The sequence below is a fragment of the Rhineura floridana genome, chromosome 4, assembly GCF_030035675.1.
Source record: "Rhineura floridana isolate rRhiFlo1 chromosome 4, rRhiFlo1.hap2, whole genome shotgun sequence".
Classification (NCBI taxonomy): Eukaryota; Metazoa; Chordata; class Lepidosauria; order Squamata; family Rhineuridae; genus Rhineura; species Rhineura floridana.
Window position 1 is genome coordinate 24,280,936 of NC_084483.1, and position 72,089 is coordinate 24,353,024.

Genomic DNA, 72,089 nt, shown 5'->3' on the forward strand with positions numbered 1-72,089 from the left:
TGAATTTTGCCTCCTTGGATTTCAAGCTCATTGCGACCTTCCTTTGTTGTCTTATTCTAGTGAACCAACTAATGCATGTTGCCTCTCCATGTTGGACATCCTTCCTTTGCCAATCTCCTTAGAGTCTACTCTCCAGTGCTCACATCATTCAGTTGCCATTTCCCCCACTTGCTTTTAATACAGTAGATCCCCCATGCTATGCCAGAGCCCTTGTTTCTGTGGCGATTGCTTCCTTTCATGTCACAGAATGACTTTTCCCAGACTATGAGTTATGTTCCGGGTTTCAGGTCCAAATAAAGGCAAAATCCCACAGCGAGGCACACTGGAAAAACGGCCAAGTTTTATCTGGTTTCTTGTCAAAATCATGTGAAAATGTGGCACGTAAATCTGCCAGGTTTTACACAATGCTGGGCTTAGGTTCACTCAGAAAGGAGGACATTCTAGTGAACCTTTAGATAAACCTCATCTTGACTTGTCAGGCACAGAGATGATCAGGCCTTGCACAATGTCGATTTTTGTTAAGTACAGACCATGCTATTCCACTCATATTAACTCTTTCCTGAGCCATCAACTTTACTATGTTTTGTGCCATTTCCAAGCTCCTATTGTTTATTCACTTGGCTACACTATGGGCAACCCCTTCAGGATTTATTCTGCAGAGCCAAAACCTGCTGGAATCTGTTCATCTAACAACCCTAAATCTTGCTAAAGTCAGTCTTCTTACATTTTCACTTTCTCACAGTCCCCCCTCCCTTTGCACAGAAAAATCTGACATTTCTTGAATCAAAAATTCTCGGAACTTGTCCTAAAAATGATTCACAGAAAAATGCTTCTCCTGAACTGTTCAGATTGAATGCTCTCCTGGGCATCTTTTATTTGTCTGAAAAACACTTAGCACACCAGTCTAGTCATGTGTTAGTAGCCCTGTGTCAGAGTAATCCATCATCTCAATTGTAAACTCCTGGAGGCAGGGGCCTCTTTCATGTCATGGATGTTTCAGAGAATTCACCCTCAGTCCATCCCCAGCAACTGGGCTGGCACTGTTTCAGTGGAACACAGACTTTTTAAAAAATCATTGTTTTTGAACAATAGCAATATCAGACAATAAAGAGAACAATGAAAAAACCCAAAACAGTATCAGGTCTCGTGTAACATTATTAAGTGAGGGAACACTTTGGAGGGAAAGGTGGGGAGAGTCATGTAGAACTTGAGAAGTGAATAAGCAAAGCTGGCTTAGTGTATACAGTTTCTCTCTAGAAGCAGGACTGAGTGCCCAGAGGCTGAATGCCCCCCTCTGATTCATTGGTAAATGAGATGAAGGAGAACCAAACTGCTTCAAGTGTGTCAGGCTTGACCAGTCCTTTAGCAAGCCTGATACTGTGTGTCAGTTTCTCCAGTAGAGTCAAGGCCCAGATGCGACTATATCAGCTGTCCAGTGAAAAGTCCGAGGATGTTTTCCAGCCTCCTGCAACAGTCAGCTATGCTGCTGCTAACAAAAAAAGTTACAAGTTTCTCATGCATTAGTTTAGGATCTGTAAACAAAACAGAGTAAAGCTAATGCCAGGGGACTTTGGAACCAACTGCTCTGTGATTTTAAATAGATGGTCAAACATAGAGTCCCAAAGACATGACACACAGGGACAGTGCCACCACATATGCAAATACGTACCATGCTCATTACACCTCCAGCTGTTAGGGCAAATTCTACACTTTGACTTCTCCATCAGCTTAAGTATCTGTCTCCAGCTGGGTGGACTGGAGGCAAATGTCTTGGGTGAAAACAACACTGTGATCCTGAGTTCTAGTAAACTCTGCCCAAGGAGACCCAAACCTGGTGCTAGGTGTTGGGGGATCTCCCTGCACAAACATTACTCACTATTATACAGATCAGATTTGCTATGACATGCACAATAGGGCGGGCCCCAATCTAGCTTGCCCCTGTATTCAAACCATTTTGTTGCCTGTAGCTGAGCAGCAAATGGTGCTCCCTGCTTCTTTCCCCTTCACTGCCACTGGCTGAAGAGAAAGACAGCGGCAACTGCTGCCTAGCCAAACACTCCATGGCTGACAATATCCAACTGGATTGACCAAAAGATGAAGCAGCCAATCTAGGAGTAGCTACTCTGTGTCTGACTTCAATAAGCCACAGTCAAAACCTGGGAACACTTGATTAATGCACATCATATGCAGCTATAGGGGTAGATTTTATCATCATTGTTTTCAGATTTTAATGTCTATTATAGTTGTATGCCTATTTTGTACGTCGCCCAGAGTGGCTGGATAGCCACCCAGATGAGCAACTAAGAAATTCAATAAATAAATAAATAAATAAATAAATTTAAAAAACAGCAAAGGGAAGGAATTCTGCTTCTTGCTTTCACTTTAATAACTGATCCAAAAGTGCACCCATACATCTGTTACTTAGAGAATCAAATGCATTGTTCCAGCCTTTGCAATCCAGAGAAGCATGCAAGTACAGGTTGCTCCAGCCCCAGCTGGCTTAGGTGACAGGTGAGATCAGGAGGGATAATTTCTTGATGTAGTTACAGAGGAGACAGGGAAAATGTTATCAGTCTTCTCCTGCCTCTCCCTAATTAGATGGACACTACAGTACTCAAAACAGGAGGGTGGAGAGCAGTCATTGGGAAGCATCGTCTAATCTCATGCATTAATTTATTTTCATTTATATCTCACCTTTCCTTGAAGGACCTCAAAGCAGTGTATATGGTTCACCTCCTGTTTGTTCTATCTAACCCTGTGAGATGGTGAATGGCCATCAAGGGAGATTTGAACCTTACCTTTTCCATAGGTAGCCAATGTGGTGTCCTTCAGATGTTGTGGACCAGAACTCCCATCATACATGACCATCAGCTATGGTGGTTGGAGCTGATGGGAGTTGCACTCCAACAATATCTAGGGAGCAGCACGTTGTCTATGCCTGCATTAACCATTATACCACACTGGCTCTCTATAAACATTTCAAGCTCACATGGGGTGGTTACAAAAGACTTTAAAAACAACAACACAGAGATCTGTATGTAGCATGTCGCAAAATTGTGATTACTACTTGACAAGATGATCCGAAGATCTACTTATCCCTGGTCATCTTTATGGGCTCCTTCTCCTAACTGCAAAATCCTGAAGCAATGAGGAAAGTTTTCTGCACAGTAAGTAAACCTTCAGAGGAAGGAGGCTTGACAACATCTAATTATGTCCAAGTAGAATCAGGACCCCAAAGAATAATTTTACATTTCTTATATAAGTTTAGCCACTCACAATCAGAAAGGCTGGAAACTCTGAGAAAGTTCTGTTTGATGACGGATTATTTAAACTATGCTGTGAAACACTTTCAGCTTTAAAATGTTCTATGCCCTAAAGGATATCATGAAGAATGGCTGCATTCCACAGCAAGAACAGTGTTTGGAATGCTTTCCTTGACTCAGCCTGCAGACAATGATGATAAATTGGATGCATTATACTCTGTGTGTGCACACGCATGTACATGCAGTTTTTTTTGTGCAGGTGTTTTTGTTTGGTTTCTTTTGTACCAAAAAGAAAAGAAAAGAAATGCCTCACTTATTTTCTACTAGGAACATGAAGATTGATTCCTTCCATATTATTGCCTCTAGGAAACTAAGCAGAGGATTCAAAAACAGCACAAATCAACACACTGCATGCCAGCAAAAAAGCTCTCAAGTGTTCTGTATTTGTTGCGCCTGGATGTAATGCTAAACGATAGTTCAGTATTATGAGGACAAGCCTGTATAAGCCTGCAACTTGCACATGAGCCCTCCCCTCTCTGGCACAACCATGAGACCAGAACCTTCTGCTTCCATTTTTGATTAACCACAGAATCCTAAAAGTGTGGTTAATCATGTACAGCTTATTAAAGCCAGTTTTATAAACCATGGGTTGAAGTTGGCATGTTTTAGTAAACCAAAGTTAAGGCTAACCACTATTCATTGGGTTTGGGTCTCTTTAACAGGGAATGTTCAGCACCTCAGTAAACTATTACTTCCAAGATTCTTTATGGGAAGATGTGGCAATTAAACTGATTTAAATTTGATAGGGCCTTGATACTACTTGGAGATCTGAAGGGGATGGAGAGAGAGAGAGAGAGAGAGAGAGAGAGAGGCCACATATATACTTCTCTTTAACCTGCAACTTTCCCTTGGTAGAAAGACAGAGTAGGAAGGATCAAAACTGACAACCCATGCATATAAACTACAGGCAAATCCGTACCAGGGGGAATATACTGGAGAACCATGCAACAAAAATGTTTTCATTCACACTGCCATCACCCCGTTGTTGTTGTTATGTGCCTCCAAGTCAACTACGACTTATGGCGGCCCTATGAATCAGTGACCTCCAAGAGCATCTGTCATGAACCACCCTGTTCAGATCTTGTAAGTTCAGGTCTGTGGCTTCCTTTATGGAATCAATCCATCACTTGTTTGGCCTTCCTCTTTTTCTACTCCCTTTTGCTTTTCCCAGCATTCTTATCTTTTCTAATGAATCATGTCTTCTCATGATGTGTCCAAAGTATGATAACCTCAGTTTCATCATTTTAGCTTCTAATGACAGTTCTAGTTTAATTTGTTCTAACACCCAATTATTTGTCTTTTTTGCAGTCCATGGTATACGCAAAGCTCTTCTCCAACACCACATTTCAAACGAGTTGATTTTTCTCTTATCAGCTTTTTTCACTGTCCAACTTTCACATCCATACATAGAGATCGGAAATACCATGGTCTGAATGATCTTGACTTTAGTGTTCAGTTCTTTACATTTGAGGACCTTTTCTAGTTCTCTCACAGCTGCCCTCCCCAGTCCTAGCCTTCTTCTGATTTCTTGACTATTGTCTCCATTTTGGTTAATGACTGTGCCAAGGTATTGATAATCCTTAACAAGTTCAATGTCCTCATTGTCAACTGTAAAGTTGCATAAATCTTCTGTTGTCATTACTTTAGTCTTTTGGACGTTCAGCTGTAGTCCTGCTTTTGTGCTTTCTTCTTTAACTTTCATCAGTATTCGTTTCAAATCATTACTGGTTTCTGCTAGTAGTACGGTAAAAAGGTAAAGGTGTCCCCTCACTTTTAGTGCGAGTCGTTTCCGACTCTTAGGGTGACATCTTGTGATGTTTACTAGGCAGACCGTATATATGGGGTGGGATTGCCAGTTTCTTCCCCTGCCTTTCTTTACTCCCCAGCATATGCCGGGTACTCATTTTACCGACCACGGATGGATGGAAGGCTGAGTGGACCTCGACGCCTTTTACTGGAGATTCGACTTCCTCCTTCCATTGGAATCGAACTCCGGCCGTGAGCAGAGCTTCGGCTGCATTACCGACGCTTACCACTCTGTGCCACGGAGGATCCTAAAATCATTCTGAGTCGGCAGGATTCGAACCTGCATGGGGAGACCCCAATGGATTTCTAGATTGTCTGCATATCTTAAATTATTGATGTTTCTCCCTCCCATTTTCACACCTCCTTCATCTTGGTCCAATCCCGCTTTCCGTATGATATGCTCTGCGTATAGATTAAATAGACAGGGTGATAAAATACACTCCTGTCTCACACCCTTTCCGATTGGGAACCAATCGGTTTCTTCATATTCTGTCCTTACAGTAGCCTCTTGTCCAGAGTATAGGTTGCACATCAGGACAATCAGATGCTGTGGCGCCCCCATTTCTTTTAAAGCATTCCATAGTTTTTCATGATCTACATAGTTAAAGGCTATGCTGTAATCTATAAAGCACAGGGTGATTTTCTTCTGAAATTCCTTGGTCCGTTCCATTATCCAACGTATGTTTGTGATATGATCTCTGGTACCTTTTCCCTTTCTAAATCCAGTTTGGACGTCTGGCATTTCTCGCTCCATATATGGCAAGAGCCTTTGTTGTAGAATTTTGAGCATTACTTTACTTGCATGGGATATTAAGGCAATAGTTCAATAATTACTGCATTCCCTGGGATCCCCTTTCTTTGGAATTGGGATGTATATGGAACGCTTCCAGTCTGTGGGCCATTGTTTAGTTTTCCAAAATTCTTGACAGATTTTACTCAAACTTTGGACTGATTCAGTCTCAGTAGCTTGTAGCAATTCTATTGGTATGCCATCTATTCCTGGTGATTTGTTTCTTCGAAGTATTTTAAGAGCAGCTTTCACCTCGCATTCTAAAATGTCTGGTTCTTCATCATATGGTTCCTCCGTGAATGAATCTGCCATCCTTGGCTTCACAGAATTCAATAAGTCTTTCTCCTGCTTCGTTTCTGTCTCCTAGGCCCCATTTCCCCACAATTCCTAATTCTTCTCTGTTCCCTCCTTTTGCATTCCAGTCCCCCATGATTATCAGCACATCTTGTTTTGGTGTGTGATCAATTTCTTCCTGTACTTCTGCATAAAATCTCTCCACTTCCTCTTCTTCTGCATTTGCCATCGGAGCATAGACTTGGATGATGGTTATGTTGATAGGTTTCCCATTTAATCTCATTGATATAACTCGCTCAGACCTTGCGTTGTAGCTCCTAATTGCTTTTGCTACATCACTTCTCACTATTAAAGCAACCCCATTTCTTCTTAATTTCTCATTTCCTGCATAAAATATTTTGTAGTTGCCTGATGGAAAATGTCCCATTCCCGTCCATTTTAGTTCGCTCACGCCAAGTATTGTAATGTTGATGCATTCCATTTCTTGCTTGACAATTTCTAACTTTCCCTGGTTCATGCTTCTCACATTCCATGTTCCTATTGTGTGCATCGTACAACTCCGGACTCTCCTTTCGCATCTGTGCGCATCAGCCTCTGGACCTCCTTTCAGCTTTGACCCAGCTGCATCATTAGTCACAGCGCTACACGTACTTGTCCTTTGTTCTTCCCCAGTAGCTCGGTGAGTGCCTTCTGACCTGGGGGTCTCATCTTCCAGCACAGTCAGGCTCACACTTTTATAATGCCCCAACACTGAACTGATCAGAAGCAGAATAGTGATATGAATGAAACTATAAAGATGGATGTATATTAGAACAGACACACTGCACACACACCTTTGCAGATCCTTGACCATGTAAACTGGGTCACTCAGTGGCAGAAGTGGAGGGCAAGTTTTGCCATCACTGCAACTGTGTCCTAAAGTGCAACTTATGACTATTTCCCACTGGAATTAGTAGCATCCATCCACGTATATGGACAAATATAAGGAGATACACTTGATGACCCTCTTGAATGGGTTCTAAACATGTTCCCTGTCCCTGCTGTCCACAAGCCTTGAGAATCAAGCCTGCTCCTATCTGCAAGCATCCTGGATTCTGTCTCTTGTTCGTGCAAGAATGACATGGAACGTAGTTAAATGGTGCTTTATAGAGAGAAACAAGTTGTGTTGGGGGGAAAAGAGTCTATGGAATGTATTGTTTGGCTTCTGTTTCAAAACTGAGAGGTATTTTTTTCTAATATAGTCCGCAGAGCACACAAGTTGGGAAAAACACATTGATCAGACTTCCCAAGGAAACTTCTCTGCATGTTGGCAGCTATTATTAGACGAAAGTAATTGAAATCTTACTAACCTATTCGATGTGCATTCATTTACTTCAAATCACATCAAGAATATTTGGTTCAACTTTGGGTCACTTAGGTCTCCCCTTTGGCTGGAAATTCTAGATGTTGTAACAATCTGAAACATAATTTGGGAACGATGGCACCAGAACATAACCAAATGAGAGATTGTACATACTACACAACCCCCTGGACATTGGCCAAGCCAATAAAATGTGGCATTGTGCATGTTGTATTGACATTCCTTATTTCAATTGGAATCTCCAAGCTGATTGGTTGGTGGTCACAAAAATAATCATAAATAACACAGTCCAGCACAGCATGAGTAGCCAAGGAATCATTGAAATGTTAATCTTTCTCCTACCCCTCCCTATTTTCTCTGAGGTCAGCTTCATTTAAATGCCAAATGCTATAAAAAGGATATACTACTGGAACCCAGAACAGCTAGAAGGTTATCACCAGAGATTTGTAGTCCGGTGATCACATTGTAGTAAACTCCCTCAAAAAAATTAATGAGCTGCAGTTGAGAAAAGCCTAGATAGGTCCTCCTCACAAAATGATAATTTTAGGTGATTTTTTAACAAGAGGTTTCTGTCAGCCTGGCTGGTCTGCTGTGCTTCGTCTTCTTGCTCCCTCAGGTATGAGACAAAGCGGAACCACTTGTTCAGTCCTCATTCCTCGGATTGCACCACTTCACAGTGCAGAGTTGGGGAACCACATCTTTGAATAACATTAAAAATAAATAAATGTACCTAGAAAACTAGCACAAGAAGTAAAAGTTAGGTTTGTCCCCTCTATTATTATTAAATAATAGTAATAAAGAAATAAATAGCAATGGATCACTCTTTCATGCACCTCCACCCATCTGGACTCCAGCTGGTGTGGGCTTTGCGTTTTTTGTGCATTTGACCCCAGGTATTAGAGTCAGTGAAAGTAGAGACATTCCACAATACAAATCACTCATTGGTCATTGAAGCAAGTGATACGTGTCCCACTGCACACTAATATTCCTTGCAACCCCACAGGAGTTAAACACACATTGAAGTCTCACAGGTGAGGCTGCATTGATGACTTCTCGGAGAAGGCTAGTTTTGCTGAACCATTTCTCAGTATAAAGATCACGTTACATCACTGCGTAATGGGATTAACAGGGCATAGCCCGGTTAGCAAGGCATAGTGTGATATCAAGAGCAAGAGGCAGAGGTTTCACCAGTAGGACAACATATCATCATCACCAACTTACCTGAGATTTCTAATGATCTAATGATGCTTTCCAGAGCATACCATATTGTTAGACATTGCAGTTATTTGGAGGGACAATAATTCAGTGGTGGAGTAAGTGCTTTGCCTTGAAAAAAAAGACCCAGATTTTGTCCTTAGGTAGCAGGGCTAGGAATGACTCAGATGCTGGAGAACTGCTACAAGTTGGTTTGGGCTTTGAAGGCAAAGATGGACTACTGGTCTGAGCCAGTGTATGTGTCCTGTTTTGAAGCAGCAGAGCCCATAAACTGCCAGGGAGGCAGGCAGTCCAGTTGGCAATCTGAGGTGATATCTAGAACTAGGATCAATTAAGAGAACTCTCTGTTTTGATATATGCAGGCAGAGATGAAGCTGATATGGAGCTGGTGTTTGGGATAAGCAAGAGGGTCAGACAAATGCTTGCAGGACCATGGATAGATCACTGGGTGCAAGGAAAATGCTCTGACAGCATTGCCACTCTGGCTGATGCCTCAGAGTTTGCCCACATGGTGCCCTCCAGATCTTGTGGAGTAGAGCTCCCATCATCTCTGTCCAGGATGTGTGGCATCTGTGAAAAAAAAGGTGAATTCCATGCTGGGGATGATTAAGAACAGGATTGGAAAAAAACTACTAATATCATAATGTCATTATACAAATCTGTGGTGTGACCGCACTTTGAATGTGTACAGTTCTGCTTGCTTCACTTCTAAACCAATATTGTAAAGCTGGAAAAGATTTAGAAAAAGATTTTGACCAAAATGATCAAGGGGATGGACCAACCCTTCAATGGCAAAAGGTGACAACTTCTGGGCCTTTTTAGTTTAGAAAAAAAAATGGGTAAGGGGTTACATGATAAGAGGTGTATAAGATTATCCATGCTGTGGAAAAAGTGGATAGGGAGAAAAACCATCTGGAGCAGCTCCTCTAATAATGTGAGTCCAGAACAAAAACAAGAGCTGAGTTCCAAAGATTTTAAAGGAGTTCCCTTAAATGCCTTCAAGGGTATAGTTATTGGAATAGGTAATGGGGTTGTTGTTGTTATATGCCTTCAAGTCGATTATGACTTATGACCCTCCAATAGAATCTGCTATAAATCACCAATAACCAGCGACCTCCAATAGCATCTGTCATGAACCCAGGGGAGTCACTACCGGGGTGCGGAGGGTGCGGCCCGCACCCGGGTGTCACCATGAGGGGGGTGACACCCAGAGCTGCCCCACGCCGTTGCCCGGCAAGGCTGCTCCAACTCCTCCTCAGAGGCGGGCGGGCGGGCGAGACAGGGAGCAGTGTTGGCGGGGCGGGGGAGGCACACCGGCGTTATCAGGCCTTCTCCGGCTGGGTGCCCCTCCGGCGGGCGCCCTTCCAGGGGTTGGCCACCAGCACATATATGCAAAAAAGGGTTAACCACCTCTGCTATATGCACTTCCTGGTGAGTTTAGGGTATTATTCAATGCTAGTTGGACTCAGAGTAGATCCACTAAATTTAGTAGACATGGCTAACTTAACTTAAATAGGTCTACTCCGAGTAGGACTTAGTGAAAGACAGCTCTTGGTCTTTTTGAACTCAATGACACTTACTTCTGAATAGATAAGCACAGGACTGCGCTGTTGATGGATTTAGGCTGCAATTCAATGCATGTCTACTCAGAAGTAAACTCCCAGGTAAATGTGTACTGGATTGAAGCCTTAATCTGCCACCCTGAGGAGCTGGGTGACTTAATGGACCAACATTAGGCTCCAACCTCAACTCTTTACGTTCGAGATAAAACAGCAAGCTCTCTCTTCGTTCATCTGATTTTATTGTGGCTCTACACTTTCTTTCGATGTGGGGTGATGATTTCCCCCTCCCTCTTGGATTTTAGATATTCTGTACCATGTCTTGGGCTAAAATGAGTTTTCACAGCTGGGTTACAAATGAAATCAATTGAAATGTTGACACAGCATTAGGTATATCAGTCCAAACAGGTGTCCTTTTAACTGCCCTCATAAAAGAAATACCTCTTGACAGAGCTCAAATAGCTTTCAAGTGACTGTGCCATAAGGAGGAAGCAGATTGAAGCGCTTCATTAGAATTTTGCTGTGATCCAATCAAACTGAAGACAAGTTCTTCCAGTTCCTGTCAATCACAACTATATCAATCATTTAGGTGGTCGTTTCCCAATTTAATAAAAATATTGCTAAAACTAACAGCAGCTCAACTGAATATTGTGTAAGGTATTTGGGAGATAGATGCCACTAGCAATCCCAAAGGGATGACAGGATCGCCATTGAATTTCTTTTTGCTAGGATAGCTTTTGGTAGAGACAAGGTGCTGGATCATGAAGTCATGTATATCCATGATAGATGACTTGCCTCCAATTTCCTGAGCACCAGAAAATGTTGTGTTTAAGATGATGCAGGATTATACATGAAGGTCTTATCTGCAATCATGTATTCATCCCTGCAGGTCATAATTAGATCCTGCTATTATCAAGTGATGAACATACATTTGTGAATCACTCCTTAGAAATATATCCCAGCTGATAAAGCTATACTAGAGAGCTAACTATGACCAATTAGAGATGTACTAGTGACTATAAGACTGTTCCAATGTTCTAAAGTGGTCTGTCCCTTAACAGGAACATTGGAACAGTCTTATAGGCTATTTCCTGATTCCAAGAGTACTTGTGATTAGATGGCGTATAGTAAGTGCATGACAGCATGTCAGAGTAGTTTAAAGTCTGATCTGCCTCTGTTAGACTCATGTTCTGGGAAATCTAATTAAGAGTATTTGGAACATCAATAGCAGGGGTAGCCAGCATGGTGCCCTCCAGATGTGGACATCAATACGCTTCAATCACAGCAAGTATAGCCTATGGTCTGAGATGATGGGAGTTATAGTCCATAAGACCACATTGGCCTACCCTTGTCTTACAGTAATTCTGGGGCACAGATCTGGCACCGCAATGAGATTGTAACACATATGCCAACCCAATTTGTCCACACATATTTTCATATTACAGAAAAGAAAGCTAAGCTAAGATTTAAAGGAAATATGCATTTAAGGTTGCATTTGTTCTTTTCTGTCTATGGTGCTACTTAGTTTTCCCTCTGGGGATTTTAGCAGATTGGCATATATTTGTATGCAGGGTCTCCTCCAACCTCCTGCCCCAGTAAGATCCCACACGAATTCCAGAAAAGATGTTGGCATCCTTTCATAGCTAAAAATATTATTTATATTATCTTATTCCAAATATAAATATATTAAACATCACTTGACATTCACATTTGTTATTGTCTTGACATCACAAAACCCAAAGGGAAGCCAGTTATATTTCCCTTGTAGTGTTGCCAAGCATTGATCTGTCTTTGATTTCCTGTCTGCATTCAATATGTCCAAACATTTAAGCCTTTTAGGGGCTGACTAGATAGCAGAGCATACATCACCTGTCCTAACTGTTTGGTATGGCAGAAACCATAAGAGTAAAAATGCTAGATAGATAGATAGATAGATAGATAGATAGATAGATAGATAGATAGATAGATAGATAGATAGATAGATAGATAGATAGATAGATAGATAGATAGATAGATAGATAGTAACTGGGCTTAGCATGACAGCAGAGACTTTAACCTAAGTTTGATCCTTTTTAACATACCATTTGAAAAACAGCCAAGTATCACACATGTGCTGTACTCCCAAGAAGCAGAGAGGGTGTGAAGTCAGCAAAATGCACACAATTGCCTGATTTTTGGTTCTTAAAAAAAGCAGCTTCAGCCTTTTGGCCATATAAACACTAGATCTAGCAACAATATAGCAGTACTGCCTGTATACTTCACCACGCCTTACGTTTGCTTCTTACACACTTTCACAAGAAAGCCAGTGGCAAGCAACCTGGAATTCACAATGTGTTAGTTAGACTAATGTCTGGATTTACGCCATTGTAGGGTTAATGTGCAGAAGCAAAATGTCATGGCAGGAGTGTTGATTGAGTGGATCCAGGCAGAGTATGGCAATGGGTTGAAGTCTGGATCAGATTATATCTGTTCTCAGTCTAGTCCACGGGTGGCTAGCCCACAGCCCATATCTGGCTCCCAAGCAAGTTTATTGTGGCTGCCAGTAGTGGTGCCATATTGCTAGTTAGCTGGGTTTTACCCAGATTCCAGCCAGGCTTCCCAGTGCTCACTTAGCCCATTAGATGGGCTGGACTCCCAGCTTTCATTTTTAAAAAGCAAGTCACTAGCTGTTGTAGATGCAGAGATACAAGGCAAAATGTGAGACAGTTTTTTGCCCAATCATTTTGTGAGAAATCAGGCTATTGCTACCTTCCATTGTTCTTAGCCAGTGAGAGACACTATAGCTGTTCTGGGAAAATCAAAAATTTTAGCCTGCCTGTCCGTTGCATATGCAGAATCCAGGCATTTTAGAAAACTGCACATGCTCACCTGATCAACCCATGCAGCTCCACTCCTTATCCAGAAACTCTAGCTCACTTTCTGGTTGAGTCAGCAAGGAGAATCAGCCTTCACCTCAGTTGCCTCTGTATCTGAGGGTATGTGTCTTAAGTGGTAAATGCAGTGGAAGTATCTGCCTGCCATCATGGAGGATGGAATAAAGGGGCTTGGATCCACCAAATGCTCCCTCCCCTGAACAATTACAAGATATAAAAGCAAACCTCTCTGTAGAAAAGGCTGCAGTATTAGCATTTGCATTTTTCGGCCCTGTCCCCACTCTATTAATTGGTGCTTACTCCTAAGTAACGTTGTGTTGGAATGCAGCCTCACTCATCCTGTTGCCCAGCAGAGCCTCTGTTCAGCAGTTCAGAAAAGACTAAAAAGTATTTTTAATACATATCGTTCTTCAAAATGATTGTCAGGCATCTCCCCACCAAAGATCATCCTGCTTCATTTCCTCCCCAGGAATGGATGTGTGTGTGTGTGTGTGTGCATGAGTGCATGCATGCACATGAGCACTCCCACCCACCCACACTATATATATTCAATGCACTATATATAGTCAATGGGAGGTGCAACCTTTTCCTCCTTAAGCCTAAACAGAATGAAACAATTCATCCTACACTCACCACCCTAGGGAACGTTATTTGCTTACTATGTGGTATTTTTTCCTATTGGTGCTACATGTCTGCCCCTTGTCAGTGGCTGAGATCTTTGTCATTCCCACTGTAATGCCAGGTTTTTTGGGGGGGAAATGTGGGCTGGAGCTTTAGCTCCTTCAGGGAACACCAGCAGCAGCATTATTCATGGAAGGCAGAAAATAGCTGGGTGGGTAAGGTGCATCCCCCTTTTTCACTGTCTAATGCAAGACTAAAGTAATGACAACAGAAGATTTATGCAGCTTTACAGTTGACAATGAGGACATTGAACTTGTCAAGGATTATCAATATCTTGGCACAGTCATTAACCAAAATGGAGACAATAGTCAAGAAATCAGAAGAAGGCTAGGACTGGGGAGGGCAGCTGTGAGAGAACTAGAAAAGGTCCTCAAATGCAAAGATGTATCACTGAACACCAAAGTCAGGATCATTCAGACCATGGTATTCCCAATCTCTATGTATGGATGTGAAAGTCGGACAGTGAAAAAGGTGGATAGGAGAAAATTCAACTCATTTGAAATGTGGTGTTGGAGGAGAGCTTTGCGCATACCATGGACTGCGAAAGACAAATAATTGGGTGTTAGAACAAATTAAACCAGAACTGTCATTAGAAGCTAAAATGATGAAACTGAGGTTATCATACTTTGGACACATCATGAGAAGACATGATTCATTAGAAAAGATAAGAATGCTGGGAAAAGCAAAAGGGAGTAGAAAAAGAGGAAGGCCAAACAAGTGATGGATTGATTCCATAAAGGAAGCCACAGACCTGAACTTACAAGATCTGAACAGGGTGGTTCATGACAGATGCTCTTGGAGGTCACTGATTCATAGGGCCGCCATAAGTCGCAGTTGACTTGGAGGCACATAACAACAACAACAATGCTAGCACAGCTTGCCAGGTCTCTAGAATTCAGTGCATTTAAAAAAAAAAGATATTCCAGCACTCAAGTCTCCATCAAGTTCCATCCTTTATCACAGAAGGCTGCATTTTCCCTCTCCCTGATCTGGTATGTGAAAATGGGAGAACTGTTGTGCCAGTTCCAGTGCATCTTCACTTCTGTTTTCTGAAAACAGGGGCACATGACTCCTCCCCTTTTTATTCTAAAATCTGGTCGGATCAGCTCCGAGTGTATTTTTTTTAAAAAAAATTCAACTTCAGACAGATTTCACTACTGATCGGGAGCTCAGCTTTTCGCCCCTCCAGGTGTGGCCAATGGAAATGCTTTGCTGTAGGCTCAGGCAGAGGCAATGATTGGCCCAACACTTTGCTTTGGGTGGTCCTGAAAGGTCTGAGCAGTGGGAACGGAGGTGTGCCCAGCCGAGGGCAGAGTTGCTTCAAAACACAGCCAAAAAAACCATTCTCGCTGCTTTTGAAGTGACTAGTGTGCCCATAGCCTCAGTGTTCTAAAGACACTTCTCATATGCTCAGGCACTACTCTCTTTATTATTTCACGTATTTATTTATTATTTGATCTAAATCCCGCCGTTCCTCCCAGCAGGAGCCCAAGGAGGCAAACAAAAGCACCAAAAACACTTAAAAACCTCATAAAAACAGACTTCAAAATACATTAAAACAAAAGAACTTTAAAAACATTTTTTTAAAAAGCTTTGAAGACTTTTTTTAAAAAAAGGTTTAAAAACATATTAAAAAGCAATTCCAACACAAAAGCAGACTGGGATAAGGTCTCAACTTAAAAGGCTTGTTGAAAGTGGAAGGACTTCCATAGGCATCGAAAAGATAACAGAGATGGCACCTGTCTAATATTTAAGGGTAGGGAGTTCGACAGGATAAATACAGGGTTGTGTCCTAGCAGCAGTGAGAGAGGTTCTGGGGTAAACCTGGGGAAAAATAAGTTCTTCAGTGCTCTCTGTCATTTAAGCAGTGATGTGGATTTTCTGGAAAATTGTCTGATGCCTTATACAGAGTGTGATTTGATTTAGCATGTTTATTAGATTCATATTTAGTAAATGCTTAAAAAGTACCCCTTGTTAATTTTATCTCAATAGCCATAAGTATTTGAACCAAAATATTTTATTAGCAGAAACTGAGTTCACTTAATGTGGTTTCAACATTATATTCAAACAAATTTAAAGCTTTATGTGGAAATTATTTTTATTGGAATAACACTTGTAAAAATGTAAAGATAATAGAAAAAAACAAAGGCATTGAAAACTGTTGACATGCTAATTTTAGCCCATCCAAAGAACTGTGCATGATATGCCATAAGTACTCTCATCTACTCTAATAGAGTTTAACTCTTTCCCACTGAGGATATAAATCCTGTTAATAAATAATTAAATAAATATTCCATAGTGTTGGAAACTAGAGTCTGGGCATTTAAGGCTGAAGATGTAAGGTGGGTTTTTTTTTAAGATTCTCAACTCCTCCCCCAGGTTTTGGTGGTAATTACTAGGGACAAAAGCAAAACAACAACTGGACAATGCAACCATTAATGTGCTTAATTTGCATAATTAGCATATAATTTGTACAATATGCAAATTAGCCAACCCAGATTTGTGGAACTGAAATATAGCAACCCTATTCCCAAGGCCCTAAAAATTTCTCTCTTTTTAAAAAAAAGTTATGTTGATTTTTTAAAAAAATATATTGCCCCCTCCCACACCCATGCAAAATTGTTCCATTAAATAAAAATATTGTTTTAAAAATAAAATGTAAAATTGAATGTATATTTTTATTGACTGCTCCTAGGTTACTCACTGTGACACTACGACACCAAAAATGTTTTTGTAGCCCCAAACCTCCCAAAATGTGTCTTTAAAAATTATAATTGTTGTTGTTGCTGTTAAATTTACTGACCACTCCAGTGGATCACCTGCTGTCATTCTGTGATGTCAAACATTTTTCTGATCCCCAAGACCCTCCAAAATGTGTCCTTTAACAAAAAGTTGGCCATGCCCACTTTTACACTTTGGTCATGTGGCCCCCAGAAAGTTGACTAGGGGTCAATGTGACCATCAGCCTCAAAAAGATTAGCCACCCCTGATCTAGCCCATTGCATGAAGGGGAGTTGGGATATGCCAGTCTTCCCTGATGACCTGTTGTGCTGGCTCCACCCAGGCCTGGTGCATGTAAAGGGCTTTGGAACCAGCCACAGATACACCTAGGCCCAACTGCAAAACAAGTTGTTGTTCTGCCTGCGTCATGGAGACATGAATGGCACATTCCAAACAGGCCAAGGCACTTGAACAGGAGCGGTGAGGGGCATTGTTTGGGGAGAGTCCTGATGTCCAGACAAAGAGGCCCAGGGAGATGCATTCAGCCCCTGGGTCTGAGGTTCCCCATCTGTGTGTGACGGTAATGAGTCTTAGGACTGGGATGAGCAAACCTGCTTAAATGTGATATCTTTGACCAGCCTGTTCTGTGGAGGTGGCTATTAATCCTCTTAATCTCAAAGGATGGGAGCAGGGGGTGGGGGGAGAAGGTCTAATGTTAACAAGAAGAATAATTATCCAAAGCCTGCTGCTCTCCCCCTAACCCTATTGGCAGGATCAGTAAATGTTGATTCATTACAAGGGATGGGATCTGCAAGCCATTTGCTAACACTTTACAAGCTGCTACTACAACAAGCAGCTGCAGTTGCAGTTTGCATGTCGCTGGGGTTTTTGATGTCAACCCATCCACGCTACTTCAGGGGAATAATCCAGGACAAGCTGCAGGTGCTATGGATATTTTCATTTAATATCCTTTCTTGCAATTCAGCACATTTGGTGATCCACGTGGTAAACCATTGCTAACATTTCTCCCCGTGGATTGCGACCAGATGCCGAAAGAAAGTCGACCACTGCAAGATAGTGCCTCTTCTCCGCTCTGGAGCTTGGGGCCTTCAGATGGTTGCAAAACAAATCTGTTTTCTCAGAGTGAAAATATGTGGAGCTCAAAAAAAGAAACAGAAAAAGAAAGAAAAGGCATTTTGTTGACACTAAGTAATGATAAATATTTCCAGAAACTGCATGTTCCATATATATTCTAGACAGCTTTTCGTAGATGGGTATCCTCTGGGATACCCAGGGAAAACTCACAGTTATGCCAAGAAATTAGCATCACAGCTTTGTTTAATGGAGGGGTCAAGAAAGTCTATGATAACAGCTTGAATTTTGCAAGATTCTGGCTCGCATATGCTCAGTAGTCCGAGATATTTTGAAACTCTGGTGACAGGTGGATGAATGGCTGCTTAAATCAGGAATGGCCAAATATATAAACCTGAAGTGGTGATGGGGGAATAGTATGTCTCAGGTGACCAACTTTTGGAGGGCACCAGACTAGTCTAGGGACACCAGTGGACCAGGCTCTTGATGAGTGCATATAGGATGTGTTGTCCTATCTTCTCTCATTACCATTATTTTATCCCAAATCAACCTAGTTTCAATCTCCAGGCTCTGGCCCTCAATCCCAAGGGAGGTTTGACTGCTCCCCCCCCCTTCCATAATATGGTCAAAACCTTTCTCTTTATAAAGGCTTTGGGGCAATAAAGAGTTCCTCCCTTTTTGAAGTTGTTTTTATTGCTATAATTAACTTATTTGTGGCAATCGTTTGTATTTTTTATCTCTCTCCTGCTGTTTTAGTGTTTGTGGCTGCTTTATTGTGGCAGCCAAACTGTTTTCAAAAGTGTGGAGTTATTGCTTTAACTTACACTGATATAAAGCAAGCAAACAAATTAAGAAAACAACCCTTTGGTTTGATCTGTGTGTTATTTCATCTCTGCAGCAAGAGACTTAAGTGTGGTGACTCTTGTTGTCACTGAACCTGTAAAGCTAAGAGATTACTTGACTTGAACTTGCACGCATTGAGAAGGAGGGAGGGGAGTACAAGCTTGAGAGCCTTGACCACTGGATTTCCCAAGGGTACCACTATTCCTGGAACATCTGAGCTAAGTAACTTTGTGTTAAGTCAATATGGTTTGCTCTGTCCCAACATTTCTCATTTCCTACTTGTGGTGAGCTGTTGCTGCAAAAAATGGAAAATGTGATGACAATGGTTCAAGGCCATTTAAGGGTTGGTTTTATTGATATTCTTTACCTTTTTTAAAAAAAAATCTTTGTTAGAAAACTAGGCTCAGTTAATATGTGTAGTAGAAATGATAAATAAGTAGGGTTGCCAGGTCCATGGCCTGAGACTGATCCTGTATCTTTAGGAGAAGAGAAGGTCAGCCAAGTGCAGGTGTTCTTGCAACTCTGTAATGGGAAAAACCACAAGGTGGAATTCTCCCTCCCTCCTCCACAACTTTTAAAGATACAGAAGTCCTCTTGGAGGCCGGGCCTGGCAACCAAGAGGTCTTCTGTATCTCTAAAAGTTGGGCAGGGGGAAGGGAGAATTCCATCTCGTGGTTTTTCCCATTACAGAGTTGCAAGAACACCTGCACTTGGCTGACTTTCTCTTCTAAAGATACAGGATCAGACTCAGGCCAAGAACCTGGCAACCCTATAAGGCATGGAATATAGACAGTCAATCAGGACTAATGCTAGGTTAACTCTGCTAAATGTCATGGGCAAGGAAGGGGGAAGGGATTGGAAACCTTGAACCTTTCCCACAGGCTTACTCACTACCACCAATCCCAAGAGGAGAGACTTACTCAATCCCACCCTTTGCTCTGTCTGCTACAATGCCAACAACAGCTGCCATGATGAAGGCAATGGCAAGGATGTAGGATTGATGGCTCTTTCACCTCCTGTCCCTACTTTAGCACATTGCTATGGGCTGAGCATGGGCCTGCTTTTCCAAAAGCGACCTAGCATCTTGTGTATATTTATTTATTTCATTTATATCCCATCTTTCCTCCCTAAGGAGTTCAAGGTGGTGTATATGGTTCTACTCCCTCTCAGAACAACCCTGTGATGTAGGCTAGGTTGAGAGACTGTGATTGGGCCAAGGTCACCCAGGAAAGCTTCCTGGCTGAGTGGGGATTTGAATTCTTGTTTCTATAATTGCTACATCACTATAATTGCTACATCACACTGCCTCTGTTACGCCAAACTTACTGCTGCCTATGGTGGAAACTTTTGTCAGTTTCCGTTCTTTCAGTTTCTCATTTTTTCAATCAAATTCAGTTCTCCACATTTCTGCAGCAATTTGTGAATTTTGGTTTTTAAAAACCCTCATGAAAATTATCCAGCATTTTAATGTGAGTTTCTCCTAATAAACACATTGTTGTAGATACTTTTGATTAATGTACACATTTCCAAGCAATTTTGTCATATAATGCATTTTTTGTGTTATGTTCACACATATATTCATTTTTATGTGCACTTTCCCATAACATATGCATTTTTGTAAACGTTGGTTGGTGAACTATATTGCAAAATTAAAATGTGTGAATTTTGAAGGATGGCTGTGTTTCGGTTCTGATATTGTTTGGGAAAGTGCGAATTTGATAGATTTGGCTTCAAGTGCAAATTGGCTCAAATTTCTTGCCCATCCTTACTGCCGCCCTCAAAGTCCACAAAGGCAGCAAATAATGCTTCTTCCCCTAGCCAGGAGCTGCATTCAGGCTCCAAATTATTTCTACAGTTCTGTTTTATGGCATTTTTCAGAAGCAGTAGTGATTTGTGGGGAAATGCTTCATGCTAGCACTGTTGAATTCAAGCAGTTTTTACTGCAGTGGCACAGCACTTAGAGCTGGTCATTAAGCATGTGGCTTTCAGACAGTAGTTGTTGCTTCTTCATCATCTAAAGTAGGGATGGGGAACTTGTGTCTGCCTCTCCTCCAATGTTGTTGTTGTTTATATCCCATCTGTCCTCCAAGGAGCTCAAGGTGGCATACCATTTATCCTTACAACAACCCGATGAGGTAGGTTAAGCTGAGAGACTGTGACTGGCCCAAGGTCACCCAGCAAGCTTCATGGCTGAGTGGGGATTTGAACCCTAGCCTCCCAGGTTCTACTGCAACACTCTAACCACTACACCACACTGGCAGTTGTTACTGGACTCCAACTACAATCACCTTGACTGTTGGCCAGGCCAACTGGAGCCAATGGGAACTGAAGTCTGGCAACATCTGGGACACATGTTCTTCATCCTTGATCTGAAGGAAAGACAAGCAACGGTAAGAAGATACATATTTTGTTGTTATATTGGGCCAGTTATATAATCTTTGCCATGGATTTTCCAGGCTGTTTATAACAATAAGTAGTTCCTATTTAGTGTTAAGCACTGGTGTGCCTCAGATGGTTTGGATGTTCCCACACCGCCATCCACTAGGAAGTTTTCAAAGTCTTCACCCCCCTGGCTACAGTAAGGCCCCACTTATATGGCGGGTTAGGGACCAGGCCCCCGCCGTAAAGTGGAAATTGCCGTAAAGCGGGACCCATAGACTATAGTGGGGCCGTCGTGCAAAAATGACGCGAAAATGTCATAAAATCGCTAAATCGGCTTTAAAAAGGGGAATTTCCCGCAACCGCATTAGCGGAACGCCGGAATGTGAAGCACCGGTAAGCGGGGTCCTACTGTATTTCCGCTGCCCTTTCATACCCTGCACAGGCTCTTCTCATTCAGGGGCCCTTACCTCCCCCCCCTCCCCCTCCCCCTCCCCCTCTCTGTTCTGCTTAGTCTAGCCACTGTTCTGTCCTGGATAGAGCTCATACTCTCCAACTTCTTCTGGCTTGAGCTACAGCTTTGGAGAACAGCCCAACTCGCTGGCTGTTCCATAACAGCCACAAAAGCTCATAGGTAAGTTTCCCCCTTGGATCCTTACAAGACAGAAGGCAACACTAGCGAGGGTGGATTTGTAAGCAATGTTCACATACTCTTTATATTGCATTTTTAATGTTTTTTATTCTATGCTTGTTACTGTTTTTCACTTGTAAACCGCTGTGATGCTTTTAACGAAAAAGCGGTATACAAATATTCTTATAAATAAACGAACAAATGGTTGTTGTCTGTAAACACCCCTTGTTGCCTCTTTTCCTCTGTTCCATGTAATATTCTCTGGGCTCGATGTAGGCCACCTGGGGCATTGGGCTTGAGGAGCAACAGGCTGTGCTGGGGCAGGGCTCTTGCCACAAGCTGTCCATTTCAGATCTGGAATAAACAGTGCAAAACTGTTCATCATCCCTTGTAACGCTGGCAACACTGTTCTGCATAGCCTAGGAGTGGGGAGTCTCAGGCCTGGGAGGCTGAATGCAGCCCTCCATCCTTCTCTATCTAGCTGGAATGTGCCCCTGAACTCTAATTCCTCCTATATGTCTGGATGAAAGCTAGAGAGAGGTGCGTGAATGTGTGCAGAACCTCACCTCAGGCACAAAGGTAACATTTACCTGAGTTGCATTGCTCAGTTTTGCCTCTGGCCCCACCCACCACTGGTATGTGGCCCTCAGAAGGGAAGGTGGCGCTTGGGCTGAACAAGATTCCCTACCCCAGGCCAGTGTTGCAATAATATTCTTCTCCCCCATGGGGAAATTCATTCAACAGCATGAGCATCAACAGCACAAATGATGGTGATCTGATCCACTCATACATTCTCACGGATGACAGGGATAAATCATGGATGCAAATCATGCACTGTAGTCCTGAAATGAGCAACAAATGCAATGACAAGTTGAATCAAAGGAAAGGGAGCGCCAAAGATTCTGTTTGCCTTGAGCACCGTTTGGTTTAGGGCTTGCCCTGAGTATTCATGGTTTATTTTTCTGTTCATTGCATCTCAGTTTCTTGTGCACATGCACCCTCCTTTCCATCACTGCGCTCGACTGACTTCCTAACATTGACATCTAAGAATATACAGCAGCCTCTGAGGATGTACTTGTCAGTCTTCTAAAACTCTACCCTTTCCCCTCAAAGGACTTCTAAAAACACACCTGCTTCATCAATGGCTCTAACCACAAAAACCACATGAAACCCTTTGCTTACTGTACTGCCTTAATTGTTGCCACTGGACTGTAAATTCTCCAGGATATGCATTATATAGTTAACGTATTTGCTATCTTTTGTCATAGGCCATGTTACAAGTCTCATACTGTCTGTTTAGTGATTTGCACTACACACATAACTTTGATATCCGAATCCCTCACATCACGAAGTAAATCCGACAGGCAGTCTAAACACAGTCTTCAGTTCTTTCAGGGATTGTTCTGTCTTCCTTTGTTCTTCTTAGGGAAAGCTGGGCAGGAAAAAGAGTAAATATTCTTCCCTGATTCTAGACCTATTGAAGTAGTCAGTTATATAATATATTGAATCTGATGTCCAATTCATGTGCTCCCTTAGTGACCTGGTTACTGCCACAAAGTAACATTTAAATACCACCCTTATGTCTAGAAGCTCAGAGAGGTGCACATGTTATCTTCACAATAACCCTGTGAGGTAGGATATGCTGAGAGATAGTAACTGGCCCAAAGTCACCAAGTAAGTTTCACGGCTGAATGGGGATTCACAGAACTTAGTCCAGCAGTCTATTTTTAATTTTTTTATTTATAAATATATTTGTATACTGCTACTTCATTAAAAACATCAAAGTGGTTTACTACTAGTTAAAACCAACAACCATACAATAAAAACATTTAAAAATATAATAAAAACAAAGGTCAACTATTGTAAAAAGACATCTTCTTAATTGATTGCATAAGTCTGGTAGAACAGAAAGGTTTTCAGCAGGTGCTTAAAAGTTAAAACAGAAGGTGCCTGCTGAAACTCGTTGGCAGAGCATTCCAAACACTGAAGGCTCAATTTCATGTCAATGTTAAATGAGCCTTGCCAACTCACTAACCACTACCCCACACTGACTCTCACAAAAGCACATCGGTGTGGATGGGTTCCTTCCATACTTCAGAAGCAAAATATAGCTTAAGGCTATTCAGATGGTTGCTTGATTTAAAACATCCATTCAGTGAAGACCAATGCATGTTGAACTGAGACAGGCAAGGATTGAAAAATCTCCTTTTTTATGCCTTCAAAAGAGCAAAATCCTTTTCATGCAAGCAGTGTTGTATCCCCTTTGAAGTAAGCAAGATGAGAGTTTTTTTAAAAAAACAACAGCACCACAAATTAATATTTCCCTGATGAAGAGCTATTTCATCTCTCTATATTGGTGCTATCCTCCATTTTAAACAGCACCACATGCAACCTGCAACCATCTGATTCACCTAGACTGCAGTGGATCCCACATGGTGATGCAGCACCCAGCATGGGAAGCAGCCACACAATCCAGGTGATCCATGCACTGGATATTGACATATGTTACTGCCACAATGTGGAGCCCTGAATGCCTAGGAAAGTTTTTCATATGCTATCATTCCACCAAGATAATGCCTTGCCTTAAGCCCTAGAGCAGGGGAAGGGTGGCTTCAAGCTTCCAGGATCAACTTTGATGATGATGAAGGAATTTACTACCCATCCTTCACCAGCAGGTCCCAGTGTGGGTTACAATATAAAATTCAGCATTAAAAACAGTGAAAACAAATTACAGTCATAGGAAGAGGGTGGGAATTAGAATTCTGAGGTCCACTGAATGGAACCAGGTGCAAAATAGTGGCTCAATGGTGTAGGCCAGCTTTTCCCAACCGTTGGGTCCCCAGATGTTGCTAGACTTCCATTCCCATAATTCCTGATCATTGGCCATGCTGACTGGAGCTGATGAGAGTTTCAGTCCAGCAGTATCTGGGGGCCCAAAGGTTGGGAATAGTTGTAGACCATTGATCTTCAACTGATGGTTCAGGAAGATCCACTACCGGGTTGCAGCCTACCTAAGGTGGGTCACAACAGCAGCACTACTGCCATAAAATACATGGTAAAAAATTAAGAAATGGGTCTCCAAGTACATGTTTAGGTTAAAGATGGGTCCCAGGTCTGAAAAGGCTCAAGACTGCTGGTGTAGCCTATGGTTAGAATAATGAACAAGTTCTCTCTGTGCACATGCTTAGCTGGAGAATTTCTTTTCAGTTCCAAACTAAGCTCACAGTCCTTTGCACACAAAAATCTGCCCCATGTTTTCCTCCCAAGCTTTCTTAATTTCAGCAGCCTAATTTAGGGTGGGGGAAAGCCCCTTTGTTATTGCTAGTCAAACTCTTGCTGATCCACTGCAAATCACCCAGAGATATGCCAGTAGACACCTACCTACTTATCTGCCCACTTCTTCCCTAGAGAACCAGTAAATGGTGTCAAAGCAGGCATAAGCATGAAACTCTTCTCTTTGCCTTTATTTATTTTTATTTATTTATTTATTTAATTACATTTCTAGACCGCCCTATAGCAGAAAGCTCTCAGGGCGGTGTACAACAAATAAAATCACAATTAAAATATGAGCAAGTGTGGAAAAAAATATATATATAGTACAATTATAAAACATTAATAAAATTGCCATTGAGATTTAAATTAAGATCATATTAAGTTTAGAATGTTAAATTAAAATATTTAAAAATTTACAAAATTTAAAAAGCCTTTCTTGTACTTGACACCACTTTTGAAAGGCCATCTGCCAAAATCTGTAATTATAGTACTCTTTTTTCTAGGCAAGCCTAACTATGCAGGAGAAGGTTCTATCTAGGGTTGCCAAGTTCAGGGCCTGAGACTGATCCTGTATCTTTGGGAGAAAAGAAAGTCAGCCAAGTGCAGGTGTTCTTGCAACTCTGTAATGGGAAAAACCACAAGGTGGAATTCTCCTTTCCCCCTGCACAACTTTGAAAGATACAGAAGACCTCTTGGAGGCTGGGCCTGGCAACCAAGAGGTCTTCTGTATCTTTAAAAGCTGTGCAGGGGGAAGGGAGAATTCCGCCTTGTGGTTTTGCCCATTACAGGGTTGCAAGCACACCTGCGCTTGGCTGACTTTCTCTTCTCCTAAAGATACAGGATCAGTCTCAGACCCTGAACCTGGCAACCGTAGTTCCATCTGGCATTCCTAGATGCATTGTGCTTTTACATAAATAGCTTAGAGAAAGTACAGCTAAGCAAAGGAGCAGGTATGCAGTCTGGGGGTGCTTCTTGACCCAGCTCTGTCACTGAAGGCCCAGGTAATCTTGGTGGCTAGAAGTGCCTTTTATCAGCTGCATCTAATGAGACAACTATGACCATACCTGAACCAGAAGAGCTTGGCCACAGTAGTTCAGGCACTGGTGACTTCAAGACTGGATTACTAAAGTGCATTCTGTGTGGGACTTCCCTTGCAATTGACCTGGAAACAGCAGTTACTGCAGAATGCTGCAGCCAGATTGCTGACAGGAGTGAGACCCTGTCAGCATATAATACCTCTGCTCAGGGATCTGAGGCACTGGTTGCCGATTTGTTACTAGGCCAAGTTCAAGGTGTTACTATTGGAACAGCACAGCTTGGAACCAGTTTACTTATGGGACTGCCTGATCCCTATATGTGCCCACTTAAGTACTTCAATCTGCAGAACAAGCACAGCTATAGGTGCCATATAATACTCATTCTGCACTTGTAAGAAATCCTTAGTTTAATGTAGCAGCACTTATTCTTTGGAGCTCCCAACCTATTGACATTTGGCAGGTGCCTTCACTGTATTCTTTTCTGCACCTTCTTAAAGCTTTTCTGTTTAGGTAAGCCTATGCAGACACATATGTGTTGATATGTTTCAATCTTTTTAGTCTGCTGCTCTTTTAATTGTTTTTAGAATGTTTTAATTACTTTTTAACTGTGTTATTGATAATTCTGATTTTTTTTGTAAACCACTAAGAGTTTGGTTTTCTTTTACAGTCAAGTGGCATATACATTTTTTTAAATAAATAAATAAAATAAAGGATGAAAACCCCTTCCTAGCCTAATCTCTATGACCCAGGAGGGCAGTAATTAAAATACTGGAATCTACAGTGTCACAGGGTTCTTCATGGCAGATAGCATTAATAGATAGACCAGGTTTCTGCAGCTTGGCACCCTCCAGATTTTCTTGGGCCCCAACTCCCATGAGCCCCAGCTAGAATGGACAATGACCAGGGATACTGGGAGTGGTAGTCCCAGCAACCAGGCTGTGGAAGATTGATATAGGCACAATAGTAGCGAAGAGCAAATTGCTAGGGATTAAGGATAATTTATTCCTAGCCAGCTGTGTTTACAGTTTCTTGTCTTGTCGGGTGGCACAGCCACTGATTATACATGAGCAGATTATACATGAGGCCCTCAGCCTAGAACCACCAAAACTTTGTTGACTCATTATATGAGGTATGCTAGCCCATCAAGCAAGCATGAAAATATACATCAGAGAAACTGACCTCAGTGTTTCCATGGTGGTCCAATCTGGGGGCACTTCTGTAATGAATAACAAAAACAAATATGGTGTTGAATCAAAACCTGATAACAACTAGCCCCTCTCCAAGGGTGAAGACAGACATAATATAAAACAAACAAACCTACCACCATGTGTTCTCAGCACAATCTAGGCCCATCTGCAGAGGAAAACTGTCAGACTAGCCATAGCAGCCGATCAGTTTTGACCACTTATTCACTTTATTATTACCTACCACATCCACCTTCCGGCTAGAGAAAGCTGCCCACAGATGGGTGTCTGCAACAGAAGGAGGTTATGTGCTGCTTCCATTTTAACCACCTGACTATGGGGCACTTTGGTAACTTTCCCCAGATGGTGGAGAAGTAATTAAAGACAGTGGAACCAAATGAGAGAGCAGGAAAGGTCAGGGAAGGTAAGATTGCTTAAGCCATGGTTTGATTGGCTGGTAAGCTTGTCTATCAACACACCTGCAGAATGAGTCTCTTTGCTTGCTTGCTTGTTTGCATATATTCTGTCTTTCCTCCAAGTAGTTCAAGGTAGCATATATGGTTCTTCCCCTTCTCATCTTATCTTCACAATAGCCCTGTGAGGTAGGTTAGGCTGAGAGACAGTGACTGGCCCAATATTATCCAGTGAGGTCCATGGCTGATTGGGGATTTCAACCTGGTTCTCTCACCACTACACCAAGTTGGCTCTTTTTAAATGTTATATCTTTTTTATTATGTCTGTCTTCACCCTTAGGAGAGTTTAGAGAAGAGATTAGCATTAGGATGTGTCCATAATAATGGTAGGTGAATTACTTTCTTTGGCTTTTTCAATTTGTGATGCATCAGGGACTCCCATCATGCTTGACTTATAGATCAAGCAGATGACTTTATGGTCTGTCTTCAGATTTCTGTTGCAGCATTTTGACTGATTTGTTTCTGTGGAAAATAGAAAAGGGTATGCAAAATGTCATGTTATGCTGTTAAAAAAATCCAACATGCAGTAGAGCTTACATTTTGGGGAGGAAAGATGCAAACTAAAATATGTAAAACAGTCTCCTCCTCTTCCTAAACTGACTAAGGGCCAAACTACATATTATATTGCTGCCACAGACTGAAGGTATGTTCTGTCTTGCAAAATATCCTCAGGATGCAAAGAAGCTTGGTGAGGATTCTTAATCCTTCCCCTACCAGCACTTTGAAAACTCCCTCATCAGCTGCTTTCCTCTTCTTGAAGAATTCTACATCCATGTTTGTGAGATTTGTGAGGCCTGAAATCCCAGGAAATAATTCCGTTTTCAGGACAGACAGAAGATAAACAGCAGAAAATGTACAATTAAGAAATATCAACTTGATACTTGAAACAACATGTATCATAGCTAGGGTTGCCAGGTCTCTGGTTTTTGCCTGGAGACTCTGGATTTTTTGGGGTCTTCTCTGGGTCTCCTTGTGAGTCATCTCAATCTCCACATTCTCAGCTTTCAGGTTTTTAAAAATTAGGTTTCTAGGTGGTCTGGTTCAAGAGATATACACCAAAATGTCAGCCACCCCACCCCCCCAACTTCTGGCAAATGAGCTTGTAGCTGGCTGCTCTAACTCCACCCTTTCATGTTTTTAGCAAATAAGTCAAGTCAGGGTTGTGATTGACAAGGGATATGTTGACCTCCAGGCAATAGCTAGAACCCATTGCAAGGCCATAAGACTTGTTTTTTCCTACTTGTCTGAAGATCTCATAAACTGAGTAAGCTAAAGTTTTTTCTCTCTTGTGTGCAGGAGATCTAAATGTCATTACAATGTATTATGCTTTTCTAATTATGAGGAGTCAAACAAGTTTAAATTTTCCTTGGCTGTTGAAGAGGACAGTTTATTTGTCTAATTCATAGCCTCTGAAAACCTTTCTAATATGAAGCTTTAACCCTATACTCACTTTTCTGACAGTAAAGCTGCAATGCTAATCCCACATACCAGGAGTAAACCCCATTGAATTCAGTAGGACTTACTTTTGAGTAGTCATGGTTAGGATTGTGTTGTAAATCAATGGCACCTTTGAGTGAACATAGCAAAAGTTTGTGTTTGTGTTGTAAATCTTTCTCTTCCCCTCCAATCCTATTTTTTAAAAAAAAACAAATAGGGAGGGCTTACTTAGGTGTCACTACCTTTTATTTAGTAGGAAACTAATACTGATTTTTTTTAAAAAAAGTTCTGCAATGACCAACTGGTTTTGACAATAAACTATTATATGGGGTGTATATATTTTAGATCTCCAGTGTGTTTATATGGAGTCTTTCCAACATCCCAGTGTGGTAGGGTTGCCGATTGGAAACCAAGGCAGCTCATAACAAGAAATAAACCACTTTAAAATCCAATAACCATAAAAAGAAATATAAAACAGTTGCAAAACAGCTTAAAGTGGCATGATTCTGAATTTTGGGTTGCGTGAGAGAAATTCCTTATTACTTGAGGCTGCAATTCTGTGCACACTTCCCTGTTTGAGTAAGCTCCATTGAACACATTAGGACATGCTTCTGAGTAAACATGCATAGGATTGCACTATACATATATTTACAGGTTGTATGAATAATGAACATATTTGATAGTCATGCTTATATAAATATTTCTTTATACTATGTCCCATTAAGTATCTGATTTCACAGTATGGTTGTACATTATTACTTCCTCTTCATTTTAAGTGTGGCCTTCTTCCTTGGGCTGGTCATGGTCCCCCTATGTTGTTTTCACCCTGAGGGGCAGATTATGCTGAGAGATGGTGAGTAGCCCATGGTCACCCAGTAACTTTGTAGCTGATTTCAATTAAAAAAAATAATTAAAATGATTTACATGTAGGCAAAGCTTATGAAGTAGATCTACACAATACATTTGAAGCACATCAAACTTGCATTTAAAGTGCATGACTTCCCCCAAAGAATCCTGGGAAGTGTAGTTTCCCCTTCATAGTTATAGTTCCCATCACCCTAAACAAACTGCAGTCCCCATGATTTTGTGGTGGGATTCATGTGCTTCAAATATGTGTTGACTGTGCTTTAAATGAATGGTGTGGATCAGCCCTAGGTATGCTGTGCATTCATTAGTGAACTAAAAAGAACAATGTTAAAATATACTTTTTTAAATAGGGGAAGGGCTGTAGCTCAGTGGTAGGGCATATGCTTTGCATGCAAAGTCCAAAATTCAATCTCTGGAAAAGACTATTGCCTGGAATCCTGGAGAGCCAATGCTAGTCCATCTCATCAGTACTTTGCTACATGGTACCAAATGGCCTGTGTCGGAATAAGATTCCTTTGTTCTTAAAAGTGGAAATTTACTCAAATTTATTTATGTATTTTATTTACAACATTTATATACTGCTTTATGGTAAAAATCTCAAAGCAGTTTACAGCAGGAATTAAAACAATAAAATTGTTGGCAAAAACAGTTAGACAGGTATTTTAAAAAATTCAAAATAATAAAACCAGCAATGAGTTAAAAACAGATAAAAAGCACAATAGCTTCTACATGCCTGAGTGGGCTTGCCTAATCAAAAATATTTTTAGCAGGTGTCCAAACAAGTACAATGAAGGTGTCTGCCTAATGTCATTAGGCAAGGAATTCCAAAGTGTAGGTACTGCCACACTAAAGGATTGATTTCTTACAAGAGCAGTACTATGTAGCACCTGTAACATGGAAAGCACACCTTGAACTAGGCCTGGTAGCAAATCAGCAACCAGTACAGATTTCAGAACAGAGGTAGGGTCTCACTCATGTCAGCAATTGTGCCGTAGCATTCTGCACTAACTGCAGCCCCAGGGTCAGGTTGTGCTGCATGGGGATTTCCATGTAACCTTGGCTGACTGGCTGCCAGGATTTTTTTAGTTTTGGTTTTTGGTTATGAATCCTGACTGGTTGTGGGATGCTGAGGTTTCTGCCTTACTCACAGGAATCTTGTTATGGTTGGTATGGCATTGCATTTAGGAAATCATCACTGTTTTTTGTTTTTCTTTTTTCTATTTGCAGTTCATTTACCTCTGACCTCACTCCCTTACATCCATAGAAGCAACAACAGTGGTTCCATGGCCTTCTAGTGACTGGCCTGGCCTGAGGGCACTTAAATCCTTCTTGCCAGAAGCAAGTAGGCTAGATTAAATGTTCTCTATGCAGGCTCCCGAAGCAAGTGAGAAGGAATGATCCCACCACTTAAGGTAGACCTGGGAACACCTTCATTTCGCTAAGATTTCTATCTTAATTTCTAGTCAGAGAATTTTCTTTTGTTTGAGTAGTATGCTCCAAGCAACTGTAGTTAATGCTTAATGTATCATGCTTAATGACATCACTAGGACCCACCCCTATGACATCATTAGGCCCTGCGCCAAAATCTCAGGGTTTGGGATGCTTCTGACCTGGCAACCCATCACAATGTAGATGAGGTGCTGGTAATGTGATTTTGTGAAATTTAATAACACAGATGAAATTAAACTGACATATTTAAAAGCTTGCTGGTGGTGGGAGTGTAATTACTGAGGATTAGAAAGTGGCAAATACAACTCCATTAGTTTTAAAAGGGTCAAGAGATTAAAGAGAAGGAAACTGGAGATCATTGCATTTCACATCTGCTAGAAGGAAAGCTTTGGAAATTGTAACGCATATGAAGGCAGGAACACCTGGAAAAGCATTTTAGTTAAGTGTAAGCAGCACAGAATCAAGCGCTTTATGTTTAAGAAACTATAAATGCCTGACCTGTTGCATTTCCTTTAAGAATTCAGAATCACCCTAGGAAAAAAATGAATCCTTGGAAAAGAGAATGAAGACTTTGTAAAGCAAAAGAGGGCATTTCCACTGAACGAAGATTCCACCTGAAAGAGCTCACATATACCAATTGCCATACCTTAATTTAAAGAAAACATAGTTGATTCTCTTCAAAGAAGGACTGATAAGACCATTGCATAGACATTACCCAGCAAAGAACATAGGGTGCCACCACGTTTACACTCAAAAGGGAGTTATAGCCAGACATTTCAGAGATCCAGAGAGGCCTAGGCCACTGCTAGCTTTTGAGGCCCCTAGACATAATAAAAATGGGGGAGAAATGATGACTTCAGGAGCACCCTGGACTTCAGGAGCACCCTGGACTTCAGTAAAGCTGATTTTAATAAACTCAGAACAATTGTAAATACAGTTCCATGGCAAGCCACTCTAATGAGAAAAGGAGTCCAAGATGGGTGGGAGTTTCTAAAAAAGGAAATACTAAAAGTGCAATGGCAAGCAATTCCAACAAGGAAAAAAGAGGGGGAAACAACAGAAGAAGCCAATGTGGCTTCACAAAAAGCTTAGAGAGGACCTGAAAACAAACAAGGACACATACAGGAAGTGGAAAGAAGGCCAGGCCATGAAGGAAGATAACAGGCAGGTATCACAGAATTGCAGGGATGGTGTCAGGAAGGCTAAAGCTGAGAATGAGCTGAGGTTAGCGAGGGATGCTAAAAGCAACAAAAAAGCTTTCTTCAGTAGGGTTGCCAGGCCAGAAGCATCCCAAAACCTGAGATTTTAGGGGCAGGCCCGAGTGATGTCACGGGGCGGGTCCGAGTGATATCATTAAGCACGATACATTAAGCATCAATCACAGTTGCTTGGAGTGTACAATTAAAAAAAATCTAACTGGAAATTAAGCTAGACATCTTAGCTAAAAGATGAAGCCTGGGTAGGGAACATTTAATCTAGTCTGCTTGCTTTCAGCAAGAAGGGTTTAAGTGCTTTCAGGCCAGGCCAGTCACTAGAAGGTCACTGTAGGAAGAAAGGAGCCTAGTGTTGTGGAGATGTTAGATGGGAGCATTCGGGAGTAAAGAGGGATGCCCCTGAAGGCTGCAATTCTAAACACACTTACTAAGGGATTAAGCCCCCACAGAACTCAACAGGACTTACTTCTGAGTAGATATAGTTTGGATTGTGCTGTTGGTAAAGCTTGACTAGGGATCTTCTGCAAAGACATCCATATCCAAGCAGGGTTGGCAACCTCCTGCCTGGAATGCCCTGTCCTTATCTTTTAATGTGGCTGCTCCAAACTTCTTTACAGATTTGACCCTTCACTTCAGAAAGAGGTCTGAGAAATGAGTAAGAATAAGAAGATTCTTTACCCTTTCTGTCTGCATAGATGCCCTCATCCTTCCCCTGCACCCAGCAGAAGCTCTGGGCCAGGCGGGATGCAGTGGCATCTCGTAGAGAACACCCTCCCCTTTCCTGGGATATATGATTTGTCCTGTCCCAGAGCAGAGTTTGGGGTGGGCACCCCCAGTTACTTATTTTATATGATTTTATGACATCATTATGTATTTATGATAGTATCAGAGGCCTGATGATTTTGATTGCATAAATGTATTGTTATTCTTGACGGGGAGAGTCCCCTGATCACAGTGATATATCATACAGGGTACCCCAACATATATTTTGGGGTTCAGAGACATGTTAAGTTTGGTTTGAAGTTGCTGTAGTTGTCAACTCTTCTTTTTTAGTGTTTTGATCTTTCAGGCAAATAAGGAACTGGGAACTAGGGACCAACTTCAGCGTCGTATCAGTTATATAGGTTAAACAGTCGTGGGGGGCGGCTGCTGATGTTTTGGTGTATATCTCGGGAACCAGACCACCTAGAAACTTAACTTTTTTTAAAATTGAAGCTGAGAGTCCGGAGATTAAGGGGTGCTAGCCGGAGAGCCGGTGGGCCCACCAAAAACCAGAGACTCCGGCCGAAAACCAGATATCTGGTAATTCTATTCTTCAGGTATGTCCATAGTAAAAGACAGAGAAAAGAAACAGTGTCACAGCTACTCAATGTGGATGGCAAAATGATAACAGATGACAAAGAAAGGCAGAAGTCCTCAATTCCTACTTTGGCTTAGTCTTCTCTCAAAAAAGGATCTGTGACCCTCCCAGGAAACATGAAGTAGAAGGGGCAGGATTGGAGCTTGAGATTGATAGACAAATGGTTAAGGAATACCTAATGACTTTGAATGAGTTCAAATTGGCAGGGCCCGATAAACTGCATCCTACAGTATTGAAAGAACTGGCTGAAGAACTCTCAGAACTGCTGTCTATTATCTTTGCGAAATCATGGAGGACTGGTGAAGTGCCAGATGACTGAAGGAGAGCTTATGTTGTCCCTATCTTCAAAAAAAGCAAAAAGGAGGAACTGGGGAACTACAGACCAGTCAGCCTAACATCAGTCCCTGGAAAAACTCTGGAGCAGATTTTAAAGCTGTAAGCACCTTGAAAACAATGCAGTGATTACTAGGAGCCAACATGGATTTATGAAGAACAAATCCTGCCAAGCTAACCTTATTTCATTTTTTGACCAGGTAACCTCCCTTGTGTACTGTGGGAATGCTGTGGACATAATATACCTCAACTTCAGCAAAGCTTTTGACAAAGTGCCCCATGATATTCTGATTAGCAAGCTAGCTAAATGTGGACTGGATGGAACAACTATCAGGTGGATCCACAGTTGGCTCCAGAATTGTACTCAGAGAGTGGTTATCAATGGTTCCTTCTCAAACTGGGCAGAAGTAACAAGTGGGGTACCACAGGGCTCGGTCCTGGGCCCAGTGCTCTTCAACGTTATTATTAACGACTTGGATGAGGACGTACCAAGCATGCTTACCAAATTTGCAGATGATAAAAAATTGGGGAGCATAGCTAATACCATGGAAGACAGAAACAAAATTCAAAGGGACCTTGATAGGCTGGAGCATTGGGCTGAAAACAACAGAATGAAATTCAACAGGGTAAATTCAAAGTTCTACACTTAGGAAAAAGAAACCAAATGAACAATTATAAGATGGGGGATACTTGGCTCAGCAATACAACATGTGAGAAGGATCTTGGAATTGTCATTGATCACAAGCTGAATATGAGCCAGCAGTGTGATGTGGCTGCAAAAAAGGCAAGTGCTATATTAGGCTGCATTAGCAGAAGTATAGTTTCCAAATTGCGTGAAGTATTAGTTTCCCTCTATTCAGCACTGGTTAGGCCTCATCTTGAATACTGCATCCAGTTCTGGTCTCCACACTTCAAGAAGGATGCTGACAAACTGGAAGAGGTGCAGAGGAGGGGAACAAGGATGATCAGGGGACTGGAAACAAAGCCCTATGAGGAGAGACTGAAAGAACTGGGCATGTTTAGCCTGGAGAAGAGAAGACTGAGGGGAGATATGATAGCACTCTTCAAGTACATGAAAGGTTGTCACATAGAGGAGGGCCGGGATCTCTTGTCAATCGTCCCAGAGTGCAGGACATGGAATAATGGGCTCAAGTTGCAGAAAGCCAGATTTTGACAGGACATCAGGAATAACTTCCTAACTGTTAGAGCCATACAACAATGGAACCAATTACCTAGAGAGGCAGTAGGCTCTCCGACACTGGAGGCATTCAAGAGGCAGCTGGGCAGCCATCTGTTGGAAATGCTTTGATTTGGATCCCTGCATTGCGCAGTGGGTTGGACTTGATGGCCTTAAAGGCCCCTTCCAACTCTACTATTCTATGATACAGAAAAACAAAATAAGGCACCAAAAAAAGGTGAGTGGTATGTTTATATCATCAGCTGATCTGAGAGGACATGTTCATCACATTCTGATATTGTGCCATCATGTAAAATGAAATGGACTGCCTTCAAGTTGATCCCGACTTATGGCAACCCTATGAATAGGGTGTTCATGGTAAGCAGTATTCAGAGGGGGTTTATCATTGCCTCCCTCTGAAGCTAGTCCTCACCAGCTGGCTAGGGCCTGCTCAGCTTGCCACAGCTGCACAAGCCAGCCTCTTCCTTGTCCGCAAATGCCAGCTGGGGGGGCAACTGGGCTCCTTGGGACTATGCAGCTTGCATAGGTGGAAGGGCACATAACTCCTGAGCCACTCACTGTGGGGGTGATCTTTAGCTGCCCGTTGACACCCAGGAGACACAAGCAGGGATTTGAACTCACAGACTCTGGACTCCCAGCCAGGCTCTCCTCCCTACTGTGCTATATCAGCTATCTCTGTGCCATCATAACTAATATATTTTATTAGTATTTATGAACATTTTAAACTCTTTAATATGACAAAATCTATATCAGTTCACACACCAAATTAAGTGGGTTTTTTAATCAAATCACATCTATTTGCTTAAATTTGGAGCTGTCAGTTCAGAGTGTTTGTCACATTTTGGTCCAATGCACATAAAAACAAGTTGTGAAACTTATTAAATGCAAAAAAATTAACAAGAGTCTAAATTTGAGGCCCCCTTTGAGCTGAGTGGGTATTTATTAAGATGGTAGGGACCAGCTTTATTTTCCTCTGAACTTTGGACTTTCAAGTCATGACTAGTTGGAGTGGGAAAAGTACCTTTGGAAGGGTTTTGGATCAGAAAGATGGTGTGGGGGATGGGTTGTTGTTGTTTTTAACTCCGCAAGCAGCACTGTCCCAAACTGAACTGAAGCCTCCTTTCCCAGTTCTATTTGCCTGATAAAAACACACAGGAGATCTGAGCATGGATGTTCTGCTGTTCTTTCTGTTTAGCTGTTAGAAGATTGATTTTACTTAACGAAATGTATAGCTCTCCCCACCTCTAAGGTGCTGGGCAGGTGACAAGTTAAACACATTTGGTTGTATTCAATGCACTGATCACTTCCGTTTCCTCTCCACCCATCATGTGTCCCCAAAATCTGTTCCAGAGGGTCCCCCAACCCACCAGAGCTCGTTTTGAGAGTACTGAGAGGGCTGGAGGGGACAGGAGAGAAAGAGGAATTTCCATTGTGCATGGAAGTCTGTTGTGCCACCGGAACTGCAATGTTGGGTAGTTCCGATGTGGTCATTAACCAAAATACATTTAACAAGTACAGTTTGGCTACATTCTGCATGTTTTACTCAAATCTCCACACATGCACACACACACACACACATTCCAAGCAAGGCTGTCACAAGCAGATGAGCCATACAGTGCTTCCAGATATATCCAGGATTGTACTTCAGGAAATCTCCAAACTTTATTGTTTATATCAGGCATGGACAGATATGATTTTCATTAAAAGCACAGCCTCTGTTGATCACAGAGACTCTAGTGACACACATAGATGGGAGAGGTTTCAGTGGTTTTATTGAGAGACGTTTGCAAGACACTGATTACTGAAGGTCTCCGGTTCAGTCTCCAGCACCTCCAGGTAGGGCTGGGAATGACCCGTCTGAAACCCTAGAGAGCTGCTGCCCGTCAAAGTAGACAATATTGAGCTAGATGGACCAATGATCTGAGTCCATATAAAGTAGCTTCATATGTTCCTAAGACTGCACCAACAAAATTAAGGGGGTGGGTAAATTTGCATAATTTGTTCTGCAACCTTTCCTATTTTGTTTAATTTGTTTATTCTGCTTATGTTAGTTATGGAATGGGACAAGGAGCTATGTTTTGAGATTTCAGCCGGCATTGCCCACACACATTCAAATACATCTTTGCTGCCATAAGGACTAGAAACATGCTTTATTTTCAAATGAAAGCTAAGCTTCTTAGAACGTGGAAGTTCTGCAGTGTTTGCACTCCTGCAGAATCTGTGCTAATGCTCCCATGTATTGAGGCACATAGTGAGACAGATCAGCAGCAAAATTCACCATCACCATGCCAAATCATGCTGGGGCTAGGGTATACAGTAGAGATTTGGATGGGTTCACACTGAAAAGATTACCTAATGGTAGTTATGGACATCTGGGTCCCTGAAACACTCCCTTGTGACATGTGACATCCTCTGCAAATTCTTGGATAGTGCCAACGTACAGCAGTTTCCGCTCAGCCTGTGCAACTGAAATGATCTCTAGAGCAAGATCCTTTTCTCTAATATTAAATTATCACAGTTTCTGCTTTATTTTTCATTATGCAGTAAAAGGATTTTATTTTTAAAATTACACATTTGTGAATTTATTACTATTATTTTATTATTAATAATAATAGTTATTGCCCACCCTTCACCACTAGGTCCCAGGGCAGGTGACAAAATCTCAAATCCAATATTAAAAAGAATTAAAACATATTTCAAATGTGTTTTAATTTGAAAATTGTATTTGGAAAAGAAAAATGTATTTCTGCTTTGAAAACTTGAATTGGACATGCTAATATTTAAAATAAAAATCTGAAAATGACTTTGGGGTAGTCCTGATTGGAAAGTTTTTAACAAAGGATTCACACTTAGCATTAATTGCATATAAAGATGACAAAGAAAGGAAAATCTGAAACTAAATATTGTTCATTGAATGTTTATTTCCTGCTCTTTGATGTAGACAAATGGATCTATGAAAAAAAAATCTTAGAAATCACTTGATGGGTTTTATAAATGGGCAAGATATATATATATATATATATATATATAATATAGATTGTGTGTACAGTAGTTGCAAAAAACCCCCACTACCAACCTCAAAAAGATGGATCCTTTTTCGATACTACCAAAAACGTTCATGCATAACAACAAGTAGTTTTCGTTCAGCCATATTTACAACTGACTTTTAAAACACCTACAGTGGCTTTCTGGCTGGTGCACAGGTGGGGATCACCACTGAATCTCTAAAGAACATTCACTCAAATGTTTTCTCTGCCCCAAAGGTCGTCTTGTGTTGTGAAAGTAATATCACACAAGGGGAAAGACTCTCAGAAAACAGAATGCTTCTGGCATAACTGAAGAGCTCCATTGTGTCTTCTTCAGTGTGGAACAGGGCTTCTGGCATTGCTTTCCTTCAGCATAGGAAGGAGCCATGCTGTAGTGCAAAGATTTGGAACCAGTGAACCTCCAGATATTGTTGGATTCCAAGTCCCATCAACCTAGCCAGCATGGCCAACGGTCAGGCATGCTGAGAGCTGTAGTCCAACACCATTTGGAAGGTTCTCCATCCCTGCTATAGGAACTGGAGCATGACCTAAATGTAATATTCTCTCACACACATATGCTCACACCCTCATTCTGCTCCTCCATGATATATACCATGTGGTTTTTATCTGTTGATCCTACTCAGCTAACAGATACATAAACCTATTTGGCGAGGTTGCAGTGCGCTTCAAACAACGTATCACCTTGATCAATTTGGGTGAACTAAAGGTGAATCACTTCATTGGGTGAGTCCCCAGATCTTTGTGCCAGATCTTCCTCATCCATAAAAGGAAGGTGATGATTGCTGGGAACCCCCCAGTAGTTGTAAAGAAATCAGAAGCGCACTTTTTTTGTCATAGAAAACAATAAAATAAGTAGCAGGCAGGTGAGGTCCTAAAAAGAAAAGGTAAAGGTGTCCCCGCACTTGTAGTGCGAGTCATTTCTGACTCTTAGGGTGACGTCTTGTGACATTTTACTAGGCAGACCATATATATGGGGTGGGATTGCCAGTTCCTTCCCTGGCCTTTCTTTACCCCCCCCCAGCATACGCCGGGTACTCATTTTACCGACCACGGATGGATGGAAGGCTGAGTGGACCTCGACCCCTTTTACTGGAGATTCGACTTCCTCCTTCCGTTGGAATCGAACTCCGGCCATGAGCAGAGCTTTGGCTGTGTTACCGCCGCTTACCACTCTGCACCACGGAGGTTCAATATTTCTTAGAAACAACCACAGGAAAATTATACAATATTTCAGGTGAATAATAACAGTGAATAAACATTACATTACTGATCTACATGTTGATTAGCCAAATAATAAACATTTGATAACATTGGATTATTCTTTCAATATAAGCTATATTACAGATGTTAAAAATCTGAGGAAAAATGGCCCATGAAATGGTAGACAAAGGGTGAGACTGGCCAAAGCCTCACTCATTTTTCCAAGGCCACAGAAGTAAGCACCAAAATGAATATTTGCTACATTTGGCAAGTCAAAAAAGAAGCTCCATGGATCCAGACGCTTTACTGGTTGTCTTCAAATATGCAAGAACCATAATCTTAATTTTTTTTAAAAAAACAATGTTATTGAAAATAAACACTAATCGGAAATGTGTTTAAGAGGAAATTTAAGAAAGTGAAAAATATAACTGTAGTCTGGGCTTAACTTAAATATCCCATTGGGGAATATGGGCAAGTTATGTTTTGGGATTTTTTTTTTTAACTGGATGGTGCTTAAGACTGGCTGATTGGGATTCAGGAAGCTTGTTGGCATCCTTAGAAGCTGGAAATCATTAGGTGTCTGAACTGTTCTTTTTTTTAAAAAAAAATCCCAGACAGTATTTTTTCCCTGGCATTTCCATATGATGGCAGGAAACCCAGAACTGATTTGCAAAGATTGTTTGCAAGTAACACCACTGTCCTGATTGAATAACCTGTGTGCAAATAAAAAAAGGGAGCAAAGGAAATTCATTGTAATGGTCAAAATCAACTAAGGAGCAGGAAAGAGTAATCAAATTTGGATGTGAGAGAGAATTCTTAAGTGGGCCAAACAGGGACAGCCATTGAGCAAAGTGAGCAGCTTTGGCCAGTGAGGGGTTGTCTTCCAGAGGTTGAACCCAGATCCCCAGAATATGAGAGTCTACTATTAACCTGTCCATGTGCTGCTCTTATCACCAAAAGAGCCACAAATCTCTGTGAAATTGAAGTTAGGAGACACTGTCAGAAATCCTCAATATGGAGAACATGATTCATTCCATTTGACAGTTCTGTAAGTCCCAGCAGTAAATTTTACACTGATTTTTATTTGATCCTCTCCTTGTCCAATAATAAATCCATGCCTATTCACACACTTAAAACTGAGGATTATTTACTTCCTTCCAGATCAAGAGATGTAGAATTCCACATCTATTACATATTTACCCCAGATGTTCCCCCAAAAAAGGACAAACCAGGTGCTAAACATATTTTATTCCAATGGGTAATTTTTGAAATTATTGCAATCAATGAACCAACAATAATGGTGGCCAATGATTAAGCCAACAGATTATTACCTATTATATTTAATCACTGACAGCAAGTCAATTTGACCTAATTAGAGAAATCATCCTTAAGTAACAAAGAGCAGATGGCAGACATTCATTCACTCTTCTGCTTGTAATGTTGCTTAACAAAGTCAGAGATAGTTTGAGTGAGACAGAGTACAACTGTGGTTAACCAAAATACCCTTGACTACACCATATAACCTATACACAATCATCTAAATCTCTTTGTATACAGTTGTTTAAAGGCAACAGAGGCAAGCCAAGACTCTCTGCATTTGGTTTCAACCCAATCAATGGTTCAAACAAATCTGAGGTAATATCTACACTAAAGATTAAACAGCTTTAAGTGTTAGCTATCTCTGGACTGGCTAAAATGATCTGAAAATCTGAGTTAACCATCTCTTAAGTAGGAATGGGGGAGAAATTTCATCCAGTTCACATTTAAAGTGAACCTACCTAATTTTCAATTTCCAAAACAATATGTGAACTGAATACAGCCATCCTTTGAAATTTGCACTTTTCTAAATTTTGCAGTACAGTTCGCCAGCCAAGTAATATCTACATAAAAATGGATATATTAGTGGAAATAACATACAAAATTGCATTAGAGAAAATTTCTTTGCATATATATATATATATTCACTAATAGGCAAAAAACCTTGTGGTTTAAGAACATACCTATAGCCCACAGCTATTCTATCAAACTTTAAAAAGCAGGGAAATTGGGCAGCTATAGTGAATGCACCAGGGGAGCAGGAGACCTGACCTCCTCTCTGAGATATTGGACTGCCCTACAAATTTGTCAAAATGCAAAGACAATTTGCGTTGGTCTTTTACAGTCCAATCCACTTGCTGTGTAGCTTGGAAGAATTTGGTAACATGTGCCTCTGAGCATATGGTGAGTGGTGGCAATACCTGCCATCTCCAAAGATGGAGAATGACGTTTTTGTATGTTTGTTGGTGTTCTTCTTACTTTGCTTCATTCCTGTGTTACTGTTGTTTCTACAGAGAATCTAATCTAGAAAATTTTATTTCTCTCATTATTCATCCTAGAAACCTGTGTTGAATTTATTTTTATTAATTTCAAAGCCTTTTTATTGGTCAGTGTCATATGATGGTGAAGACAGCCTCTTGTGTTTCAAATTGGAGGTTATGTTCTATTTTGGGTACATTAACCGTTGAATCTGAAGCTGCAGTTTGATGTAAAATCAGACTGATTACAATATGTTGCTATTTCAGGAATGCCTTCAGCTGTTGGAAAAGACAAACTTAGCCTGCCTAAGATGCATGTTTTCAGGCTGCTATGTTTAAACCACTTCATTTAAGTCAAGGTGGGCACGGTCAATTAAAAACATAGAGCACACCTAGAAGTTTGCTAGAATATATTTCACCTCTCACTCTTTTATCTTTTGGAAACTGAGACACTCCTGATGTCCACTGGAGACTATTTTGCAGACTAGTCAGTGCCATTATTCCACAATTATTTTTGGAGTTTTTTTACTGTAAATTTGGCAGCGTATTGCTGTACTTCACATATTCACAGAAATAGAAGCAAAAGAAAATGATTTCCTATAGGAAACTTCACTAAAATTGCAAAGGAAATCAGACATATTTAAAGTGACTATCTGAACTATCATTGGCGATCACTCGTGGCCGAGTAAGATTGTCTTCCAAGATAAGGTCTTTAACAGTGGGTCCGTAAGTGACTGTGGAGGCCAATTCTGGATCCACACAGCCTCCCACAGTGAGGACATAGGTTTCCAGATGGAAGATGGTCACAATGAGGATTTGTTTGATGTGCCTTCCGCTTAGCTCGTTTGTCGCTTTCGCCCTGTATTCGTGCTTCTTCAAAGTCCACAGCACCTTTGATAATAGCCGACCTCCATTTGGGACATTCATGGGCCAAGACTTCCCAGTTGTCGATGTTCATGTTACATTTTTTAAGATTAGCTTTAAGAACATCTTTAAACCTCTTTTGCTGTCTACCAATGTTCCATTTTCCATCCTTAAGTTGGGAGTAAAGTAGCTGCTTTGGAAGACGGTGATTAGGCATTCAAACAATATGGCCGGTCCAGTGAAGGTGATGTTGAAGGATCATTGTTTCAACACTGGTAGTCTTTGCTTCTTCCAAAATGCTAACATTAGTCCGTCTGTCTTCCCAAGTAATCTGCAGAATTTTCCGGAGGCAGCGTTGGTGGAATCTTTCAAGAAGTTGGGAGTGGCGTTTATAAATGGTCCATGTTTCACAGGCATACAGTAAGGTCGGTAGTACAATGGCTTTGTAAAGAAGCATTTTGGTCTCCCTGCGAATATCCCAATCCTCCAACACACTACGCTTCATTCGGGAGAATGCGGCACTCCAGGGGCATCACTACCGGGGTGCAGAGGGTGCGACCCACACCCGGGTGTCACCATGAGGGGGGTGACACCCAGAGCTGCCCCGCGCCATTGCCCGGCAAGGCTGCTCCAACTCCTCCTCGCAGCGTCGGCGGGGCAAGGGCAGCATGCCAGCGTTCCCAGGCCTTCTCTGGCTGGGTGCCCCTCCAGCGCGCGCCCTCCCAGGGGCATGGACGGGGTGGCTGACCTCGAGTGCGCACGCATGCATGTGTGCACGCAAACTCAGCCACCTCGTCCATGCCCCTGGGAGGGCATGCACCGGAGGTCCGCAGCCCCCCGTACTCCCGCTAGTGACACCGCTGCAGCACTCGCAGAGCTCAGATGATGTTGAATTTCGGCATCGATGTCAGCTTTTACAGAGATGGCTGCCGAGATAGGGGAAGTGATCAACATTCTCCAACGTCACACCATTAAGCTGGATTGATGGTACTACAGAGGGACTAGTTTGTACCTGTTGATGAAGCATTTTGGGTTTTTTTAATATTAAGTGAGAGCCCAAGCTTTCCATATGCTTCCACAAAGACATTTGGGATAGTTTGAAGATCTTTCTTTGAATGTGCAGAGACTACATTATCATCGGCATATTGAAGTTCTACGACAGAGGTTGGCATTACCTTACTTTTTGCTTTCAGCCTATTGAGATTAAAAAGCTTTCCATTGGTTTGATATATGATTTCTACACCAGTAGGAAGTTTCCCCTCAATAAGGTGTAGAATCATAGCAATGAAGATAGCAAATAAGGTAGGAGCAATGATGCATCCCTGTTTGACGCCTGATCTAACTCTGAATGGATCGCTCTGAAAGCCATTGTCCAAAATTGTTGTTGTCATGAAGGCGTTGCAAAATATTCACAAATTTATCAGGGCATCCAGTTTTCAGAAGGATGGTCCAGACAGCGGTTCGATTCACAGCGTCAAAGGCCTTAGTCAGATCAATGAATGCCATATATAAAGGTTGATTCTGCTCCTGGCATTTTTCTTGAAGCTGTCATGCAGTGAAGATCATGTCCACTGTCACCCTGGAAGGGTGGAAACCATTTTGAGATTCGGGGAAGACATCCTCTGAGATCGGCAGGAGGCGTTTTGCGAGGATCCTTGCAAGGATTTTACCTGAGGTAGCAAGAAAAGAGATACCTCAATAGTTCCCGCAATCTGTTCTATCACCTTCTTAAAAAGGGTGATAATTATGGCATCCCTAAAGTCTTCCAGGATCTCCTCCCTCATCCAGATTTTTTCAATGAGCTTATGAAGTTGTTGTGTAAATTCAGGCCCACCTTCTTTAAAGATTTCAGCAGGAATCCCATCAGGTCCACTAGCTTTGTTGTTCTTCATTTGATTGATGACTTTACTGACTTCATCCAAATTAGGGGATACTGCAAGCTCGTCTCTAGTTTGTTGTTGTGGAATTTGCGAGAAGACCTCACCAGCCACAATAGAGTTACGATTGAGGAGGTTGTGGTAATGCTCTTTCCAGCACAGTGCAATAGACTCTTTATCCTTAAGAAGTTTGCTACCATCTATTGAACGTAAGGGATTTGTACAGTAATTTGTTGGTCCATAGATGGCCTTTGTGGCATTAAAAAAGCCCTGTGCATTATGAGCATCTGCAAAGTGCTGGATTTCTTGAGCTTTCTTTATTCACCAGGCGTTCTTAAGTTCTCTAGTTCTTCTTTGGACCTCAGCCTTTGCACTGGCATAGATTTTTTTTTCTTAGCAGCACAGTTAATGTCTTTCTGCCATATCTGGAAGGCTTTCCTTTTCTTGTTGATATGTTTAATCTCACTATCATTCTCATCAAACCAATCCTGATGTTTCTTAGTTTGGTATCCAATAGTTTGTTCACATGCTGCAATGATGCATGTCTTCAGTTTAATCCAGTGTTCCTCGACATTTTCAGGGAGTTCCGTCATTAGACGTTTCTTGAGAGTTGTTTGAAAGGCTTGCATAATAGGATTTGAAGGGCATGGATGTTCATTTTACGCCTTGGTTTTCTTCCTTGGAGCCTACGTTGAGGAACGATATTAATGGCCATATCAACTGTCTTAATAATGTTGCTTCCTCCCGGCTAAAACAAGATCAGCGCAGCACATGTCTTCTTTCTATTAGTTGGGCTGATTGCAGGTATTGCCACCACTCACCATATGCTCAGAGGCACATGTTACCAAATTCTTCCAAGCTACACAGCAAGTGGATTGGACTGTGAAAGACCAACCCAAATTGTGTTTGCATTTCGACAAACTTGTAGGGCAGTCCAATACCTCAGAGAGGAGGTCAGGTCTCCTGCTCCCCTGGTGCATTCACTATAGCTGCCCAATTTCCCTGCTTTTTAAAGTTTGATAGAAATATCTGTTGGCTATGGGTACATTCTTAAACCACATTTTTTGCCTATTAGTGAATTTCTCTGCATTTTAATCCAGGAGGTAAGAAATGGGATCCTGTGCAAGCTTCCAAGAATGGATTGATCATTTGTATGGTTATTGAGTTCAATGGGATTTACTTCCCTGCAATCATGGTTAGGTTGGGTGAAACTGATCACAGGGGATAGGGAGGGGAGGACGAGGAGGGAGGGGATGAAGGGCAGAGGGGAGGAGGGGGAGGAGACCAGGAAGGAGGGGGAGGGGAGGAGGACAGGTTTGATCATTTGCATGTTTATTGCATTCAGTGGGATTTACTCCCATGCAATCACGCTTAGGACAGGTAAAACTGACAGGGGGAGGGAGGGACAGTTGGAGTGGGCAGGGAAGGAGGAAGAAGGAAGAGGGGAGGGGAGGAAGAAAGGAGAGGAGAGGGGAAGGAGGGGGAAAGCAGGTCTGATCATTTGCATGCTTATTGATTTCAATGGAATTTACTCCTATGTAATCATGGTTAGGATAGGTAAAACTGACCATAGGGGAGGAGCAGGGGGAGGGGAGAGGAGAGGGAAGGAGAAAGGGAGGGGAGAGGAAGTAGGGGGAAAGAGGAGATGGGAGGGGCAAAGAAATGGACAGTGGAGGACAGGTTCGATCATTTGCATGCTTATTGAGTTCAGTGGTATTTACTCCAATGCAATCATGCTTAAGATAGGTAAAATTGACCATGGTGAGAGAGAGGGGAGGGAAAAGGGGGGATTGGAGGGGGAGGTGATTGGAGGGGGAGGGGGAGGGAAGGGGCAAGAGGGAGGGAATAGGGGGAGGGGGAGGGAGGTTGGGTTTGATCAGTTGCGTACTTTTTGAGTTCAATGGGATTTATTTCTGTGGAATCATGTTTGAAAATGGAAATGGACTGCCTTCGAGTCAATCCAAACTTATGGTGACCCTACGGATAGGTTTTTCATGGTATATGGTATTCAGAGGTGGTTTTACCATTGCCTTCCTCTGAGGCTGAGAGGTAGTGACTGACCCAAGGTCACCCAGTGAGCTTCATGGCTGGTTGGGGATTCAAACCATGGTCTACCAGGTCGTAGTCCAACACTGACCTGGGGGAGGGGCAGAGAGGGTAGGAGGAGGGAGAAGGGAGGAGATTGGATGGGTGCGCACTGGGCAGAGGGTTAGCCCCTTTCCTTTCCAAAAGGAAAACATTGTGAACAGTATCATTGCTTTTCAGGGTTTCCCCCACCTTTTTATTCTACAGCAGGCACATGTAGCCTCCTACCCAAATTTAAACCAAAGCTGTCCCTGGCCACATCCACACCAGACTTTTATTGCACTTTAGACAGTCATGGCTTCTCCCAAAGAATCCTGGGAAGTGTAGTTAGTGAAAGGTGCTGAGAGTTGCTAGGAGATGCCCTGTTCCCCTCACAGAGCTTCAGTCAGAGTGGCTGACTGTTAAACCACTCTGGTCACTGGTGCTCTGTCAGGAGAATAGCAGTCTCCTCTCAGCACCCTTCACAAACTACACTTCCCAGGATTCTCAGAGAGAAGCCATGACCAGAGCTTGGAAGATTACTTTTAAAAAGTAATAAATTACAGTTACAGTTACATGGCCCCCAAAAATAGTAATTACCGTTACAATTACAATTGCTCTGAAAGTAACTGATTACTTTACTTTTACTCAATAGTAATTGCTACAATTACATTTTAGTTACTTTTTTAAAAAAAATTGCCTACAAGGTGTTGGCCTTGGCTGCTGCACCTCTAAGTAGCCTAAAACAACATTAAAAATAAGCACGCGCACACAGAGGGTAGTAGAATAATTTTTTTATCCGTAAGATTAACAGAATGGCGTAACAGAATCTCACATCCCCTCACCCCACCCCCAGCAACGATGATACCCCAACACACGTATTTTTTGTATATATATATTGCCTCCCGCTCTTTTCTCCTTCCACTCCTATCAATTTTTAAACAATTGTTTTCTCCACGCCGTCTTGCTCTCCACCTCCTCCCTTGTTGCCTCTGAAGCGCTCTGAAGCGCTCATAGAGCATGAAGGAAGAACAATGCTGCACATAAGCTCAATTTGAAGCACATGATTTTTATTCGCAAATCAGAGGAGCAGAAGACTTCCCCTGCTCCCCCCCAAGTAATGCACAAAAGTAATGCTGGAAACATTACAATTACTCCTCAAAAGTAATGAAGTTACTACTCATTCTATTACCAGCAAAATGTAATGAAGTTACCCACTCGTTACTCAAAAAAGTAATAAATTACAAGTAATTCATTACTTATAACTAGTTACTTTCAAGCTCTGGCCATGACTTTCTGAAGTGAAATCAAAGTCTGGTGTGGATGTGGCCCCCTGATTAGGCAAGCCCAGCAGCTGTGAGTCTGGCTTTTAGAACACTGACAGTTGGTTCTTACTGAGCATGCCCGACATTATCATTCAGTTCAATGCAAAATTTCTTAAATTAATTAAAAATCAGGTAGGCATTTTTTTTTTAACTTTTAAACTGCAGAATATGAAGGTCAGAGTATGAAGGTCAGTAATAAGATTACAGGTACTCTGTGAACATGGCTGTTTTTTCAATGAATTTCAGCAGATTAAGAGAACTCTCGGAGAAAAAAGTCCAAAAGGGGTTTGGGGTTTTTCTCTCTTTTTAGACTTTGAACTCTCTGTTCTCTCTGACTGTTTTGTGTATTGCAATGAAAATCGAGAGGGTTGTTAAGCAAGTGTTTCTGAGTTCAGGACTATACGTTTTGCAAGATTTTATTTTGAAATGAGCTTATGGGAAGCATCAGAATGTCATGGGCGTATTTTCAATGTAACATTGCAGAACGTGAAAAATCCACGCTGGCTATAGTATACAGCCACTCTAGTGGCTGTATAATAAAGCAAAATTGCATTGTTCAGCATGATTTAATAACATAACATTACACAGATACAGGATATTTGTTGCTTATAGGAGCCAAAGAGCCATATGCAATGAAAGGAAGCACCCTGTACCATATAGGTATCCCCAAACCCAGGGGAGGGCTTCAGAAGCATCTTCCAATGCACACTGAAAGTTACTTGAGGCATAAAAATCTGTGAGCACTTAATCTCTCACCTGTGGCAAAAGGGACTCCGAATCACAGTATCAGTGCTCACTGAGATATTTGATACCCAGTATATATTTAATTTTCATTTCTGTTTCATAAAAAATGATGGGCCAGCAGGGAATCTTGGAGCTGGAAGAGACTTTTTCCATCTATTCCAGTTACCCGCTCACTAACATCCTTGAGGATGCTTGAAACATCACTAAAAAGAGATACCACGATCTTTTGTAGCTTATTCTGTTGCCAAACTACCATTGCAGTTAGGGGGGGAAAGATATTTTCTCATTTTTTATTTTTATGGAGCAAATAATGATGACCTACACCTTTGTTCATTATTGTAGTTTAAAATGGAAAAATAGCTGGCATGGTGCATTACATGCATCTTTTAATGTTAATGCACAGCATAGCTAGATAGTATGGCGGAATTGCTCCATGGGAATGAAATGTCCAAGTGCACTCTATATCAGATATGAAGGTTGTATATACATTTTTTTTATCCTCCTCCAAACTACACATAAGCAAGTAACAACCTGTGTTGTGAGCTGTCTTAGGAGGGCATCCAACGTAAAATGCAGGCTAGAAATAAAATTGTATATATGTGTGCCATTTACTACTACTACTAATAGTCAGACTTAGTGAGTAAAACTACTGAAATCAACTGAACTTAATAAAAACTATCTTGAATCCATTGATTTCCATGGGTCTACTGTAAGTAGTAGCTAGGCACCATCTCTCTTATCTTTTCAGTGCCTACTGAAGACATTCCTCTTTCAACAAACCTTTTAATTAGAGGCCTTATCGAGTCTGCATCTGTACTGGAATTGCTTGTTAAGATATTTTTAAAGTTATTTTTTAAAGATGCTTTTAAGATGTTTTGTTTTAATAGTCTTTTGTTTTTAAGATGTTTTAAAGTGCTTTTAGTGTTTTTGTTTGCCGCCCTTGGCTCCTTCTGGGAGGAAGGGCGGGGTATCAATCAATCAATCGATCAATCAATCATATGTATGACATAAGCCCGGATCCTGTTTGACAGTCATGCATGAGACGGCTTTTTCTTGTGTTACTCCCAGACTGTGGCATGCACTCCCTTTGGAGCTACAATCTGCCTCCACTCTTTGTTTTTAGAAAAGGGTTTCCGACACATCTTTTTAATTTGGCCTATCAAATCTTTTCACAGTGTTACTATTTGTAATGTTTTCATCATTTTTAATGCTTTAATGATGTAATTCTTACTTTTTATTTGTTGTACAACAACTTGGTATTTTTTCAGAACTTTTTCAGAGCTATGCTACGCTCACGCACATGGTTGCCATCAACCAAGATGGTGGTAGGGGCATCAGTCCCTTAGATAAGCTTCCGCCACCATCTTGGTTGATGGCAATCATGGGCATGCAGCACACAGAGCATTCACAGCAAGAGAAAGGTAAGTGGGGCATGTGGATGGGCATCATGGGCCTGCACAGTCTGTATGGGAGGACTGGGAGCACCCTCTCTGTGATCTGCAGCAGGGTTGGGAGTCGATACTGCCACGGATCACCAAAGGGGAGCCCTACCCTCCCACCCTAAGGAGGGGCCCTGCAGTGGACCTCACCTGGCTACCCTCTGGTGCTGGCCCTGTAAACCTCTATCTTCAGATTCCAGACTATCTCCTCCAGGCTCAAGCTCCTGAAGAGAACTTTGGAGCCTTAAAGGGCCAAACTTCTGGCTTGAAAGTGGGCACTTCTCCATTCCATAGCCTCCCTCCTGGTGTGCTCCTTGCACTGCCAGACTGGTGGCATACAATGGGAGGCACCTGGCCCCTCAGGCTCAGGGGAAGGCACCCAGGAGGGTTCAGGCTGGGAGGTTCTTCTGGGGGCTCCATCCAACTGCCCCTTATCTCTAAAATCAGCCCTGAACTTGATCTGGCTGCATATCGGGTGCTTTTGCAGCCAGACTCTGCTGGATTACTGCTGGATTCAGGGGTCATGAATGAGATTGGTGATATTTATAAACTATATATCCATAATCTTTATAGCAGTGCAGAGGATCTTATCACATTTAAGTATGCTTTTCTGATTTTTTCATTAAAATTCAGCAAAATTCACCAAACTAAAATTAACCAAATAAAATAATTCACAATTATTTTATCCTTTGTATCTCTTTTGTAACTTCATTATGCACCACTTAGAAAAAACAGTATAAAATTGTTAAAATAAATAAAAACAAATTTCTGCACTTGCTGAGAAATCCGGGGAAGCGGAACAATACAGATGACCACTCCACCAGATAAACTGTTGGCTCTCACTTGACAAATGGGCATCTGTATTCACTCAGTTGTGACCCATGAAGTCACAATTTGCTTTTGGAGGGGTGGCCCGTTAGCCAGATAAGCAATTTCATCTGGCCTCCAGTGGTGCTGTCAAATTTATTTATTTATTTATTGCCCACAATTATACCTGCAAGGAAACCAATTGTTTTCAAAAAGAGAGAAGGACTCCACTCTAGAATATTACATTTTCTTTTAGGCTTTGAAAGTACTGCCTTAGCCACACCCATGGGCATGTGTGTGGTCTACATATACTGACAGATTTTGACCTTCTCTCCCCTTTTTGTCTCCCCTTTAGCCCCTTCCATTCTGTACAAATCTACCAACACCACCTCAACATCTGCCGCAGCCCTGTAAATGGGCAGCCAGTTATCAGGGATGATGAGAGCTATAGTCCAACAACACCTAGAAGGCCACCAGCTCCCTATCCCTTTCTTACTTCCACTTTGCTCCCTTTTGCCATATTCCTCCTGGAACTTGCAACAACCTTCCACCTGAATTCCTCAAGATGTTTCCTTCATTTACCCTTAGTTTCCCAGCCCTTGGTTTTCCTGAAGCTTCTTAGCCATCTCTTTCAGTCCTTCACCACTCCCATCCCCACCATTCATTGTCAATTCCTGGACAGGGACAGTATTGGTCCTCTGTTCTGCAGAGCATCTAGCATGTTGATTGGTAACAGAAAAATGCAACATGCATACAATAAGATACATGTCCCCAAACATCTCTTATTCTGGTATAATTGTGGAGTTTTATGTACCTTAAATAATTTTATTTATTACAACTTCATCCGAGCCTTCCTCCAAAAAGCTCGGGGTAGCTTACATGTTTTTGTCCATAATTTATCTTCTCAACGACCCTGTAAGGTAGGTTAGGCTGAGAGAATGTGAAACCCAAGTCTCACAGAGCAAATGTAGATGTACTCAGAAATAAGCATTACTGAGTTCAATGGGGTAAGTATGCACAGGATAGCAGCCAAAGCCCTACACTCTAGTCACTACAACATATTGGCTCTCAAAAAGATGTTAGCATTTTGTGTTACTGCCTTTTTAAGCAGTATGTCTCAATCTAGTATTACTGAATTACAGCAGCTTTATTATAGGTTTTTTTTTTGAGGGACAATATTTGCGTGTGCATTCTGCTTTCAGGCAGGAGTTAGTTGCCATATTGTCACAGACACACAGGAGTTTGAATTAGGCTACAGGACACATTTCAAACAGACTGTCAAATAATAAGTGACTGCCATTTGCACATATTTAAGGAGTTTTATCCTGAATCCTACCAAAAACTTAATGAATTCCCCTCACTTTTTAGTTCATCACATGAGTGTCTCATGGTCTTCTGTTCTCATAACACAAAGGCAAAATGTTCATGGCAAGTCTGAATAAGACAAGGGCACGGAGGCCACAGTCTAGAACTGAAGATACATGGCATGTAAGTTCATCAGCCAGTGAGACTCTACGCCCACCCCTGGGAAAGAGTGAATGGCTGTTGCCAAAGGGAAATCTGTGGAATAAATGCCATCCTAATGATGGTATGAATATAACTGACTAAGCAGTACAGGCTGGTAGACAGGAGATGTCCTAAAACCACCTGTGGTGTCTAGGAAGTAGACCTACGCAGTCTGGAAGGCAACCATCTAGTGTGGGCAGGAAGTAGTTTTCTCTTTGAACAACTGTAATTGGTTGTTGATTTCAGTGCAGATGGAAACTCTTTGGAACCCAAGTGGACATCCTCACTTAGGCAGCCCTGTGAACTCTTATGCAACCATAACATAACCATTGCCATTTCATTTACTTTCCTGTCAATTTTTTTCTCCCTGTTCAAAAAGCATTTAAATTATACCTACTGTGTGAGTGTTCTTAGGTTTTCTTCCAAGCTCCTTCATAAATCTCCTTTTAGATTTTTTTTTTAAAATGGAATTCTAAAGATACATACCAGACAATCTGGCCACAATTAAGTACTTTTGAGCCCCATAGCTTTCAGTGGGAAAGCTGAGTGTGTGTTTTAAATCAGTGGGATGCCAAAGTGTTTATCATGGATCACATCCATTGTGTTTATCCATAGTGGAGGAAATGTCCAAGTCGCCTTCAATGGCAATTTCCAAGTCAATTTCAATGGAAGAACTGAAATGAAAAAGCAGGACAATCTAGGAAATGACTTGATTTCAGAAATATAATGGGTTGGATGCAGGGTACGTTAGGTGCACTTCTGTCCCACTGAAATCAATGTGCAAAGTTAGCCATCACAAAGTAAAGTGCTGTTGATTTCAAAGGGAATTAGTTCAGCTAACAGAATGAAATGCTGTACGCCTGTATCTGGAATTCAGTTCAGTCTGCATTCAAAGAAAAACCTACCTAATTTACACTTTCTGAAGCACAATGAGAACTGAAACATAGCCATCCTTTGAAATTTACACTTTTCTGACTTTTGCAGTGCAGTTCTTCAACAAAGTAATGTGTATAAAAATGCATATACGGGAGTAAAGTGTGCATTAAAACACATGTATTAGTGAGAATAAAATGCAAAAATGCATTATTTTAGGGGAAATTGCTTTGCCAAAAATTGTGTATTAGGCAACATTGCATAATAAAATATATGTTAGGAGAAATTCACACTAAAATGCTGATGAATTTTCATGAGGATTTTTTTTAAAAAAAATTGCAAACTGATGTGGAAATGTGGAGAACTGAAGATCAGAAAAATGAGAAACTGAGAAAAATAAAAATTTATAGATCTGCCCATCCCTCCCATCAATTCAAATTGACTCCACTACCACATAATCAACTATAAATTAAAGCTGGAAAGCCAACTTGGAAGCATGTTCCATTGAAAACACTGGGGCTTCCAAGTTAATGGGAGCCATGCAGAAGCAGAAAGGCTTTTCTGATTGCACATGGTGCCACCCCCTACTACTGCCAATCCCCCCCCTTCCCTGTCCACCATCCCACACCATTCTGGAAGGTCTCCCAACTCTCAAGAGCAGATGTTTGGGATTCATGGGGGTTGGGCAAGGAGATGGCAGGAAAGCTTGTTGTCTGAGTGGAACACTTCCTGTGTTTCTATGGATCCAACCCAATATATTTGGCACTGGGGTATAAAACTAGCAACAGCAGTTGGCAATGATGTTGTGTCATAAAGGAACTGGAAAAAAATATCAAAGGGTCTGCACCAGACTAAAATCCAAAATATGATGATGTTAGATTTGTTCTGATCAAAATATGCAGTCATAAAAAAGCAACTTATATTTGTAAAATGTACTATGTCTTGATGGACTAGTGTCAGACTAAAAAGGATCCAACTACCCCAATAGTCTATCTCCAACAATGGCTAGCCAGATGCATGAGGATTTTATTGTTGCTATCGTTGGCCTCCTGCACCAGACGTTCATTGCCACTAATGCAGGGCCAAGAAACCTGCAGCCCTCCACATGTTGGACTCCAACTCTCATTATTCTGGATCGCTGACCATCTTGGCTGAGGCTGATGGGAGTTAAGAGTCCAGTAACATCTGGAGGGCAGCAGGATCCCCAGCCCTGCTCTAATCACAAATTCTGCATTTAGCTTGTCATGGCTAATATCCATAGATGGACCTGTTTATAAACTGAAAGACCTCTCTTCTGTTCATCACTATATTCCCCCCTATTTATACTATGGAAGCTCTCCATTCACTAGCTTTTATAAACCTATCTGATGTGGGTGTAATTATTTATTATTTATTTATTAGATTTATATCCCACACTTTCTCTCAGTAGGAGCCCAGGGCAGCAGCAATACAGTAGTGTAGTGGTAAATTCAGAAGTGCAGGGTCCCTTCATGATAGTCGGGCCACACACCTTCTTTCTCATGTTCCCTCATCTCCCTTGCTCTCCCTGTTATCTTGGGAGTCCACACTCCCCTACAAAAGAAATCTTTAGACATCAGCATGAAAGGGGAGGCTGTTTGTTAGCTACTGAGTAGTGTCTTCTCAGTGGCTGACTCATCCCCTGATTGGCTCCAATCAGCACGGAAAGACAAGGACATTTCTCAGTGGCTAGTGTGCTCTCTTTTCATGCTGATTTGCTCATACACAGGGACCTGGCTGGGACCCTGCTGCCAAAGAAGTAATGGGTCTACAATCCCTCGTGACCCTGGATGACTACACCCCTGTTGTAATATCATGTCCATTCATCTCTGCAATTTGTTTCTGCAAAAACAATGAATGGCCATCAACCATTCATTAAATTGCCCATTTTTGCTCCTGGTACTGACCTATTAGAAGAGTTTGTCACTTAATAGGCTATCCCATATCTTCCATGTCTGTTCTGTCCATTTCTTTGGAAGCTGTTAGGTATTGCCATTTTTTGTTCAATGAAAAATCTGCAACCAATATATCCACCATTCTTCTCTTTAACTGACATATGAATGGAGGTGAGTCAGAGCAGACTGCAGTCAATAGCTTTATCTATGGACTTCAATGGACATCAGAAAAGTTACCTGACCATGGCATTCTGCAGTGAGTGCTGCAAATGTTGTTCTTGTTCCCTTTGAATCCCCAAACATTCTCATGAGGAAACTTCTGTTTAAACTTGGAGAGGCTACTGCGTAATCCCTCTTCCCCCCCAGAGGAACATCATTGCTGCCAACATATGGCATGCAGACGGGATGCAAGACTTCTTCATGTCTTTCCTCCAATTGCAAAACCCTTTGAAGGCCTGTGCTGGCAAAACAGATTCATCACTGGGCACAACGGAAAATGGAAACTTGAATCAGGAGTCTTACCACCGGCCAGGCATCAAACCACAGTCTTTTGGCAGAAGAGAACTAAGTGGGTGAAGAAAATATTTTCTCTCCACCACATCATCCGAGATTGTCACACTGAGGGATAGAGGTTAAGCTTTGCTCATTATATCAGTTCACTTGTTTGTGACATAGTTAAATCAGGGCATGATTGTGGCATGGTAGCCATATACAAGTCACATTGATTTTCATGGTTCTTGGGCACATATGTGCAAAGATGGTTTCCCATGGTTACAATCCCCTACACCTTTGCTCAGTAGTAATGAGTTTAATTGATCTCCAGGAGTACAATCCACATCCCATTGAAAACAATGAGAAATCCCCCTGTTGGTTTCAGTAGATCTGGACTAGAATAATTTAGGAAACCAGAAGTGTAGCAGAATACAATACAGAGGTACTTCCAATTTGATGGGTGCCATCAGTGCTGATATGCTATATGCATTTTAACATATTCCTTTCTTCCAATTTCTCCACAGTGGACTTGTAAGGCAGATCCACACATGGAAGCTGGACAGCCACCTGTTGGGTATGCTTTAAGTTGGATTCCTGCACTGAACAGGGGGTTGGACTTGATGGCCTTATAGGCCCCTTCCAATTCTACTGTTCTATGTAGGCTTTTCTGCTTATAAATAACTTATCAATGGATCAGGCTGAATGAGACCTCCATATGAGTAATCATGCTAAATTCTTCACTGTACACATCATTACATGTGCATACTGCAATGCCATCAAAGAATGGAGTCCCTCAGCTGCTGGGGGTGCGACTCATAGCAAAGTAGCTGCAATGCAAGCCATAACTGATGGAATCTTGGGCTGGACACAAAAGAGGAATCCTAAAGAGGGCCAGAAAAAAGGTTGGTTGCCTGCTTCCTCTCCTTACCCCAGTAGGTCAGGTCTACGCATTCCTTACATTTGTTCCATACAAGGGCTTGAACAGCAAAAGCATAACTTCATTCCTGGACAGCAATAAAATAGCAAGTTGTTATCAATAAATAGAGGCAATGTTTCTGCAGTCTTGGCTTGTTTTCCACAAAAAATGCTGAGCATTACATCAAAATCTTGATTATCTGTCACCACATCATCCGTCTTTCCAGAGTACCAGGATTCAGATATTGGGTAATAAACGTTCCTTGCTGAAAAGAAACTGATACCTGTTATACTGAAATGTCATCACATTTTTTCTGCTCCATTTTATTTTATTCCATTAGTGCAGAGCAGGAGTGGGAAAACTCTTCCAGCTGAAGGGCCACATCCTCTGCTGTGCACTCTCCTGGGAGCCACAAGCCATTGGTGTGCGGAGCCAGATGCAAAAGTGGGCAGAACAACTCATGCCTGTTTTATCTTTGTAGAGTAAGGTAGCTTCTACACACATTCACACACCCCTCTCTACCCTCCATTCAGGCAAGCATGAATCCTGATCAGCACCAGCCAGGCCAAAACACTCAAGGAGAGCCAGTATTGAGTGTCGCCTGGGGATAGGAGGTTGTGGCTGGAATGGGGATATGGCTTGGGGAGAATCCCAAGGGCCATTGAGAGAGACCAGGAAGGTAGCACTTGGCTCTGGGGACTGCGGTTCCCTATTCCTGGCCTGGGGTAGAAGGTTTTCGCCGGCAAATGTCTGTGTAACTTCTGCTCCGTTACACATTTGTAAATCCAGGTTCTCTCTATCTCCTGAAAATTGCTTCAGCTAAAAACCACTTCTGCTCACTTCCACTTTAAAAAGATTGCAAGTTTATGGTACCTTTATTTCAATGTTGTTGCTTTTTGACATGTGCCGGGGCTGACTGTAGAAATAATGCAGTCTCCTTTTGGAGCAACATGCTCTCCACCTGTGCTAATGGGTGCAATGTGAGCTTTTCTTGTAAAAAAGTTACAAGAATGCCATTCATTGGAATGACTACAATTACAAGGAGGAAGATGGGGAGAGGGAGGGGAGGAATACTTGTTTCCATACAGTGCTGGCAGGTTCCCAGAAGGTCCACTAGAAATGGCCTTTTGAGCGCGTACTTTTATCATTGCAGTGATATAGTTACCTCTGAAAGAGCACCAAACATTTGGGAGGGGCACACACACAAATCACCTTAGCTCACATATAAAAATAATGATGGCAGAGCCTGGTAGCTGATCGATGTGGCTTAGGAACTAAAGTGAGTTTAGCCCTGTCAATTATGTCAAATGAACTTTGGTGTCTTACAAAGCAGTATACAGCTCTTATCCATAAACCAGGGCTGGGTAGGACAGATGAAGAACCACATACACACAGAAATCTCCATCATGCACTCATGGGACTTGTTTAAAAAAGCAATGACATTTCGCTTTCCTTAGATATGTTATATGGGCCTAAGGTTTGAGATAGCCAACATGGTGCACTCCAGATGCTGTTTGACTACAACCATTGGCCATGCTGGCTGGGGCAACTGGAGTTAGAGTCCAACAGCATCTGGAGGGCATCACATTGCCTATCCCTGGAGTAGTCAGTAGCTTTTTTTGTGGGGGGGGGGAGACTTGAAAGTGGTTTGAGAGTAAAGAGTAAGGAGGCCATCAATAAAGAGGATACTGATCACTCAGGGAAAAATGGGGGGACAGAGACAAAAGATGGCATGAGATTGCATAAAATTTCCATATGCTAATTTAGAGAGGCAAATTTAGAAATAATTACTATCATTTAAATTTGATTAGAAATGCAATACATCTCATCATAGTGGGGAATACTGTGACTAGATGACCTATGTGTCTGCTCAGTCTGCTGTCCAGGTGCTAACTGTTGATGGGCAACTTCAAGCCTCCCCCCCCCGCTCTCCCTTCTTATGGTTCATTAGCTTTAGAACTGGGCTTGGACTGGACAGCACTTCAAATAGAAGGCTCCTTCGAACAGAAGACTGCCTTCTATAAAGAAGAGCACACAAACACTCAAACTGAGAGATGCACAATTAACCAAGAAGTGCACGTCTATTTCTTTTGTTCCAAGGTCCCATCTAGTCAACAGTTAAGGCAGGTTTCCGAAACAGTGCAAACACTTGCAAAACCACTGACCTAAGAACTACTCTCCCCATCCACACTCTCTATTGTCTGTTTCCAACCTAACCTGAAGTGAGGGCTACTGAGAGGATTTGTAGGAAATCCCCAGAAAATGGTTCTCTGTTACCCAAATGTTGAAAATGTCCATCATTTCATTGCTCTCATTACCTGTCCTGAGCAGCCCATCCCACACACTGCCAGTCCCTCCAGTAAACGCTCTCTGGCTGGTTACTCTGGTTAAGGCTGTATGATCTGTTGGCCTTTCGCAATCAAGAGCAGAGCTTGGAAAAGTTACTTTTTTGAACTACAACTCCCATCAGCCCAGTCCAGTGACCATGTTGGCTGGGGCTGATGGGAGTTGTAGTTCAAAAAAGTAACTTTTCCAAGCTCTGATCAAGAGAGGGAGCTACCTTCTAAGAATATCAGAATGAAATGAACATGCAGCAAGGAGGTAGTGTAAACAAGCCAATGGTAGAAGCTGCAAGGGGGTAGGGCATGCAAAGGGAGATTGTTCTCCTCAAAGCAGCTTCTGTGGATCACAAAGAGCAAAAAGGTCACCTGGGCTCTCAGGTTTTTTGTTTTAAAAAAAGCCTTCGTGTTCAGTGCAAGCCCACAGAATCAGAATGCATATAGACAGATGTGTGCGTGCACACAGGCTTCCTGTTCCATTTTGAAAGATTGAAAATGCTGATAGGTTACTCACGAAGGAACAGAATGTTTTCACACCTGTGCCAACTAAGTACCAGTCCAAGCTGTTTCATAATTGTGCTTATTTATGGAATCAGAAACAGGTGCCAAGTCAGGTGGGAAAATAAGAAGAAGGAGGCTGAGGTCATAGTAAGCACTACCAGGGGAGGGGTGTAAAAGATGCTCTTGTCAAATTTCATAGTAAGGGGAGGTTAGGCGGAAATTATAAAAGGAGATTAGAAACCATAAAGAGTAATGGGAGTCAGCACAGGGAGAGAGCTTCACTTTTTCCCTTCTAAAAGCCAGGGGTAAAGGAAACAAACTATACACCAGAATAACACAGACTGTACAGCCTTGCTTTCTCTAAGCAGCTCTAGAAATAACTGAATGGGGTGGGGGCGGGGGGGGGAAGCATAGCCAGCTTTGACCTCCCCAAACATGGATGTGTGCCACATGAACCAATACAAAAGTAAACACCCACCTGAATGTAAAATGATGGAGCTGCCATCTTCACTGTGGATAAATGGTGAGCAAAATGTTCTTTCAAGGCAGGCGAAAGGAACAATTCACACAAAGATGGCTTAGAACAGGGGTGGCTATTCGCCAGTTTGGAGGCCTCATCCAGCCCTGCAAGCACATTCCCTCCAACTCCCCACTGATTTTGGTGATGGCAATGGCAAAAAGAGGGGGGGAAACTATATTACATACAGTGCTGGGGTGAGAGGAGCACAGCACCAGATGAGGATGCAGATTGTCCTCTCCCTGGTCATTACTTCTATCATTTGATGAGTCAAGCAGGAGCGATGATAACCCCCCCTCCCCAGCTGTTCTGCGTGGATCAAAAGAGGAGGAAGGGAGCTGCATGTGTTTGCCTGTTTATATGAGTGAGAGTGTGAGGTGGCCACACCCACCACTGGCATGCGGCCTCCGAAGGGTTGGCCAAGGGTGGATGCAGCCCAAAAGATGAGCCACCTTGATGTACAACATGGTATGTCCTTTCAAGCATCAACTGGGGATGGGTGGGTAGAAACCAAAAGTCAACCAAATGGTGAGTCGTAGGCTGAAATAAGAGGTAAATCATTTAGGAATAGGTGAGAAATACATGTCCTGCTGCAGCATTTTTTCAATTTCATCTATTCCCTTGTCCATCCTCTGTAAGGCGCCTCCATTTTGTCTCCTTCAGGCCTCAGCATTCACTCTTCATTTGACAAGCACCAGCAGCCTGTGTTCTGTGACAGATCCCTTAATCCCAGTTCCCTTTCCTGACAGTCTTGCTAAAGCCAAGCACCATCTATCAGCTCTCCCTCTTCAGCATCACCTCTCACTATGTAGCATTCAATGCTTGGGGATGCCAGCTTTGAAAGGACACAGAAACGACCTGGGACAGCAAGTGATAATTTTCTGTTGAGTGTTCCTTAGTGGACTGTCCCATCAAAGAGTGGCCTATGTGATATTGTAATCGCCACAGGTATTTTGAGTAAAACTGGACATTTCATGCACACACACTCACCTGTCCATATATAGTAACATATGCAAGGCTCGGTGATCTGCATGTCGCCATTAGGGCTCCTACTGGGATGAAGGGTAGGATATAAATTCAATAAATAAATAAATCCAGATGCACTCTGCCTCCTATGTGGTCCCATGCCTCACAGGTCTCTTCCAATTAAGCTTCTGACAATCCAAACATGTTGGATGTCTCCCAAGGACAACCAGCATCTTGGTGGTAGCATATCTATGAAGTACTTAAAATAAGAAAGAATGCAAGAAGATCTTAAAAAAAAACCATCAGGGGTCTTTCTATACTTAAAATGGGGAAGAAGCCCCCCCAGGTAAACTCTTTGAGACTATTGTTGTTTTTTTATATACTGCTTAATGCCACAATAGGCTTCTAAGTGGTTTACAAAGTATGAAAACCAAGATACACAAACCATTAAAATATAAATATGCATAATATAAATACACAATAAAACAGTACCATTAAATGTAATGGCGATTAAAAGCAGGAGACATGAATCAAGAGATCAAGGGAATGCCTGTATAAATAGGTCTGTCTTCAAAAGCCATATTTCAGCAGGAAGTGCATTCCTTAACACTGGTAACACCAGTGAAAAAGTTCACCTTTGTGTTATAATAAACTAATGATCATCAGGCAATGTTGAGACTAACCAGGTGCCATTTGTGAATCTCAATGCTTTTGCTGTTCAGTGGAAGGGAAATCAGTCTTTTGGGTAACCTGGTCCAGAGTTGTTTAGGGGTTCATATGGATGTAACAAGACCTTAAAATTGGTTTCATGGTTAATAGGTTAATAATAGTGCAAATTCAGCAGCACCAGCATGATATATACCTGATAAGGGGCACCAATCACCGCCGAGGCCATTGCATCCTGCACCAGCACCAGCCTCCACACCAGCCATAAAATAAACCCTACATAGGGCTCATTATAGTAGTCTAAATATGAAGTTACCAGCATATGAGTCACAGTGGCTAAGATATATTCCTCCAGGAACTGGTATCAGGGCCGGTTCTAAAGGGCGGCCAGGTGGGGCACTGGCCCGAGGGCCCCTGGAGCTGCAGGGTAACAGGGGGGCCCTCAGCGGCCCTTCTGCGATCCATGCCCCCCCCACTACTTACCTGTCTCCTGCCTTTTAGTATTGCCCTTAATTAAGATGGTGGCCACGGTTTCCCTAAAGTACTGAAGCCCCTGCCGCCATCTTAGTTGATGGCAGAGATGCGCGCACATAGCACGCACGCGTGCCATCAACAAAAATGGCGGCGGAGGCTTCATCCCCTTAGGGAAACCGCGGCCGCCATCTTGGTTAATGGCAATAGTAAAATACAGGAGACAGGTGGAGGGGCGCGCATGCACCTGAACATGCTCACGCGCCGGGGCCCAGGGCAAGCTGATGCCCAAGGGCCCTGGCATGCCTGGAGCTGGCCCTGACTGGTATAGTTGGCACATCAGCCGAAGCTGGTAGTAACGTTCATTAAGGTTCACCCTAAATTGTGTACATGTTACTTCAAAGGGAGTGAAACCCTATTTAGAACAGGCAAAGTCCCCAGTTCTTGGGCCTGAGAAGCACTCGCCTCTGTCGTAGCAAGATTCAGCTTGTTCAGCTTGTGCAGGGCCTCTCCTGGCTCAGATTTAATAGAGAAACAGAGCTGGGTGTTATCAGCAAAGTGAGGACACTGTGACCCCAAACTCCTGATGACTTCTCCTGACAGCTTCATATAGATGTTCAATAGCCCTGGGAATAGAACACAGATATCTGTGTTTGGCTTATGGAAAGTGTTATGTATGCTAATACTGTTAATAACAATAACAACAACAATTATGGTGCTTTGTGCAGGGTATTAGCAGCACACATTTAAAGTCAGCACCTCTAATCCGAAGTCTCGTGTGCTCTTAGTGTACGCACAGAGTTCCTATGAGGCCTGGTGCCAGCAGCCAGCCAGGCTGGGCACTGGCCAGGGCCCCTGCAGCTGACAGGGGCTCCTGCTACTGGGGCTGAGCAGGTGTAGCTCCTGCTCCACAATCCATGATAGCATCGGGATGCTGGCAGAGATCCCAGAGCGGGAGCCACTCTCCCAGGCAACACCCCTGCCACTGTCGGCGCAGGCTGGCTGTACCACTTTTACTGTGCTGTCATCATCTTGGCCCGACTAGATGGAGAAGGAATGCTGGACTAGATGTAGAGATTGGAAAAGTTACTTTTTTTGAACTACAACTCCCATCAGCCCCAGCCAGCATGGCCACTGGATTGGGCTGATGGGAGTTGTAGTTCAAAAAAGTAACTTTTCCAAGCTCTGAGATGCATAGCAAAAAAGATGAACTTCCTGTCCAGGAGTGGAGCTTGATGATGTCACCAGGAAGGGACAACCTTGTTTGAGTGTAAGTTGCAATAAAACACATGGAATAGACTGGTATGACCAGCCAAGTAATTTTTGCAATGCTCTGTGCAAAACTACAGCCTCATATCTTGGTCACCTCAGCAAAGTTGTTGGATTCAATACCCTTTTGTCCCTTTCTATAAAAAGAAACATACTACCTCCCCTTTCATACTGGTTTACACGTTTTACCCCAGTGACCTCACTTAGGAATGTATACATTTATATGTGTGGACCCTAACCTTATGCAAGGAAAGAGAGTGCAAGAACGAGAGAGGAGAAAAATACTTGAAATGTTACCGTGTTTGTTTAACATTCCTTAACGAATACATGTTGTGTGGACAAAGAGTATGTTTTACAAGTTTTCACACTGCATTCTGAAAGAAGTGTTTTCTTTATAATCTGTGTGTCTTTACATAGGCTGAAGGCCAGGTTAAGCAATGTGGTGCAAAGCCTAGGCAGAGGGCCTTTGCTCACAAAGGCGCACTTATTTCATGGCTATCTGTAGACGTTAAGTTGACTTTTACAGGCAACAAATAATGTAATGTGCCACTGCTGCAGCTGCACAATATCTTTACCACAGTACAGAGGGAAAAGCACATTTCTCACAGGGGACAGTGTGAGATAGCCTTCGAGGCAAGGGAATGGGGCACTGATGTACCCTTTCAACATTCCCCCCCCAAGATGCTAGTAGTGCTCCTTATGTTAATGGAAAGACCTGGGAATCCCGTCTAGGGGTTGCCACAGAACCCTCAGTTGGGTTTGCCACTGCCCCCCTCCTCATTCCCTCCTCTCCTCTTGTCTGCCCCTTGGGTGTCAGTTATAGGGGAGACAGGGTTCACACCTTTCCCCCCTCCTCCTCATTTGGTGTGCTCCCTTCCACAACCTGTTTGGACTCTGGAGGGCAACAGAGGCTTCCTCCTGGGCCCAGCCCTTCCCATCGTTGAATCCTTGCCAGCAAACAGACCTCTGGTTCTACACAGTTGCCCTGGCAACGGAGCCCTAGCTCCTGAAGACACACACCTCTTTACCCTGGCCTTTGGCAGCGAAGGTATTTTTGTTTTGTGGGACTCACCCACCACTTGTGCTTAATCTATACTTTTCTGTTTTTGTTTGGAACTGTATAATGGTATGATTATATTGTTGTAACCCTAACCCTTGGGACCTTATGGTGAAGGGTGGGAAAGAAATCTTATCAACTGATCAGTCAATCAATCAATGGGTCCTGAGACTTCCAGTCTCCAGCCCACTTCTGAGTATGGATTTTCTTGTTGTATCAGGCATTACACATCTCACACAAGAAGGGGGAGAGGGAAGACAAGCCTGTTGGTCCTGCCCCCTCAGTCCTACCCTTGTCATCCTAGGAATGTACGAAGAGTCTTGCTGGATCCTTTTCTCATAGTGGCGAACTGGATGCCTGAGAAAGCAGGACCTGAGCGCAACAGCACTCTCCCCTTTCGGCGGCTCCCAACAACTGGAATTCAGAAGCATACTGCCTCCAACAGTGGAGGTAGAGCAGGCACCAATCTGCACTGCCCTCCATGCCTTCGGGGCTCAATGACTGCAGTGAATGGGGGCGGCAGCTGCTCTACTCCCTCCACAATTTAGAACCCTGATTATGCACAGAGAGTACAGCTGACACCCCACTGCAGACATCCAGCCCCAAACACGTGGAAGGTGGTAGGAACGGGTGACGAGGGCATGACAGAGGGGCAGGGCCAATGGGATCGTCGTCACATTTCTCTTCAAATGATTCTAGTTATGCATGCATGAGTGAGCGTGTGAGTGGGTAGGTGTTGGATGAACAATTGAAGTGGGCTCATAGGAAATGACTACTCAGAAGTAAGCCACACTGAGTTCAATTGGACTTACTCCTTTGTAAGTGTATATAGGACTGTAGCCTAAGCCACATGTATTAGCTACATAATGTGTTTACTCCACACTCTTCAAGTACATGAAAGGTTGTCACATAGAGGAGGGCCAGGATCTCTTCTCGATCGTCCCAGGGTGCAGAACACAGAATAATGGGCTCAAGTTGCAGGAAGCCAGATTTCGACTGAGCATCAGAAAAAACTTCCTAACTGTTAGAGCCATATGACAATGGACCCAATTACCTAGAGAGGTAGTGGGCTCTCCGACACTGGAGGCATTCAAGAGGCAGCTAGACAGCCATATGTTGGGAATGCTTTGATTTGGATTCCTGCATTGAGCAGGGGGTTGGACTTGATGGCCTTATAGGCCCCTTTCAACTCTACTATTCTATGATTCTATGATTCCATTGCTATCCTCATAGGTATTTCACCCCATTCTTTTAAAGGTCTGGAAGCATGGTGTAATTGTTACAGAAAAGTGAGCAAACTTTTGACATATTTTATATACTTTGAATGACATTTTATTTCTTTTGATGCAGAAGGATTTCTGTATTTTACAAAGGTGTTTGGTCTTCAGGAAGCTACCCTTTTATTATAAATCCTCCGGGTACCAACTCACCAGGATGCCCGGAGGACAGTTACTAGAACTAGGGCCTTTTCTGTGGTGGCCCCCGAATTATGGAACAGCTTATTTTATTTATTTTATTTTATTCAGCTTATATCCCGCCCGACTAGCAAACACCTCTCTGGGCGGCAAACATAGAAACATATACAATAATAAAATTACAAGATCAATATAACAAATATAAAAGTACATCATCTAAAATACCAATTACAACATTTACATAAATAACTTAGATTAAAATGCCTCAGAGAAGAGAAAGGTTTTAACCTGGCGCCGAAAAGATGTGTCGGCGCCAGGCGTACCTCCTCGGGGAGACTATTCCACAATTCGGGGGCCACCACTGAGAAGGCCCTAGATCTTGTTACTACCCTCCGGGCCTCCCTATGGGTCGGGACCCGGAGGAGGGCCTTCGTAGTAGACCGTAGTGTACGAGCCGGTTCATAACGGGAGAGGCGTTCCTGCAGGTATCGTGGTCCCGCGCCGTATAAGGCTTTATAGGTTAATACCAACACTTTGAATCTGGCCCGGTAGCATATTGGAAGCCAGTACAGGTGAGCCAGAACAGGTGTTATATGCTCAGACCGCTTAGTTCTTGTTAGCAGTCTGGCCACCGTATTTTGCACTAGCTGTAGCTTCCGAACCGTCTTCAGAGGTAGCCCTACGTAGAGCGCGTTGCAGTAGTCCAAACGTGAGGTTACCAGAGCATGAACCACTGATGTAAGGTCCTCCTTACTCAGATAGGGACGTAGCTGGGCTACCAACCGAAGTTGGTAGAACGCATTCCGTGCCACCGAGGCTACATGGGCCTCGAGTGATAGACAAGAGTCTAAAACGACTCCCAAACTATGAACCTGATCCTTTAGGGGGAGTGTAACCCCGTCCAGGACAGGGTATGTATCCACCATCTGACCAGAGAAACCATCCACCAGCAGCATCTCAGTCTTATCAGGATTGAGTCTCAGTTTGTTAGTTCTCATCCAGTCCATTGTCGCGTCCAGACAACAGTTCAGCACATCGACCGCCTCACCTGAAGAAGATGAAAAGGAGTAGAGCTGCGTGTCATCAGTGTACTGATGACAACGCACTCCAAAACTCCGGATGACTGCACCCAACGGCTTCATATAGATATTAAAAAGCATGGGAGACAAGACCGAACCCTGCGGGACCCCATATTGGAGAACCCACGGGGTCGAGCAATGTTCCCCAAGTATTATCTTCTGGAGACGGCCCGCCAAGTAGGAGCGGAACCACTGCCAAGCAGTGCCTCCAACACCCAACTCCGCAAGTCTCTCCAGAAGGATACCATGGTCGATGGTATCAAAAGCCGCTGAGAGATCAAGGAGAATCAACAGAGTTACACTCCCTCTGTCTCTCTCCCGATATAGGTCATCACACAGGGCGACCAAGGCCGTCTCAGTGCCAAAACCAGGTCTGAAACCCGACTGAAATGGATCTAGATAATTGGTTTCATCCAATAGTGCCTGGAGCTGGTCAGCAACCACTCGTTCCAAGACCTTGCCCAAGAATGGAACATTTGCCACTGGTCTATAGTTGTTAAAGTCCTCTGGGTCCAAGGAAGTTTTTTTCAGGAGTGGTCTCACCGCCGCTTCTTTCAGACAGCCAGGGACCACTCCCTCTCGTAAAGAGGCATTTATCACTTCCTTGGCCCAGCCAGCTGTTCCATCCTTGCTAGTTTTTATAAGCCAAGAGGGTCAAGGATCAAGTACCGAAGTGGTTGCACGTACCTGTCCAAGCACCTTGTCCACGTCCTCGAACTGAACTGACTGAAACTCATCCAACAAAACATGACTAGACTGTGTTCCAGACACCTCATTAGGACTAACTGTCATAAAATGGGAATCTAGGTCCCAACGAATGCATAAGATCTTATGCTGGAGGAAATACGCCTGGCGCCTACGGTTCTTTCTTTTAGGCGCCAGGTTAAGACCTGGCTGTACTCCCAGGCATTTTAATGTTCAATGTTTTATGTTTAATGTTTTAGTTTAATGTGTTCCTTTCTGTTACTGATTTTATTCTATATTGTATTTTAATCTCGTTTTGTAAACCGCCCAGAGAGCTATTAGCTATGGGCGGTCTAGAAATGAAAATAAATAAATAAATAAATAAAATAAATCTTAGATACTCTTATGGAGGGGTGGGGGAGAAATTAGATTCGGTTCACATTTAAAGCTGAATCTCTCAAATTCACACTTCCCGAAACAACACAACCAAAATACAGCCATCTTTCCAAATGTGCACATTTCCAGATTTTCTGATGCAATTCTCCAACCAAACCATGTTTACAAAAATGCACATATTAAGGGAATGTGCATAAAATGAATATATTGATGGAAAAAACATACAAAACTGGATTATATTAGGAGAAATTGTTTGCAAAAATGTGTACTTTAGTCAAACCTGCATACAAATATGTGCTTATTAGGAGAAATTTGCACTAAAATGCTGAAGATTTTTCATGAGGATTTTTTAAAAAAATGCAAATTGCTGCAGAATTGTGGGGAACTGAATTTCTATGCTTTACTGCTGGAGAGAGGAAGCCTGAGACTCAAGAGAGACAGCTTTCATGACCCCCTTCCCCTTCTGCGTGAGGGACAGAAATTGGCAGTGCTTTGCCTGCTGTACAGATAGCATCAAGTCAGGTAGCTCTTTGTTTCTGCACCTCTCATCTCCAAGGACATGTGGGTTCCTTAACTTGGTTGCAAACCCTAGATCTGAGCCAAAAATTCTCAGATAAACTTTATTTTCTTAAGAACATTTCTGGGAATTTTTCTTTTTCTCATCCCTCTAGAAAAAAGGAGAATTTGTAGATTCTCCACCTTTTCATGGGTGTGGTAGCATGCACCTCTCCCTCCGCCCCACCATAATGCTCCAGAACAATGCAAGGTCTGGAGCTGCACGAAGCAAAATGATGACCAGGCTGCCAACACAGATACTGTTGGTGGTATTTGCAGTGGTAGGGGCAGAAAAAAGGTGGGGGAAAAGACCTTAGGGGGGGGAAAGAAGAAGCTGTGCACCTCCACAGCTAATGAATCTGTTGGAGAATTTCTCCTCCTGCTGAACAAATTAAGTGAAATAGTGCTCCTCCTCCCCTGTTTCTCTGTCCACAAAAAGAGTGGTGAATTTCAAGAGGCCATTGGCATACAACTCTAGTTGTATGAGGAGGAAGAATTGTAGCTCAGAGGTAGAGCACGTACTTTGCATGCAAAAGGGCTGAAAAAGATTTCTATATGAAACCCTGGAGCACTGCAGCTGTTCAGTACAGTCATTACAGTATTTTCCATAGTAGATGCACCAAAAGTCTGACTCAGCAGAAATCCTAGAAAGTGGCCTTATATTGAGTCAGACCATTGGTCCATCTAGCTCAGCAGCATCTGCAATGATTGACAGTGACTGTCCAGGGTACCAGATACAGGTCTTTCCCAGCCTTACCTGGAGATGTCGGGGATTGAACCTGGGACCTTCTGCATGCAAAGCAGATAGTCTGCCACTGACCCAGGGTAAAGCAATCTCCTATATACAATACTTTGTGGAAGAGCCTGTAGCATGCTTGCAGAGCCAGTGTGCTGTGGGAATTATTTTAGACAGAGGTACATCACTGTGGAAAGCACCAATGGAAAATACTTGGCATGCAACCATTGCGCGTCCCAATTCCTCACTCCGTTCTGCCCCTTTAAGCTACATAGACACAGGAGTTCTGCTAAATGTCACAGTAGTTAGTATTTTCTAATCCTGATCCCTAACCTATTGTAGCTGCTGTAAAATATATAGTAATAATTTCCTGAGTCAGTGTAATGTATAAGGAATGTCAAGCCAGACTCTGGGAATATTTGCCTTAACTTTGTTTCATTGAAGTGAAATTTTTATTAAGGCATGTGGTGAACTGAGCAATCCATATGATTCATGCAGTTATAAACCCATTGCAACACTCACTATAAATCAATTGAGCCATTGTGCTAAGTTTATTCCCTCAATGATAAAAAAGAGTGGGGGGGGGATTCAACCTGGAAGCGTTATTTTGGCTGTATGAAAGCATTATCACCCAATGCTACAGGCTACTGAAGCTTTATCTGGGCATTCTTTGCTCCCAGCTTCTAGATATACACCAGGTGTGGGGAATCTTTGTCCCTCTAGATGTTGCTGAACTACAACTCCTAGCAAGCATGACCAATGGCCTAGGATGATGGGAGTTGTAGTCTAGCAACATCTGGATGGTCAAAGGCTCTCAACCCCTGGAATACTCAATGCCCCCTCCCTATAGATGCTGAATGGGATGGGCAAATGTCAGGAAGGCATTCACAATGCTGAGGGTGGAGCTACTTGTTGCTTGTTGTTCAACACAGAAGTGAAGAACACCCAAATACGGCTTAAATGTGACTGCCCACAATGTAGTGCAGACAACTCTTCTTTGAGCAACTTCTTTTATATTGAGAACTTACTCCATACATTCACTAATAGGCAAAAAACCTTATGGTTTAAGAGTGTACCTATAGCCAACAGATATTTCTATCAAACTTTAAAAAGCAGGGAAATTGGGCAGCTATAGTGAATGCACCAGGGGAGCAGGAGACCTGACCTCCTCTCTGAGATATTGCACTGCCCTACAAATTTGTCAAAATGCAAACACAATTTGCGTTGGTCTTTCACAGTCCAATCCACTTCCTGTGTAGCTTGGAAGAATTGGAAACATGTGCCAAAGGGGTTTGGAAGTGTTTGGTTTAAATGAAATAGAAACAGTTTAGTAGTTCTATTTCTTAGCAGAGTATCTATTTTGCAAAAGCATAATGAGAATTAACCAGCCCACCTTCCCCTCATACAGACTAGCTGAATAAAAGAACAGAGACAGTCTTCTTTGGTAAAAAGTATTAAGAATGATTACTCACAGCCTTTCATATGTTCAGGAAAACACAGGCTCTAGCTTGGAGAGAAAAGATAGAAATAGGTAGTAGATTTAGTCCATGATTAGGATCATCTGAGAGAGAAGCCTGTGGATGCTTTTCCCTCCTGTGGTTTAATGGAGAATTATGCTAATAGTATATCTTAACAAAGAAGAGGAAGAGAAGAAGGGAATTAGCATCTATAACTAGGAAGCAGAGCTTGGAAGTAACTTGTTACAAATAACGAGTTACTTGTAATTTATTACTTTTTTGAGTAACGAGTGGGTGACTTTGTTACATTTTGCTAGTAATAGAACGACTAGTCATTTCCTTACTTTTGAGCAGCAATTGTAACATTTCCAGCATTACTTTTGAGTGTTACTTGGGGGGCAAGCAAGGGAAGTCTTCTGCTCCTCTGATTGGTGCATGAAAGACATGTGCCTCACACTGGGCTTCTGTGCAGTGTTGCTCTTCCCTTGTGCTCTGTGTTAGGAGGCCATGAGGGAGGAGGTGGAGAGGCAGACAGTGTGGAGACACCTCAGCTGGGCCCTCCCTCCTGCTCAGCAGGGATTTAAATGTGCCTGCTTCCACTGAAAGTAAATGCATGGTGGTGGGTTTCTGGTGTGTGTGTGTGTGTGTGTGTGTGTGTGTGTGTGTTTGCCCTCAATTAAAAGAAACCTCCCCGCAACACAATCTCCCCTTCCTTGCTTTTTCTTTACAAAGACTTCTCTATATTTTCTGGTTGTTTTACAACATGGACATTGTGAGAATCTACAACTATAGGCCACACACACACACACAAATTGTTTTCTATGCTTTTGAATTTTATTCCCTCACAACCTGAGCCCATTTTTTTAAGCTTCTCCTGCAGGTAAAATACATATACAATCTAGGAAGGAAGATTGTCTACCCAGTGGACTCATAATGTGGACATTACCACAAGGCAGCTATTTTCTGGACCACAGTAGCAATTCTAGCCTCCCATACAGAAGGAAGATTATGAAATTGATGGAGTGCTACCTACCATCACTGGCAATGCCAACTCCAGATTTAGGGGATATTTGGACTAAGTATTCTCAGAAGGTCCTCCTCTTTGACTGTGCACCCACCTCTTCCCAGCCACTGTTAAAAGATGCATCATTGCTTCTTGCACCCAAAAGTCAGGACGAAAGACAACGCAAAGGAGACACTGTAACCTTGTGCTGACCACAGTGCAACA

At 42.4% G+C, this 72,089-nt stretch overlaps 1 long non-coding RNA gene across 2 annotated transcripts; it reads right to left on the reverse strand.

The window, feature by feature from the left end:
- Positions 1 to 22,525: 22,525 nt before the first annotated feature.
- On the reverse strand, positions 22,526 to 27,391 carry LOC133384286 (uncharacterized). Of its 2 annotated transcripts, none has more exons than XR_009762481.1 (3): positions 27,306 to 27,391; positions 27,057 to 27,093; positions 22,526 to 22,999 (listed from the first exon to the last, which is right to left on the reverse strand). It is a non-coding gene; the product is annotated as an uncharacterized LOC133384286 (long non-coding RNA). The 2 variants fall into 2 exon arrangements; XR_009762482.1 differs by having other exon boundaries at positions 27,199 to 27,391.
- Positions 27,392 to 72,089: the final 44,698 nt, after the last annotated feature.